Consider the following 72,089-nt stretch of genomic DNA (forward strand, 5'->3'; position numbering starts at 1 on the left):
TGTTCGGGGGGTTTGCTCCCCCGTAACATTTTGAAAACTAGATGTCATGAAATGCATTGTACAAGTAAAATTCATTTACTACCAATCATATTTTTGATTCAGAATTATTGGGGGGGGGGGGGGTAGAGCCCCTCCAGCCCCCCTGCTCCGCTGTGCCTGAACCATATTGCATATATATATAAAACATACGTCAAACATATATACTGCCCTTAGTTAATTTTGTTGAGGGTCAGCGGCTTAGAGATAATAACAAGTTAAAAGGTTTGTTTTGTTTAACGACCCCCTAGAGCACATTTTTTTATTTATACTATCAAAAATGCAATATCTAAGAAATCTGCCACGGTTTGGTGAAAACTTTTTTTTTTAAATAAAAGACAGAAACTGTCCAAACAAAACTGTGTCAATTGAGAGAGAGAGAGAGAGAGAGAGAGAGAGAGAGAGAGAGAGAGAGAGAGAGAGAGAGAGAGAGAGAGAGAGAGAGAGAGAGAGAGACAGAGAGAGAGAGAGAGACAGAGTGCGCCAAGCTGGATGACCGTTATATATAATTGTCATAAAACATTTATTTTTTTTAAAGAATCCAATAGTAATAAAATTAAATAATGTTCTGACAATAATGAGATAAAGAAAATATTATATAGTTTGGAAAATATGCTTGGCCAATTATACATCACGAAAAAAAAAAGTCTTATTAATCAGATTCTCCAAACTCTTACATAATAGTTTTATTGCAGTAGCAAGATTATATCTATATGTTCATAAAATATTATATAAGAGTTTCCACATTATTATCCTGCCAATGAACTACAGCCATGTGTTATAATAATGAACAGAATATAAACATCTGCTACAGGCAAGTTACAGCTTTGTCCATTATAATAATTATTATTTGAATGCAAATTTCTCAATCGGCTTCAGTTATATACCCCAACACACCCAATAAAATACAATACAATTGGTGTGTGATATATGTTATTGGCATGGTTAAAAGCAGGTCGATATAATGCTGGAAAGAAGATTTATGAAGACAAAAATGCACCCCTACAAACAAGTTACTTACTTTTTCTAGGATGTATTATGTATATTTTCAAACATTACTTTGTTGGGTTAGACAGTAAGACACTTATCACGCGTCTTGGGTATATTTATTCCATTATATATTTGTACATGCATGCAAAACATAAAACACAGAGAAACGTTTTCAATATTTTATTTACATAGCAGTTTGCATAAAAATAGGCAATTTGAGTATTCCACATTGTATCAAGTATAGTGTGAGGCACAGTGACGTCAACATTCAGAACAGCTCAGTAAAATAGCAGTGCCACATTCCATTTGTGATGACCACTTAAAGGCTCATATAGACTAAATGCGGTGCGTGCGTGCGGTCCGGCTAAACAAATAAAAATACATTTCAATGACAGCATCTAGCCTGGACGCGTGTGATGCGCGTGTCTGTAAAACGTACGCGGCCACTCACAATGAAATAATCGTATATGATGTAGAATATTGTGCCCAAAACGCAAGCCACAGACGTATCAGTCACGCACGCGCCGCGTCCCATCTATACGAGTCTGTACACGATGTACAGTATGAATATTAAGAAGATTCGTATCGCGATATGGGTACTCCGTAAATAGGCGGACACAGGGGATGGGAGTAGCGGGTGGTCACACCTAGTTTCTCACACTGTAAACCATGTTTTGATTTATTTGGCCAAAATAGTCAACAAAAGCGACATGCAGCTTACTAATTTGAACCCGCATTCCCAAATTCCTGTATCCTCCACGACTGTATCACTATCAAGATATATACCATAAACAGTATTTACAGTGATCCAAGGAAGGAAGGCTTGTAAGATAATAAACAGAATACTTCATACACGTTTGCAGTTTATTGTGTAAACCCTTTTCTTTCTTTTTTAAACATGCTTCCATATTATGAAATGATCTTAAGTTAAATTATGCATATTGTATTGTCATCATACCAGTAATTACGTTGGCTTTGAGATGGACCCTCCCCCCCCCCCCCCCCCCCCCCCCCCCACCACCACACTATCAACAATTTAACAATTTTGATAAGATGTTTTGTATTCAAACGCAAGCTTTAGTTAGCCCAGAAAAGAAAAAGCCCGAGAAAAGCCCAAACAAAACAACTAAAAAACCCAACCAACCAACAACAACAAAAAAAGAAAATAATAAAATAAAATAAAAATATTGAAATTAAAAGAAATAAAAGAAAGTAACAAAGAAACAAATAAATAAATAGAATAAAAAAGACATCAGACCAACCAAGTGCACAGTATCTTTCAATGGGCTCTTTGACTAATTAATTATATTCGCCATTGTTCAACTACAATTCACTTTGGCGATTCAACAAACTACCACGTTAACCCTGCGGTAAAATAAAAGTTAGCAGCGTAATTATCACAATCGGCGAATAACGTCAAAATTAATGTAATAAGCGAGTGGATTATTCGACAGACCCGTACCCAACATTGTTTTCATGATTTAAACAATACGTGTAGACATTGAGATGTTAAGTTATTATGGGCTATAAAGATACATTCAAACATTCTCAAACATAATGATCATTGATGTCTTTCAGAACACGTTCGAACCCCCACCCCTCATTCGTCTTAAATGGAGTGAAACCCCTCTAAACCGGACACCCATGATACAAAGAAACATTTCGGGTTACGGGGTTTCCGGTTTACAGAAAGGTTATGTTCTGTACTGATTATATAAAAAAAGGATCGTAAAATCCGTCCTGTTGTGGGTGAATTCCGGTTTACAGAGGTTCCGGATTTGAGGGGGGTTTCATTGTAATAATTTGGAAATATTAAGATACCCCCGCCCCTACACAGTTTCTTATTCATTATACATGTAAACTAACAAGTCTAGAACCCGACATTTGCGATCACTATATTGTATTTTATTGTTTATATACAACAAGCATTTTGTATTCCAATTTCTCTGTTTAGTATCCCAAATGAATAACGCTTGCATTGATAATCTAGATTTAGACAAAAACTAAATGTTAACTTCGCAATCAGTGATACTGTGACTTTTATAAAGTACTGTACATCATGAAAACTCATGAAATTAATGCGAACAAAACACCCCCCACCCCCCAAAAAACAAAACAAACAAATAAAAATAAAATAAAATACAAAATAAAAAGTAAAAATCCCCAAACAACAATAAAACAACAACAATGCCAACACACAAGGTGAGCATATGTTATAATACAGGTACTATTTTTTAAAAGAAAATAATCCTATAATGAACATAAATGACGCATATATAACGTCGTGTTTTGCCTTAGGGGTGACATATGTGATTAAACCAATTAAAAATATGCGGGAAATATTATTATTTATTATTTTATATGAAACAGTTTGCAGTAAGATTTCCATTGATCTAAAAGATGTGTATAGTTCTATAATAATAAATTCAGGAAAATCGATATATTACATTTCAACTTGATTTTCGTATATTCAACTAGTGTTCAAGAAAGCTGTCCAAGCGAGAGACGGAGACAGACAGACAGACAGACAGACACACACACACACACACACACACACACACACAGACACAGACACACAGAGAGAGAGAGAAAGAGAGAGAGAGAGAGAGAGAGAGAGAGAGAGAGAGAGAGAGAGAGAGAGAGAGAGAGAGAGAGAGAGAGAGAGAGAGAGAGAGAGAGAGAGAGAGAGATAGGGGGATAAGCTCGCTGCCGAGTCGTTACACAGTCTTACTGCAGTCTGGGTAAACATCGGTTCTAGTATGCGAACCCAGTAGCTATCATCCTTATGTGTCCGCTGGCTTAACCACCCTACCACCAAGGCCAGCCCGTACAATCATCTCGAGAGAAGCCAAGGACGTGTCACCCACAATGCACGTAACGCGTAGTAATTTGAAAAATTCAATTAACCACGCGAACAACGCCCGGCAGTGTCCGGGTTTATCCCCGCTACGACTGCACATGCAATCCGAACCAATCGCCCAGCGGAAATCAATAATCTCTTTTCTTAACTCACTTTACAGAAGAGCTTCATTAGGAAGTTTAACTATTGCATGAGCTGGACAAACTAACACCGGTTTCATTACCGCCAATACATGTTGGGAGAAAATTTCCTTACAAACTCGTCTTAACCTATTACTCCCCCCACCCCAAATACATTGAACTCAAAAACAATGCTACTTCGCTAATAAATAAAATGACATGAACTTTCTGTTTGGATTTTTGTTGTCAGTGTTACGTTAAAGTTAGCATCCAGTCAGTGGGCCCACTGGGCAATTTCAGCTTCCGGCCAGTGCATCATGACTGCTATATCAAAGGCTGTGATATACGCTATCCTGTTTCTGGGACTGTGCATATAAAATATATCTTGCTACTAATGGGAACATGTAGCGGGTTTCCTTCCTAAGACTATGTCAGAATTATCAAATGTTTTGCATCCAATAGCCAATAATTAATAATCAATCTGTTCTAATGGTGTCGTTAAACAAAACAAGCTAAGTTTAAAGTTAGCAACAGTGAAGATAATGAAATTTTCTGTACGTTTGAATACATGAGTGTCTGTCTTCGTCAACTTGGCTGATCAGATTAAAATTCCGTTTTAAAAAGTTGCAACATCATAGCTAGAAGTACTGTATTTCGCTTTGCATATACAACTCGGGAATAGCCAAAGTCATGGGCGTACATAGGATTTTGAAAAGGGGGGTTCCAAAATAAATTGCAGAGATATTGGGCATATATTTATATGTTGAGTAAATATAATAATGTCAGATATATTAAATTATAAAAAAAGCGATTTCGGGGGGGGGGGGGGGGGTCGGTCGAACCCATCGACCCCCCCCCCCCCATGTACGCCCATGAAAGTGTAACACGCATTCTAATTTCTTGCCGCGTAAACAGTTGCGTTTAGTATGCTTTGATTCCCGTCTTATCACGCTGTAAGAAATGTTATGAAATCAGCTAATTCACAAGACATACGAGTTGCACGACAGCACACTTGTCAGCAACATCAGCATGAAATAACGTTACGAACAGTCAGCCTCATCCGAACGTACATATTGTTTAGGATCTTAACTTTACGCGAATTCCGAAATGTTTTTTCATTATAATTACAAAGACTTATTTCCAAAAAGAGGCAACACGGCAAACCAAATTACAATACGTTGAACGTGCGTCATTCAAATAGTCAGTTAAGTTTATGAGTAATCACGTATCTCGTTGGATACAAATCACTCATCGGTGAGCTTTAATGAAAAAAGGTATGGTTAGTCTGAACTAGATAACCACATAATGCCAAATAAAAAAAGTAAATTGGTTAGCGTCCTCGCCTGACTTAAGAAATGCTCCCAACCCACTTTAAAAAAACCCACACCCTTAAAACGTTCCATACGATGTCTAGCAAATGCAAATGCGAAAAAAAAGAAAAAAAGAAGAAGAAGAAGTTTCTCCCGAGTACAGATGAATATATTTCTGGAAATGTTTGCATTCAAGAGGGAAAATTGTTCGCGGTTTAGAACTTGGCGTTTGTTAGTGAAAACTATATAAATAGCAAACGATAGATTTGTTTTTTTATTTTTATATAGATTTTAAAGTAAACAAAACAGACGTATAGACAGTAACTTTTTATTAAAAAATCAAACATTACTACACAGATGTATTTAATTTAGCTACAGGATTGTGCAATATATTGCAATATATATATATATATATATATATATATATATATATATATATATATATATATATATATCGCAATATTAGGTTAAATATCCCAATATCAAAAGTATGGCAATACCCAAATATACCAAGAAGTTAACATTTTGGTATTAAATTAATATTAGCATGGCTCATTGTTATGTTATGATGTTACGACTTAAATAGTGTAGCAGTCATAACAGACACACTCATCATTTTAGAAGGAAATGTTTTATTTAACGACACACTCGACACATTTTATTTACGGCTATATGGCGTCAGACATATGGTTAAGGACCACGCAGATATTGAGAGAGGAAACCCGCTGTAGCCACTTCATGAGCTACTCTTTTCGATTAGCAGCCAGGAATCTTTTATATGCACCATCCTACAGACAGGATAATACATACCACGGTCTTTGTTACACCAATTGTGGAGTACTGGCTGGAACGAGAAATAGCCAAATTGGTCCACCGACGGGGATCGATCCTAGACCGCGCATCAAGCGAACGCTTTACCACTGGGCTACGTCCCGCCCCATCATGTTAGAATGCATGACTTGGTTATATAATGTTAAAATTGTACATTCATTACTCCAAACCCAAATAAACAAACAGAAAAACAAACAAACAACAACAACAAATCGCAAAAAAACCCCAACCTCCCTCCCTACCCTCGAAAGTACTTAAAAAGGACGCTAACCAATTATTTGTTTTACTTGGCCTATCTGTAGTTTTGTCAACAGTGTTCCTATCTACACACACAGTGCAAAGGAGAACATATAAGAAGTTAAATTAACAATAGTCCAAACATTTTAGATGACGAAATCTGCCGACGGTTGTGGGTGGTATTTGTTTTCATGCGTTTGTGAAAAAACACAAAACAAACAAAAACAAGGTACAAGTGATAAATATGTATTTAAGGTAACATTAACAAAAAACAGAAGAAAAAAAAAAGAAAAAAAAAAAGAGAGAGAGAGAGAGGAAAACCGAGTAGTAAAAAAAAAAGAAGATATAAAAAAAGTCTAAATTTCTGAACGCAATATTACTAACACAATGTACACGTACAATTATTTTACTGTTGGATTATGGTATCAGGAAAGTTGCAGCTTGCTCGACTACAATGCTAATAAGGGTACACATTGATATCCAGTAAATGCGGGTATTGACATTCATACAAAATTATAAATAAAACATTAATCGTGGAAAACAACAGAACATGCCAATTGCAACTGCAGTAGAACGCAAAGTTGTGTATTCCTCAAATTAAATAAAATAAAATGTGCGCAATATAAAATCAAAACAGAAGTATTGACATTTTTCTTTGTGGAATGTTGACAAGTCAAAAAGAGGTTTAACAATTAGTGAAGCACAGCCTCAGAGAAAAAGGGTTAAACAAATAACGTTTAAAAAGGATTTCATAACGTCCAAAGAAAACACCAAAACAATAGTATAGATGACATATAAAACAATAATTGTTACGAAGAATACACGACAAGATCCCGCACAAGTTCCACAACTAGAATACTGAACCTCTAAGTAATTACATACACAGCTAATTGTTTGTTGCTGTTATCAACATTAATTCTGGTAAATTACTATAATTTAATTCTGTATTCAAGACTCAAGGTTTTTAAATATTTATATTATATCAAAAGTATTAAAATTAATTGATAGAAATGTACAAAGAAATGTTGCACAATGAATTAATATATTGCTAGACTCTAGACTACAAATTGCCAGTTGGTCAAATTTCTGCTGTCGCGACTTCTAAGACTGTCGCCCCTGCGTGTGCTGTAACCTCACCGTGGTGCAGGGGTGTAACATTCTCTTTGAGAATGGCCAATACAGCACAAATTGAAGTTTGGAGTAAAATTCGGTGTCCGTAAAATTCTGTGATATTTGTATTTGTATTTTTGCACAGTTCTTTACACTGTTTTTGTTTAAACCTTGAATTTTTATATTGATGTTGGTCATCACTTTATTTATTTGCATTACCATAGTTGGACACCCAATAGCCGATGTATTTTTCGTGCTGGGGTGTCGTTAAATATTCATTCATTCATTCTAAGACTGTCGAGTTGCTACTCTGAGCTCTCTTACAAATCGATTCTCGTCGTGTAACCCATTAGTTGTTAATCTAAGCGCACCAGTAGCAAGTCGGGAGTTTGGAATATTACAACGCAACAGACGAGTTGGCCAACGTTCTGCTGGCCGATGGTAGTCTGACACTAGCATTAACTAAGGTGCCACATTTCGTTTTGGATTTCTATTTTGGAGACGGGCAAGAGCCATGCTAAGACCATGTTCCTACGAGGCATAACGAACTTCAAACTCGTAACCAGCTAACATGTTTAACCATATGTGTGACAATTACGCACATGCAGCGACAATAGTTACTGCGCATGTAGATACTTTTCATCAAAATTAACCCATCTCAACAAACAATATATAATACAAAGTGCTGCGTGTATATTCCATACAAAGTGGGCGATTTATTTTAGTTATTTTGTTAATGTGATCTGGACCATCCGAGCATCGGGTCCACAAACACTGACATCAAACATTTTGTTTTGCATTCACCTATTACTATCAGGCGCAAATTGCGTTCTCAGTAGCATAATCATGGCTTTAGGTCACACTAATGTGGGAACAACATGTTGTTATGGTCCGTTTTAAGTACACCAAGATAGCTTTAGTGCAGTAGTGTTAATACTAGCTGGTTAAGAGTTGTATATATTGAGAAATGCATTTAAAGTTATTTTAATCTAATTACAGCTAAACGTTTCATTGATTTGGAAGTGAAATGTTTTGAGGATAACATGTCTGTTTAATTTGGGCTGGTTTGTTTTGAGGATAACGTGTGTACTTAATTTGGGCTTGTTTGTTTTGAGGATAACATGTCTGTACTTAATTTGGGCTGGTTTGTTTTGAGGATAACATGTTTGTACTTAATTTGGGCTGGTTTGTTTTGAGGATAACATGTCTGTTTAATTTGGGCTGGTTTGTTTTGAGGATAACATGTGTGTACTTAATTTGGGCTGGTTTGTTTTGAGGATAACGTCTGTACTTAATTTGGGCTTGTTTGTTTTCGGCACACCTTTTATCGCCTCAACGTTGGTGCAATCTAAATCCATGATAATGCTTAATCTGCAAACAAAGGTTACCTACATTTGTACTTCTTTCAGTGGACCGTATATTAACGATTACTTTCATTTTTAATTAATTTAACCGTACTTATGTTATTACGGTTCAAGCATTCTATATCAGGCGCGTGTGCGTGAATTTTAACGGGGAGAGGGGAGGAGATGGGACTAGACTGTCGCGGACGAACTTTATTGGGGGGGGGGGGGGAAGGTCTGAGGCATGCCCTCTTGGAAAATATATCGAGACTGTCTGTCTAGGACAGAGGTTAGTAGTAAATTGTTAGTGAGAGAGATGTCTGGTGCTTGGACGAACATCTCCACACCGAGCCAAGAAAACTCACTTTGGGTTGGAGACACACACATACTTAATACTGGGAACTACCAGAACACGTCACCCTTATGGCACCTCACCGTCATCCCCTGTGTTGTAGTTTGCGTTTAGCAGCTTAATATATTTCGTTTTAGGAAATAGGTCTTCATTAAAAAATTTTTTATATATATATAATACACAAATGCATTTTCAAATCGTTTTTTTTATTGCTACAAGTAGGTCGACCTCTGTAGTAGAACCTAGTATTTAAATAACCCACTGGCTCGAAGTTGCTTATTTTAATTACTAAATTGTAACTGCATGTGATATGCTACCATTTATATAACAACATGTTGTGATGCTCGAATGTAAGGGTGGAAAAAACTAAATTTGTGTGGTCAACCTACATTGATCTTTTGCATGTCAGTTATTAAGTGGCTGTACTTTCTAAACATAACTGTCACGAGGTCATCGCTATATTGTCCTATTGTTGACAAGAGTATATTCGGCGATAGAAATTGTATGCAAATGTGAATAGTGATGTGCAACCCTAAGGCGATGACGTAACCACTACTCCACAGACTGGGTGTTTGTGTTCCATGTATTAAAGGCGGAGACCCTAGTTTCAACCCGTGAAAATGGACACTACGTTTAGTTAATCTACAAACCTGTAACACATTTGGATAAAGTTACAACAGAGTGAAACAAGTGTGTGTGACGTTGACACGATGAAATGCCTTAAATAGACTACAACTAGACACCATAACCATTACTTCTCAGACGCACGTGCGTTTTTTTAAAATATGAAAAATTCATTCTGTGATATAAAAAAACACCAGGATGACCACACACATTTCAGACGTACGGAAATGGATAATCAAAACAATACAATATGTGTAATGTATGATTTTAGTTATCACAAACGGCTCTTGATAGTGAAAAAATATGCCTTAGTGATAAAACACACCTTGGGTCTGTCACTTTATATATGAAGACAAATTCTACTAGAAATTAGATATTTTAAAACGGCAAGACGATGTCTGGAACTGTTGTTAGTATCCAGCACTAGAGCTGGGCGGTGTATTATACCGTTCGGTACCGTATCATGTCAATACCGATTTACCGTACCGAGGAAATACCAAAATACCGAAATTTTGGTACTGAAAAATGTTACCTGCCACTTAGTAAAGCAGTAACAATATATCTGACGAACGCAAATTGCCTGAAAATAAGAGAGGATGGATATCGTTCTTCCTAAGAATCGACTGAAAAACATGTACACACGTGTCAATACTGAATACCGTACCGAATACCATACCGATACAGGACTTGAGATTTCAACACTGCCCAGCTCTATCTAGCAATTTATACTAGCTGGAGTTAAACAAAGCAAAATTGAACGTTAGCAGCATGACAAAAAATAATTTGCTAGTACTTTTATATGAATACTGATGGGACCAACGGCATAAACTAATAATCTTTGAAACATTAAAAACAATAATTGTTTCACGTTTACAAAAAAATAATATATGTACAGGCTTTTCTCATTTTCACAAACTTAACACACAAAAAAAAAAGAAGAACATATCCAAACGGGATAACAGAAAACTTTAAAAACAAGGAAGTTTAAAAAGAAAAAGAAAAAGAGAAAACATCACTAAAACATTATGCATTACAATATACCATTCATCATTTAAAATAATGTTCTCTTTCTTACATTCATGAACATTTTGCAAATAACTTATAGTAAACATTAATTCTATTAGTAACCATGATTATTATGTGCTACAAAATTTCGTCATTTTTATGCCTATGCAACGGAATATCATTTTTGTGTTTTGTTTCGAAACACTCAGTGCTCGGGTGAGAAGATGACGACGAGGTTTTTCTCGAATCGGATTGCTCCATTTCCGGTTGCTCGACAATCACTTCCGGCGACCCGGGACTTGCAATGGGTTCAAAGGTCACCGTTTTCGTATCGGCTCCTGGACTGGAATCGCTAGAACACTTGGGTTTCATGTGTGTATAGGCACCTTTAGATCTGGCTCGGTGTTGAGGATGGTGGTAATGGTAGTTGTGTAGATGCTGGGAGGACCGCTGGGAGTGATACACGGGATCCTGTCCCTCGCTCAGCGGCTCCAGCTCGTGAATCTCACTGGACATGTGATTCGGGTTGCTGGTGCTGGAGCTCGACAGGGTGGACTCCGACAGAGCGTACACCGTCTTGTCCACGTGCTCGTGCGGCGACGAGGAGCAGCAGTCCGACGCAGGCCAATGGAACTGACTAAATCCTCCCTGAGGTCCAAGGATGCGTAGCAGCGACTGGAAGAAGAACGTGGAGTATATCCAACTGGCCGATACGAGAATCATTAAAAATATGCCGAACTTTCTGTACACCAAAACAGTTGATGGCATCATGAAGACGCCTGCGAGAAATGTCGTGAAGGCCGCCATAGCGATGGCGCTGCCCATTCGACCGACCGAACAGGCGACCCTCATCTCCCTGTCCAGGTCCGGCGAGAGTCGGTAGGCCACGCCGTAATGCAGCGTAAAGTCGATAGACATACCGATGGCGACAGTCACGACCACCGACTCCATGATGTTGAGCTCCCAGCCCTGTAGGACGAGACCCGCGATGGTGACGACGATGATGAACATGACGGTGAATATCGCGTACAGACTGATAAGGAAGTTGAGCGTGGTGAAAAACGCCACCACCGCGGCCACGGCCAGCGACACCCCCAACGCGAGCGGCGTGCCAACGGCCAGGCTGTTCTGCAGATCGAAGAAACCCAAGTCGCTGATAAACCATCCGTTTCGCATCTCCTTGGGCGCCTGCAGCATCTCGTCCGTCATCCACCGGTTGATGTGCTGGTAGAACATCTTCATCTTCTTGTAGTTCTGGCTGAAGGGCTCGTTACTCAGGAACTCCACCACGAACGCACTGACACGTCCGTCCGAGAAGCGAGGACCTGGCGAATAGGAGCTGTAAGCAGCGGACGGCGTCCTGTGCAGAATGGGCACATACGTTCGCAGACAGTGGTTGAAGTCGGCCTTCGAGTACGGGAATCTGGTCTGATTGCAGCACGGGTAGTTACCTTTACACGACTGCTTCATGAAGCCTTGGACGAAGTTCTCCAGAAAGCAGTTGGTTAATTGCATGCCTGGCGAGTTTAAATAGAAATCAGTACGTCGCAGACGTGAACAAAATTTTAATATCCATATCTGCGAGGCTTTCTCAGCCAAGTCAAAACTCTCGTCAAACACTAACGTACCTTTCTTCCTTGGATTGAGGGGATCTCCCGTGTCAGTGGCATGGATACCCCATATTACGGTGATGGGCAGCAGAGGAATTTCATCCTCTGACATTTTCTCGAAAGCAAACATTTCACTCAGTTCAAAGTCGTACTTTTCCAGCCAATGATCTGATGAAAATACTTGGAACTGGTTAGTTGATGGCAACTTTAATTTTGGATAATAGAAAATGACAACGAATCCACACACACCAAGACATCCGAACAAAAGAAGCCACAGATAACGTAAACGTATCACTAAACATGGAAGCAACTTGTCAAAAAATATCCTTGACCAATCGGAGAGTAAATAATAAAGTCTGCATGGAAACTTACACACGGCAGAACAACAGCCGTCGTCACTGATATAAACTCCGGGATTGTAGCACGAACAAAAATTACACCATTTTTCATAAAGCATTATAGTGGCAGGTATCCAAGTAATTGTTAAGACGAAGTTACACAACACTGCAGTTCCAGCGTAGATGCTGAAGCATTGGATTGCCGTCACATCGCTGATGCAGTTGGCATAGAATGACGCTGCTGTAGTTAAGCTTGTCACCAACATGGAAAGGGTTGCATGGCGAAGCGTGTCCGTAATGATTTTCTCAAGGGCACCATTGTTTGGTTCAGACTTTGAGAGATGCCACACCTTGCAGTATATAAACACATCATCTGCACCTATTCCGATCATCACGATAACTGTCACCATGTTCATATATGGAAAAAATTTGATTTCAAAGACGAACATGTATAAAAAATATGCAACAGTCAAGGCCCAGAAAACTGCTAAAAACGTCATCACTGTTATGAAAACAGATGCGGAGAATAACCACATGGCCACGAAAATGGCGCATCCGGCACATGCCAGCCAAATGCTGTCAGATTTTAAATATTTCTCGAACAAGGTGAACTTAACTTCAAATTTGGCTCCAACGATTTGCACACCATTGAAATTCTTTGGTAAACTTTCCATGTACTCGTATATATCCACCGAAGCAGAGCTGACGGTCAGGGGAAGGAATGTGATAGCATAAGAAAGATGAGGTGTCTGCTTGCCTGCGACGATCTCCTCCATGAAATGTCGATCCACCAAGTAATGAAGAATATGGAAAACTGCATTATAACGCACACATCTATCTGGAACTCCCGGACACACCTTCAGTCTCGAATTATGATCTGCGTCAAAGAACCATGCATCCGGGGAGTAGTCACAGTTTGGTCCGATGGTGTAGTTCTGATAGAACGGAGCACACGACTTGAGCAGGTTCAGCACCTCCACCACATCCTGGTGGGTTATGTGTTTACAGCTCGACCTGTTGGTTAATAAGGCGACGTAGCTGCCTAGACACCAACTACGACAGCAGCCCTGCTGTCCCGTTGGTTTGATGCACTTGTTTTGGTAGGGTTCGTGCAGATGGAGGTGGTGTTCTTCGTGAAGACACATGGATTTGATATGTTCCAGAGAGTACAGGTTGGAGCTGTCGACGCTTGTGAACACAACGCGGGCGTATCTCTTATCTGAAAGTATAAGGGTAATAACTTAAAGCTGCGGTCTTGCCACACTATACTATAGAATACTAACAAAATATTAACACAAGTACAGTTTTAATAAACTCACTATCTCACCTCACAGTAATTATAAGATTGTTTACTACTGTAATTTACAATACAAACACACATACATTTTAAATAAACTCATACTCTCGTCACACCATATTTTAACATTATTTACTATTAAATGCAAAATATAAACACAACTACGGTTTTAATAAACTCTTGTACTATTGCTATCAGTAGCTGTGCTGATGCTATAAGTGGTTGTACTATCGCTATCAGTACTTGTGCTAATGCTATAAGCGGTTGTGCTATCGCTATCAGAGGTTGGGCTATCGCTATCAGTGATTGTGCTGATGTTATAAATGGTTGTGGTATCGCTATCAGTGGTTGTGCTATCGCTACCGGTGGTTTCATAAAACATACACATCTGTTGTCATGTGTAGAATTTCCTTGTAATAAAGGCAGTGAGTAAAGCCAAACCATATTATCGAAAAATTACTTTCAAAAGTAACAAAATAATGTGTATGATATACTCTAAAGGGTTAAATAACAAAAACATGTTCGATGCTGTAGCTTTAATAACAGAATGAATTGAAATTTAAAGAGATCCAAGCATGTTATTCATTTATTTTATTGCATATATATATATATATATATATATATATATATATATGGAGAGAGAGAGAGAGAGAGAGAGAGAGAGAGAGAGAGAGAGAGAGAGAGAGAGAGAGAGAGAGAGAGAGAGAGAGAGAGAGAGTGAGTGGAGCAGAGTAGCAAGTGCATTGTGAATTTTATGGTACAAGCATGGAATTTGTTACAATGATTCTGTATTCCATAACGATCATTACAAGATCGGGACCCATTTTGAAGGTCACGTGTGATGAACTTGTTGGCCATTTTGAATTTTGCCATATGTGAAACCTATTTTCTCTATTGCAGGTGGTGTATATAGCCAGCCTTCTGTCAAATGATTTAATACAGTTGTAAATTAGTAAACCTATTTTAATATAATGCTTAAATAATGTAGACATGAACTGTCGATATTAACAACTTCCAAGATGGCTGACAAAACTCCAAATGGCCAGACTTTGTCATACATAGAACCTTTTGTTCCTTATTATTGTAACTATTTCCGGCTAGCAGATGGACTAGTTTAGTTTTAGATTGTAAACCTATGTTAATGTGATTTTAATAATACAGAACTATTAATATCATTATTAATTAAAAAAAGACAGTTAAAAATAATTATAAGTGGCTGGTAACATTCAGGAGTATTTTCACAGAAATGGTGCAAGGAATAGTAGACTAAATATTTTTGGGGCATTTTTACCATTTTCTGGGCACTTATTTTTCAATTAAAGACAAAACAAATTAATTGAAATAATGATAAATGTAATTAATGTGCTTGCGTTAATAAATGAATTGCAAAATAAATAACAGGGCGCTGAGTAAGGCAAGATGGCACACAACTATTGAGGCATGGTGCCACACCATATATGGAAACACTAATATGTAATAGAAAATGAATAGTTATGTACACAGGTTATCAGTTTTATCCTGTGAAGGAAAGAATGGTGGATTCCACGAGACTTTTAGTTTCCTTCTGGTATAGTGCCAGGCAGATTTCATGTCTTGGCAGCATCCAACAACTAATATAACTAATTTTAATTGATTAATATATTGCTTCAGTCAGCAATAGCAGTGTGAAACAAGAATGTTTATTTGAATTTACTGTCATACCGATCAGCATGTACATGCACGTAACATTAAGCAGTACAGCCTGTCAGATACTTCATGTTCTTTCAATCTAAATCCAAGGGACATTTTGACAAGGTCATATCCGTTCTCCTGAATCCTTGTCACATGCATTGTTTTTGTGTTTACTTGTTCACACATGTACACTGTGTGTAGGTGTAATATTTCCTTAGTTTTTCCACAATTTTCTTCCACAAGTTTGTGTGGTTTTTGAGTGTTTACTGACATTGTTTGTTTGTAAATCCATCACTAATTATTGTCCTAGTTGCATGGTTCCCAAATAAAAAATAAATACCACTGCATTTTGTTTATTAATTTTCAAAAATTAGTGAGCACCATGGAGGTGAGGCGATCACCATGGAGGTGGGGTGATCACCATGGAGGTGGGGTGAGCACCATGGAGGTGAGGTGATCACCATGGAGGTGGGTTGAGCACCATGGAGGTGGGTTGAGCACCATGGAGGTGAGGTGAGCAACATGGAGGTGGGGTGAGAACCATGGAGGTGGGGTGAGAACCATGGAGGTGAGATGAGCACCATGGAGGTGGGGTGAGCACCATGGAGGTGGGGTGAGCACCATGGAGGTGAGATGAGCACCATGGAGGTGGGGTAAGCACTATGGAGGTGAGGTGAGCACCATGGAGGTGGGGTGAGCACCATGGAGGTGGGGTGAGCACTATGGAGGTGAGGTGAGCAACATGGAGGTGGGGTGAGAACCATGGAGGTGGGGTGAGAACCATGGAGGTGAGATGAGCACCATGGAGGTGGGGTGAGCACCATGGAGGTGGGGTGAGCACCATGGAGGTGAGATGAGCACCATGGAGGTGGGGTGAGCACCATGGAGGTGGGGTGAGCAACATGGAGGTGGGGTGAGCACCATGGAGGTGGGGTGAGCACCATGGAGGTGGGGTGAGCACTATGGAGGTGAGGTGAGCAACATGGAGGTGGGGTGAGCAACATGGAGGTGGGGTGAGCACCATGGAGGTGGGGTGAGCACCATGGAGGTGAGATGAGCACCATGGAGGTGGGGTGAGCACTATGGAGGTGAGGTGAGCAACATGGAGGTGGGGTGAGCAACATGGAGGTGGGGTGAGAACCATGGAGGTGAGATGAGCACCATGGAGGCGGGGTGAGCAACATGCAGGTGAGGAGAGCAACATGGAGGTGAGGTGAGCACCATGGAGGTGGGGTGAGCAACATGGAGGTGAGGTGAGCAACATGGAGGTGGAGTGAGCACCATCTAGGATGGCTGAGCATCATGGAGGTGGAGAGATTAATATGGAGTGATAAGCATCATTGAAGTGTCGTGAGTAACATGAAGTAGGGGTATGCAAGCTACAGGATTTCACACAAACAAGTTTCCAGTAATGTGTCAGTAGTGTATCGACAAGATATAAGTTTGTTTTGCTTAACGACACCACTAGAGCACATTAATTTTCCACCAGTATGCACCATCCCACTGACAGGATAGCACATACCACAGCCTTTGATAGACCAGCACTGGCTGAAACGAGATAGAGCCCAATGGGCCTACCGATGGGGATTGATCCTAGACTGACCGTGCATCAAGCATGGTGTACTGACAAAATCATGGAACTGAATATAATTGTTACCCATTATCATGTAACATAATCCACTATTACCATAATTACTGAAGAACAGTTTCTGGATAACAGGGCATGACACTGAAATGTTTTCCCCCCCACAAAATCTATGAAACAAACAGTGGCTGGTGAGGTACAATAAATAATGTTTTATACCCAGTGAGTCAATATATGGATACTTGTTTTCAATAAAATATTATGTTGTGGCTAATGGACATACACAAAAACCCAGCTTCGTGACACCCCCACAACCTCTCCCCCCCCCCCCCACACGTTCAGTTGTGGAATAAACCAGTATTCCCTAACAGCACAGAAAGAAAGAAATGTTTTATTTAACAACACACTCAACACATTTTATTTATGGTTATATGGCGTCAGACACATGGTTAAGAATCACACAGATATTGAGGAAGGAAACCCGATGTCGCCACTTCATGGGCTACTCTTTTCAGTTAGCAGCAAGGGATCTTTCATATGCACCATCCCACAGACCATGGCCTTTGATATACCAGTCGTGGTGCATTGGCTGGAACAAAAATAGCCCACTGACGACGAGGATCGATCCCACACCGACTTCGTATTGATCGAGAGCTGTACCACTGGGCTACGTCCCACCCACTAACAGCACAGAAACAACAAAGACTTACATGGAATGCTGCAGAAGAACTGTTCGTTAGAATCACTGGAGAACGTTATGTTTTCAAACTTGTACTCCGTCGCCTTTGATTTGTCTTTGTTTCTGTTCTTTTTCTTCTTCTTTTTCTTCTTCTTCTTCTTGCGATTGCCGTTCTTGGTGCGCTCCTTGATACGGTCGATGAGCGTGCTCTTCTTGTTGTGGCGGAACGGCAGCAGGTTTGCGTTTTCCCCGACGTTGTCCATCAGGTTCCTGTACGCCACCATCCGCTCACCGATCTCTGTGCCACGCGGCTCAAAACCCTGCAGGAAAGGAAAGTTTGTTCAATGACCCCTCAGAATGTCTAAAACTACATGGCTATTTCGTGTCCAATATACATTCAAATCCCCCTTAATGGACCAATGTTTTTTCCCCATACCAACCCCCCAAAAAAGTTAAAAGTTAAAGTTTGTTTTGTTTAACGACACCACTAGAGCACATTGATTGATTAATCATTGACTATTGGATATCAGACATTTGGTAATTTTTGCCTATAGTTTTAGAGAGAAAACCCATTAAACTTTTCCATTAGTAGTAACAGATCTTTTATATGCACTTTCTCACAGACAGGATAGCACATACCACAGATTTGATAAATATCAGATGTGAAGCACCAGCAGGAAAGAGAAATAGCCAATGAGTCCATCAACGGGGATCAATTCTAGAATGACCAAACATCAAGCGAGTACTTTACCACTGCATGGGCTACGTCCTGCCACACATGATCGAATCAGAAGAAAAAACCCTTGCTACTAATGAAAAAATGTAGCGGGTTTCGTCTCTAAAAAAGTCTATATTTCAAAATTACCAAATGTTTTACAACTAACAGTCAATGATTAATATATCAATGTGCTCTAGTCATGTCATTAAACAAAACAAACATTAACTTTAGAAAGCATACAATGATTGAATAATCAGGGCATCAAGAATACTGTAATTCATTTGTCAGAAAGGTCGGACGGTTTTGGAAATAATTTGACCAATCACACAAATAAGACGGATGACAGGTTCATTACTTTCACTTTGCACGTAATTTAGTTTTACTGGCCAATGTGACTGAAGTGAGAGTTATAAACTGGAAACTTTACATTTTAACTTTTAATGTTTGGTTGAAAAAAACCTGAGTCCATTTAGGTGGATTGATCCTAAATCCCATCAAACATGTACCTCAGGCATGTTACAAGCATTGCCATGCCCGATGGCTAGTGAAAAAAAGCCAAATGTTGCAGTTACGTATATTTTGTAAATATAAATAGCCTGTCCCCCCCCCCCCCCCCCCCCCCCCCCCCCCCCCCCCCCCCAATGATAGTGTTTTAAAGCTATACTTCCCTCTTTAGGTGACATATCTGATTATTACTATTATGTAGTACAATTGTATTATCTTAAAGTAAAGTAGGGCTAGTGAATTTTTAATCATGGCCATTAATTTTTTAAATCACTGATCCCATGGCTAGTGGATTTTATAAAAATTCTAGAAGCGCTGAGGGTTTTTTACATGCCACGGTGTTCATGCTATTTGGCAAAACTGTACAGGGAGCTGGGACTGTACTAATTAGTACTGAGCTTAAACTTTATGTTATTAAATAGATGTTTGAAATCATATTAGTGTTAAGTTGTTATAGGTTTGAGGACTGTTGTACTGGCCCAGCACAGCTGGTTGAGGGTGAACACAACTGTCCGAGGGCCATTAAAACCAATGTGTGAAAGCATCCACTGACAATGAAGTGATGCAGACTTGAAATCACAGGTGACCAACACAAAAGTAAAATTCTCATATGAGTCTGTACATCTAGGAAAATATTTAAAGTCAGATTTTGGCATACATTTTATTTGACAGATCTCTATGTCATGCATGATGTGGCCCATTTGCAATGTAATATGGTGTCTCAATGATTAATAAAATATTATATTAAAATATTCTGTTATATATCGTCTTTTGATACACGTTAGCTACATAATAAACTAGTTTTTCATTCTCTGCGGCATTTTTTTTTCAAGATATATTTTTTCCTTACTGTTAAAAATAAAATTTACTTTGTGAACTGAAACATTAAAAGTAAATATAACTGCATCGTTATTACTAAGTATCTGAATCTCAGAGAGGGAGAGGGAGAGGGAGAGGGAGAGGGAGGGAGAGAGAGAGAGAGAGAGAGAGAGAGAGAGAGAGAGAGAGAGAGAGAGAGAGAGAGAGAGAGAGAGAGAGAGAGAGAGAGTGAGAGAGATATATACATGTAGTTCCAATCGTTTAATAAAAATTACTGCGTCATTTATACTGGCAAAATATGCTACCCTTTTTTGGCACTGGTGCCAAGTGACCTAATCAAAAAAACAACAACAAAAAAACCTTTAATGATTTACTTGGGCTTGAAAGGGGGTATTTGGTCTTGGTGACATATTTTCTAACAGAAATTATGCCATTATTAAAGAAAATTATTTAATTCTGTATTGCTTTAAATATATTCTGTCACTTTGATGTAAAATAATTAAAATATAAAGATTGAACTGGTATGCAATTGTGGACAGACTATGCTGTATATGATAAATTGTCATCCCTTTGCAACCTCATTGTTCTTGATCATACTCGTGTCATTCGCATGTTAACTGCAACGTCACTTTTAGTCAATGAATACCGGCACTGGCATAAATAAATCTTACAGCATATTGGCAAAGAAAACAAATAACACTCATTATTCAGATTTACTTACAATCTAGAGTTTGCAAACATGTTAATGGTAAAACTGCGGTGGAAAATGCCGTACACACTATTTTTCCAAGGCAATTTATTTATGGTGGTAATTTTCTTCATTGCAGGGGTTGCTAAGGTGATAATGTAGGAGCACCTTGTGGCTCCCTTAGAGATAGGTCATTATAGTGGCTCCCTCAGAGATAGGTCATTATAGTGGCTCCCTCAGAGATAGGTCATTATAGTGGCTCCCTCAGAGATAGGTCATTATAGTGGCTCCCTCAGATAGGTCGATCATTATAGCAAACTAAATGTGTACATTAAAGTCACAGACCCCACTTTCAACCTGTCAGTATGGATCCTAAATCAAGTTGGGTTAATCTGTAAATCTGTACATAACACATTTTCATTTCAACTTATTTTCGTGCTTATATCCAATTAAGGTTCAAGCACGCTGTCCTGGGTACACATCTCAGCTATCTGAGCTGTCTGTCCAGAACAGTGGGTTAATTGTTAGTTGGTTAGTGATAAATATGAGAAAGAATTTAAGAGGGTGTAGAGGCATTACACCTACCCATTGAGCCCTTAGGAACTCCTTCTGGGTTGGAGCCGATACTGGGCTGCGAACCCTGTACCTACCAGCCTGTAGTCCGATGGTTTAACCACAATGCCACCGAGGCTGGTACATAACACATATGGATAAGTTACAATACAGTGAGTACATGTACATGCATTTTTAAGATTATGAATTAGAAACACCAGAATGACCAGAAACACTTCAAATGTACAGAAATGGATAACCCAAACAACAAAATTTTTGATTTTGATAAACACAAACAGCTCTAACAGTTAAAAATATGCCATGGTCTTTAAAAACTACATGTATACTTTAACCAGTAATTACCTCAAGAGGATCATCAAAATCCAGCTGGTGACCTAGGGTTACGGAGACAATCAAGCATGTTGCCACGACAACCAGTACTACCAGCAGTACTACATAGGGATAGTGGGCCAGGATCCGCGCATAGCTGGAAATAGAAAAACATACAAACTTATATACATGTATACTTGTACAGAACTGAAGTCATACGAATACATACACATACAAATACTAGGAAAGAAATAGAATATTTGCTCTTATTAAAAGGGCAAATGAAGGCATTTAAAACTATGCCTATTTGGTTTTTACTCATATTATAAAATATGCCCTATCACAGAACACACTCCACAATATGCACGTACTTGCCCTATGACAGAACAGCACACATCACAATATAATGTTAATTCTACTTGAAACAGGTTGGTTTAGAGTACCTGTTCTACAATGTTGTGGAAAATACACATACAGGTATATGGGTGTTGCCAGAAACATCATGTTACATAAAACATTAGCCAAAAAGACTATAGCTAGGTTCCCCTTTCTTCAGTAAATACTTTAGAGGGGGTTCTAGTATTCACATACATTTTATGGATCATAATTGAGTTGTTAATATACTGCAACTAGTAGTTTTACTTACATACATATTAACACTGTTGCCTATGGGATTTATTTTGTATAGTGCAACCCATAACCTTTACTTGAACTTGGGACATACATACATGTATGTATTCATTTAGGAAACCATAACAAAAACAATTTATGAAGCATATATTCAAAAATACCCACAGCTGCAGCAAGCGACAAGATTCAATTTGCTCACCATGGCTCCAACAGAGGTGAGTCACTCATGAGAGTGATTAGCTCACTTAACCTGCGAGCGTATAATGGTTATTACTCCAGCACGTTGGTGGTCTCACAACACATATAGTACAGAGGTAACAAAGCGTAAAAGCCACACTCCAGTGTTCGTCTCCAGTTTTACTCAAGTCAAATGTGAATTGATTATTTACCGACATCCTGTTTCTATTTTCTCTCTTCTAGATTAGGAGCAGACACTGTTTTTAATTTTCTTTACATCATTTATATAGGCTATATCAGTTACGGGCTAATTCACCTACGGCAATTTTAAGTCTGCCTACAGCAATTCTAAACTGGTAACTTCTGCCACTAATAAACATAACTTAAAAAAGAAAAAAAGACCTATCAACCAACGGCAATAATTGTTATCAAAGTGGAAAAAACCCTGACATTGGTAATGCCTCTAACCTAACGCAATTTGTAGCGCAGTTATGGAAATTGTTGTCATGGGCATTGTTAAGTTCAAGCCCTGCAAAATATTGGACCCTGAGTACTTGAGGGTCAAACTCGACCCGGACCAGAGTACCCGACACTTACACTAAATGATGATAAGAATAAGGAAAAAAGTGAAATAGTATTATATGCATCTTAATTCCAGTGATGAACATGGATGCCAAATCATGCCAATGTATTGCATTTAAAAACCGCTTGATATGTTCAGTGTTGTGATGGACGGAAGGCCAGTTTAAAAAGAGAAACTAAAACATGATCATATAATTATGGTGTAATTTATATCATTGATTATCTACTGCTGAAATTATTGTCCTACATTGTCCACCTTACACGGGTACTCGCGTCCTGTGACCGGACTCGAGTCTTGCTAGACTCAGCCCGTGCCCGAGTACTCGCGTCCTGTGACCGGACTCGAGTCTTGCTAGACTCAGCCCGTGCCCGAGTACTCGAGTCCTGTGACCGGACTCGAGTCTTGCTAGACTCAGCCCGTGCCCGAGTACTCGAGTCCTGTGACCGGACTCGAGTCTTGCTAGACTCAGCCCGTGCCCGAGTACTCGAGTCCTGTGACCGGACTCGAGTCTTGCTAGACTCAGCCCGTGCCCGAGTACTCGAGTACTTGTAGAGACCCTACAGCACTATATTCAGTTGTGTCAAAGTCTACCCATTATTCCCTCTCACATTTCGACCAGTCATAAGTTCCTCAGTACACACTTGCACAAGGTTATAATAAGGTTTTGTTTTTTGAAGGAAGGAAGGAAATCAGACCTTGCTTTTTAAGGTGCGCGGGTGCGATCGCGCTCGTAATTTCAATCTGGCGAGTGTTAAAAATAACGCACCTTGCACTTAACAAACAGCGCACATAAAATAATTTTGTATATTGATTGGCACTATTTACCTTATGTAGCTGATATTTACCGTATGTAGCTGATAGAAAGATTCATTTAATAATGCCAGAAAAAATATTACGAGAACGGTAGTGTCCATGCATTGCCATATTTTAATATATGACTGGTACTTACCTTTGCTATACAAATCGGAAAACACAGGTTTAACAGACACCTTCGAAGACGTGCCAATCCAATCAAAACTTCTTTGCTTATTTAATTTATTATTAATTAGAAACTGTCCATTTTTGTAAGGTAATAGATCACAACGTCTGATATGGATAACTCCTTTATACTGTCCATATAGTTAAGACAAAAAGAGAAAAGGGATTGAATTAAATAGTGGCTTCTGTAGCCTATACAAATGAACTCGTTATGGAAATCAGCAAAGTTGGTAAAACTGTCTCGATTAGTTAGCCTACAAAGCTTACGTGAGGTCCCAAAAATGGCAATTGTCTAATTCTATACTTTCTTTAAAAAAAAAGAGAAAAAAAGAAAGAAATGAAATTTAGATGGAATAATAAAAGGAAAACAAATGATAGTAGGTATGTAGGTCTATTATTTTTCTTTTTTTAATCTTTAAAAAAAAAATTCAAATAAAACTTCATTTAAATATTTATATTTCAGCCAGAGATTAATGAATGTGCAATCTAATTAAAATTAGCTCCACTATTACATGTGGATCTAACAGCAGCCCGTTGGGATATCATGTCCAAGTTGACCTTTCATTCGAACAATCAAAACCTTAGTTACAAAATCATGCCAGTAATTTGAAAAAAAGCTGAAAACATTTGGGATTATGCTGAGGGTATATGAAATGAATCGGGTGAATTACGAAGTATGCCGGAAACTAATTTCAGTATAATTTTTTTTATATAAAATGAGTTTCAAGACGGAAAAACCCCTGTGATAGTATAGCCATCAAATCTGTTTATACCAGTATACAATCCAGAGTTTATTACTTCACTTTTCCCCATTTTTTCAATATTGAAATAGACCAACATTTTTGTCTATTGCATAAATAGTCTCACCCGATATTTTTAGAATTTGTATGCTTCCGAATGATGCTATAAAAGGCGAAGTGTAATTGATTGATATTTAAATTGTTATTTATAGATGAAATGTCACATGGACATGGGAGTCCACACAATGCTGTTAGAGCTACTGGCATATACCAGTAGAGCTAATTTTAATCAGATTGATGAATGTGCATATGTTATTTATATATGTCCATACTATAGTAACAGTAAGCAATTTAATTTTTGTTTAATTTGTTAGAAAGTCACAGAGCATGTGACTGGAACATGATTTGATGTGCAGTACTCTGTAGCATATTGTCCAATCAGAGCTATATCGGTATCAGATTATTTTCACTCTTGGAATTCTGCGCACACACGGTGGTTTTACGCATATCTGATGATGGGGATTTTTTAGATCAATGATGTAACGCTGTCAGAGCCGTTCGTAACTTGTAGTGGTAGGTCAAATGACGTGTTACAAAATGTTGAGGAAGGGAGACTAGTTGCGTAATTGTTGAATTAAAAATGCCACGTGAATGCCAGTGTCCCAACCAACACTATCAATTAAAGTAATTGTAGGCCTACGTTTCACGAGTTATTTTTTTTTAAATGTTTTAATAATATGAGTCGGTAGTGCACACCTGAGATGCTTGGGTCGTAGTTCATGAACATCCTCCTCGGGACCAGTGGGTTTTTTCCCATCCCAACTATCCTAATCATGTTCGTTATACATAATAATGAAATTCAAGACAAGTTGATTCTTATATATGTTTAGCTGCACGTTCATCAAACCATCTAATACTGAAAAGGTATACATATAATTGTGTGCATCAAATTATCTGAATAGTACATGTAATTCAAAAATCTAATTGTCTGCATCAGTGTCTAGGCTTACATGTCATAACTATATTTCTATAGTACTACTCCTGAAACTTTTTAATAAATTATAACTCCATTCTTGAAAGAGAAAAGAAGTCAGTCAACACTAGTGAACCAAACAACATAAAATTATAAGAAAACATTGCTTTATTGGTTAATTTTTGCAACATATAACTCTGCATTTACATGTACCAATTACTTCATAAATTAATAATGCTTGGTTTTCACTCGCCTTAGCATTTTGATGAGTGCGACTTTTCACTCGCCTAAGCGTTTTGAGGTGTGCAATTTTTCACTCGCCTTTGTTTTTCAAAAGTCAAGGACTGGGAAATGTTTTATTTAACAATGCACTCAACATATTCATTTACAGTTAAATATGGTTAAGGACCACACAGATATTGAGAGAGGAAACCCACTGTTGTCACTTCATGGACTACTCTTTTCAATTAGCAGCAAGGGATCCCACAGACAGGATAGCACATACCACAGCATGTTTTTTGCTGTAGATATTTTCTTAATTACAGGAGTTAATTGTGTGATATAATTAAACAAAAGAAACTTTAAACTTTTAACATCTGAATTTAATCAAGAAGGAAAATGTGTAACTGACTAAGACAATGGCCAAATTCTAAATTGTATTTGTGTGCATGTGTGTGTGTGTGACACAATCTCTAGTATGAGTATGTTTGTGTGTGTGTGTGTGGGGGGGGGGGGGGGGGGGGCACAATCTCTAGTATGAGTATATTTGTGTGTGTGCATGTGTGTGTGACACAATCTCTAGTATGAGTATGTTTGTGTGTGTGTGTGACACAATCTCTAGTATGAGTATGTAAGTGTGTGTGTGTGGGGGGGGGGGGGGGGGGGGGGCACAATCTCTAGTATGAGTATATTTGTGTGTGTGCATGTGTGTGTGACACAATCTCTAGTATGAGTATGTTTGTGAGTGTGTGGACACAATATCTAGTATGAGTATGTTTGTGTGTGTGTGTGTGTGTGTGTGTGTGTGTGTGTGTTTGACACAATCTCTAGTATGAGTATGTTTGTTTGTGTGTGTGTGTGTGTGTTTGACACAATCTCTAGTATGAATGTTTGTGTGTGTGTGGGGGGGGGGACACAATCTCTAGTATGAGTATGTGTGTGTGGGGAGGGCAATCTCTAGTATGAGTATGTGTGTGTGTGTGTGGGGGACACAATCTCTAGTATGAGTATGTTTGTGTGTGTGTGGGGGGGGGGGACACAATCTCTAGTATGAATGTTTGTGTGTGTGTGTGGGGGGGGACACAATCTCTAGTATGAGCATGTGTGTGTGTGGGGGGGGGGACACAATCTCTGGTATGAGTATGTTTGTGTGTGTGGGGGGGGGGACACAATCTCTAGTATGAGTATATGTGTGTGTGGTGGACACAATCTCTAGTATGAGTATGTGTGTGTGGTGGACACAATCTCTAGTATGAGTATGTTTGTGTGTGTGTGTGTGGGGGGGGGGGCACAATCTCTAGTATGAGTATGTTTGTGTGTGTGTGTGTGGGACACAATCTCTGGTATGAGTATGTTTGTGTGGGGGGGGGGGGCACAATCTCTAGTATGAGTATGTTTGTGTGTGTGTGTGTGGGACACAATCTCTGGTATGAGTATGTTTGTGTGGGGGGGGGGACATAATCTCTAGTATGAGTATGTTTGTGTGTGTGGGGGGGGGGAGACAATATCTGGTATGAGTATGTTTGTGAGGGGGCGGGGCACAATCTCTAGTATGAGTATGTTTGTGTGTGTGGGGGACACAATCTCTAGTATGAGCATGTTTGTGTGTGTGTGTGGGGGACACAATCTCTGGTATGAGTATGTTTGTGTGGGGGGGGGACATAATCTCTAGTATGAGTATGTTTGTGTGTGGGGGGGGGGGACAATCTCTGGTATGAGTATGTTTGTGAGGGGGCGGGGCACAATCTCTAGTATGAGTATGTTTGTGTGTGTGTGTGGGGAACACAATCTCTAGTATGAGTATGTTTGTGTGTGTGTGTGGGGGACACAATCTCTGGTATGAGTATGTTTGTGTGGGGGGGACATAATCCCTCGTATGAGTATGTTTGTGTGTGTGTGTGGGGGGGAGACAATCTCTGGTATGAGTGTGTTTGTGAGGGGGCGGGGCACAATATCTAGTATGAGTATGTTTGTGTGTGTGTTTGGGGAGACACAATCTCTGGTATGAGTGTGTTTGTGTGTGTGTGTGGGGGGGGGGAGACACAATCTCTGGTATGAGTATGTTTGTGTGTGTGTGTGTGTGTGACACAATCTCTAGTATGAGTATGTTTGTGTGTGTGTGTGTGTGTGTGTGTGTGAGACACAATCTCTAGTATGAGTATGTTTGTGTGTGTGTGTGGGGTACACAATATCTGGTATGAGTATGTTTGTGTGTGTGTGGGGGGGGGGGGGGGTACACAATCTCTGGTATGAGTATGTGTGTGTGTGGTGTGTGGGGGGGGGGTACACAATCTCTGGTATGAGTGTGTTTGTGTGTGTGTGTGTGGGGGGGTACACAATCTCTGGTACGAGTATGTGTGTGTGTGGGGGGGGGGTACACAATCTCTGGTATGAGTATGTTTGTGTGTGTGTGTGGGGGGGGGTACACAATCTCTGGTATGAGTATGTGTGTGTGTGGGGGGGGTACACAATCTCTGGTATGAGTGTGTTTGTGTGTGTGTGTGTAGGGGGGAGACACAATCTTTGGTATGAGTATGTTTGTGTGTGTGTGACACAATCTCTGGTATGAGTGTGTTTGTGTGTGTGTGTGTGTGGGGGTACACAATCTCTGGTACGAGTATGTGTGTGTGTGGGGGGGGGGTACACAATCTCTGGTATGAGTGTGTTTGTGTGTGTGTGTGGGGGGGGGAGACACAATCTCTGGTATGAGTATGTCTGTCTCTCTGTGTGTGTGTGTGTGTGTGTGTGACACAATCTCTAGTATGAGTATGTGTGTGGGGGGGGGGACACACTATCTAGTATGAGTATGTTTGTGTGGGGGGGGGACACAATTTCTAGTATGAGTATGTTTGTGAGTGTGTGTGTGTGTGTGTGTGTGTGTGTGTGTGACACAATCTCTAGTATGAGTATGTGTGTGGGGGGGGGGACACACTATCTAGTATGAGTATGTTTGTGTGGGGGGGGGGGACACAATCTCTAGTATGAGTATGTTTGTGAGTGTGTTTGTGAGTGTGTGTGTGTGTGTGTGCGCGCACATGGGGAGGGAGGGAAACAAAGCCAGGTTTGTATCTTTATTAATATAAGAGTAAGACAGACATTTTTCATCCTCAAGTGGGTGGCCTGTGTCCACCCCATGTAGCCTTTTGATTTTAAATTAATGCTAAAATATACTAGTATTCACCAACTTCATCTTTAATTTGGATTTTTGTGAACATCGAACCCTGCACATATGGGACTGACCCCTTAAGTGCTAATCTTGCTCTGATGTATATATTCAGGGAACATTTTGTTCAGTATCACGTTGCAATTTGCTACACATGTTTGAGAGATTGCTACACAATTTAAAAAAAAGTAATTGCTAATCAACTTTCAATATTGGCTAGAAACATCGCTAATTAAGATTTTGAAAACAAAATATTCCCTGATCCTGCTTCATAATATACAGTACACTTCTATCAAAATGACTGCCACTGACCGTCATGTTCTATTTGGGTCTCACACCAGTGTTAGGAATAATTGGATTCCAATACAAAAGGTCATTCCAATAGAGAGTGGGAGTTGGACAACTCAGTAGCTCATAAACTGGATTTATGTGTGGCCATTATACAGATCTGTGGTATTTTTAAACCACATTTCTCCCACATGGAAAGATTACACTATATTCTTCTCTACATGACAAATGGTTGAAGGTTTTAGCCGCATCATCACTCTGGGGTAAAGCACTTACTGTTTTACAGTAAGGACAAAGGTGGTTGTTTGTTCGTTTGTTTGGTTTTTTAAATGTCTGTCAATATTATCAAAATAAACATAATTAATCATTAATTAATGTCTGGTAACCTTTTACATGTAGGCCATTATAAGTTATCATAAAATATGTGCCTGGTAGGCTAGTATAGATTCATTTTATTATTCCTATAAAATCCCTTTTCAGACAGACACATTGATACTTTGTTTTTCTTTCATATGTCACTATTATATGGTACTGACAATTGTATAAATTAATACATAATTATGTATCGTACATGTAGTTTTAAATGTACTGGTGCTTTTGTTTAATATTTTTTTTAGAGAACACAGTATACGCTGCACCATTCTTGGGATACAGCAGGGCTTCTAGATTATGGTAGTCCCACTCCTATGTCTAGTGATTTTCAATGTTTTGGCTAGTAAATAACTACTATTGCCATGCCCAACGGCTAGTGAAATTTTGATGTCAAATGTTGCAGTTAAGTCTATTTTATAAATATGAATATCCTGCCACCACCCCAAACCCCCCAATGTTGGTGATTTTAAGCTCTATCTCCCTCTTCAGGTGACATATCTGATTATTACTATTATTTAGTAAAATTGTATTAACTTAAAGTAAAGTACGGCCAGTGATTTTTTAATCGTGGCTAGTAAAAAATGTAAATCACTTATCCCATGGCTAGTGGATTTTATAAACATTCTCGAAGCCCTGGATACAGGTGCTAACTCCTGATAACCTGAACAACCACTAATGCAAAATACAAACACACCTTTAATTTTAATAAACCAGTAGCCTATAGTCAAATATTTTCATCAAAGATACAAGTATGTTGCCAAGTTTTTAATATGATGTAAGTGACACAAAACAGAGGAATATAGCTGTTCACTTATGACTGAAGACCTCGGCATAGGAAAAAAGGAGGGGCAGTGCTCCCATTACTAATTGCTCCCATTGTAAACCTAGATTATGCATGGGTAGACAGCTCAGATGTTATCATATTGATAACATATAATCTGAATGACAAAACCATATTCTGTGATCAAAATCCTATCTCTGTACAAGGTAGCCAAAAGGATATTTTAAACAGTCATGATTGCTTCCAAGATCCACTATCAGGTGCACATCCTTAGGACTGCCACTCCCCTAGAAGATATGTAACATCATGTTTCATCCATCTTGCAACGTCTGTACTAGTGTAGGACTGCCACTGCCAATACTATCTTAGCACAAACTTGCAAAGTATATGGCTCAATGGAATATATACAGCTGTGAAAGCATGCATTGTAAAACAAAATGTGATGATATCAGGTGTTCACGAAAGGTGAGCATATCCTGTCCCACCAGTGGCACCCATCATGAGCACCATCTACAGCCATCCCTTCTTAGCTTTCTGTCAGGAAATAATTTCAACCTATAGCAATAATTTCAACCTATAGCAATAATTTCAACCTATAGCAATAATTTCTGTTCACAAGCCAAAAACCTGCCATTGGTAAATCCCATGACCTCCAAACATTTGTATCACTGCTGTGCAGGGCTCACACTGCAGCAAACTTTAATAGGTTTAGCCAATTTTCAGTTATATATGTATAGTATTTCTGTGAAAAGTATCAAAATTATGACAAATTTGAGTAGCCCAACACTAAATTTTGTAGCCACTGTGTAAAAAAATTAGCAATTGGCTAATTGGGCAACGCCTGATGCGTGGTCGCTCTAGGATCGATCCCCATTGGTGGGCCCATGGGGCTATTTCTAGTTCCAGCCAATGCACCACGACTGGTATATCAAAGACTGTGGGATGGTGCATATAAAAGATCCTTTGCTACTAATGGAAAAATTTAGTGGGTTTCCTCTCTAATACTATATGTTAAAATTACCAAATGTTTGACATCCAATAGCAAATCAATGTGCTCTAGTGATGCCGTTAAACAAAACAAACAAAACTGGGCAAAGGACAGGGTGAGTCCATGGGTATAACAATTGGCATGATGCAGAGCTCTATTAAACTCCAGCCCTGCCATCTGAATCGTAAATGCTACCAATAGAATGTGACTAACACTGTAACAGCCACAGTACTGGAAGACATACACGTAAAGATGTAGAATGTTACCCTGGACTGCAATATAAGCATCATGCCCACATGTACGATGAACCGAAACATTCTTTCAGGCTTCACTGATTTTGTCTTACACCTGGCAAATGATTAAAGAAGCTCTTTACTACATCAGATTGACAGGGTTCATGTGTCTCGCATGTTTCACGCTCCATAGTTTTATGCCCGGAAATAATTCAAAGAATCTGTTTTTTGAGATGATTTTTTAAGACTATTAAAAGCTACAATCTTGCCGAGCTCCATCTTATAACAATTAATGTTATTTCATAATGCACAATACAAACACAATTCCAATTCTAAAAAACTTGTGTGTTTTCACCATCAAGTTATCAACATATATATTGTTAACAAAGGGCAGATCTAGATGTTTAAGAGATGGGGAGGGCAGTCTAAAAAATAACTTCTTGAACTTGTTATCTGTTTGATAGATTGAAAGCTATTTCACCCAACTACAGTAAGCTATTTCACTCTACTACAGTAAGCTATTTCACCCTACTACAGTAAGCTATTTCACCCTACTACAGTAAGCTATTTCACCCTACTACAGTAAGCTATTTCACCCTACTACAGTAAGCTATTTCACCCTACTCAGTAAGCTATTTCACCCTACTACAGTAAGCTATTTCACCCTACTACAGTAAGCTATTTCACCCTAATATTTTACCAATTCCAGTGTTTCATAATCTGAAAACTACATTTAAAGTTTGTTTTCTTTAACTACACCACTAGAGCACATCAACGATTTAAAGCATGTCAAACACTTGGTAATTTTGACATATACTATGTTATAGACAGGAAACCTGCTACATTATTCCATTAGTAGCATGGGGTCTTATAAGCATAATCTCAGACAGGACAGCACATACCATGGCCGTTGACTATTATATACAGGTGATCTAAGGTAGGCCAACATTATAAAACAAATCCATGATTTCCACATTTTAAAAGTATACTAGTATTAAAAGATGTAATTAATTTCCACACATTTAAAATTAGACAGAAACTAGTGCAGGGCGCACATTAAGTTAATACTTTTCTTAACATTTCTATGTCCGTTCAGACTAGGCAGAAACACGCCCCTTTAATATGAGAGTACAGTGTAACGGTAAATCGGTTAGACCGGCGTGCTTCAAAGCCTGTATTTCCCTCCGTATTCCACAGTCACACTGGCTATTTCTCATTAAGCCAAGTAACTAAAACAAGCCCGGAATTCGACCTTGATAAACACACATATATTCAGATATATAGGAACTCACCTCATTTCGAAATATGGCGTTTCAATCCAGATTTACAACTTTATCGAGTAACACGGAAATCGCAAAGAATGTTTTGTAGTTCTCTAGTGTCAAACATCAAACAAGAAAAGCCGCCAATGACCATCTCGACTTCGTGTGATAGAGACTTCTGACTTGGAATTTAAAGGTGTACTAACACACACACGGGCACACAATGTCCGTCTTCGTACTGACCATTTTAATGTCCGTGCTGTTGTTCTCGTGAAATCTCTGCGTATGTTACACCGATTTCCACAGCAGCCAAGCCCGTTTGATGAATCGGAATAGCCTATTATTAACCGCAGGGGTTTGTTGTGAGGTTAAAGGTCAATGTTTACGGTTAGCTAGCATGCGTCGTCACGTGACAGCAGCTGTACGTCCATTCATAAATTGGTGGTCGTTTCACTGCAAGTGGTAATTTCTGTTCGAAGATGTGGCTGATTGATTTAGCTTAAAATAACTATACTAGTGGGTGGAAAAGAGAGATAGGGAAGGAGAAAGACAGGCAAAGTGGGAGACTTTGAGAGAGAGAGAGAGAGAGAGAGAGAGAGAGAGAGAGAGAGAGAGAGAGAGAGAGAGAGAGAGAGAGAGAGAGAGAGAGAGAGAGAGAGAGAGAGAGAGAGAGAGAGAGAGAGATACTGCAGTGCTAGCAGGCAGATGGAATGAATTTATGTATAACGACACCCAGTACCAAAATATACATCGGCACGGGCGTAGGTAGGTGCCAACAAGTGGGGGTGGGGGTGGGGTGGGGGCTACAAAGTGGGGCCCCCCACGCTTCCTACGCCAGTGATCGGCTATTGGGTTAGCTCGAGACACGTCTAGCCCTCCACTTGTTGATATGTTTTAGGGGAGGGCTAGAGGCGACTCGTAGGAACCGGGGGGGGGGGGGGGGGGGAGGCACGTGCCCCCACTTGTGAGCCTTTTTTTTTTTTTTTTAAATCACATTAATGTTTGCCATTGTAACCAAAATGTGATATAGTTTATACCCGATCCGTCAGTGCTCCCCCCCCCCCCCACCAAAGTCGTTCCTACTGGCCTGACAAAGGTAAGTATGTATATGAATATGATTTAGACAGAGGGTTAGAGAGAGAGAGAGAGAGAGAGAGAGAGAGAGAGAGAGAGAGAGAGAGAGAGAGAGAGAGAGAGAGAGAGAGAGAGAGAGAGAGAGAGAGAGATTAAAATCAGGGATAATATAGTGTTTTCTCCAATTAACAAATAGGGCAGTTTGCCCCAGTCCCCTCCCTACCTAAGCAATAAACTAAAGTTAACACTAAACAAAATATTTTCTTTTTCACGGTCATGTGGGAGTATGAACCATTCTGTAATTCGGCTTTTTCCCCCGTCAGTAGCCGAATGAGGCAATTCTAAATTTTAAACAGTCAATAATGTTTACTGATTCAACATTAAAAATAACGTAAACATCTGAAACGATCTATTTTGTTTTCTGAGAATTTCAGAAAATAGTACAAAAATTATCCTCATGAAATTATAAATTTATTTTTTTATTATTTATTTTTTAAAGTTTAAAGTTCGTTTTGTTTAACGACACTACCAAAGCACATTGATTTATTAATGATCGTCTACTAGATGTCAAACATTTGATACATTTTACATTATTATTGTCTTAGAGAGGAAACCAGCTAAAAAATTTTCCACAAATAGGATAGCACATATCACGGCCTTTGATGCACTGGCTGGGACGAGAAATAGTTCAATGGGCCGACCTACGCATCAAGCGAGCGCTTTACGTCAAAACATTTACAACTAAAGAGTATTTACGGACTGGCGTTATTTAACATACAGGATTGCTTTATTTGTCTACATTGTTTTGTGACGGTCATCTGTACGAGATGACATGATATAATCTCTAAATGTCATCTTCTCATCCTCCCTCGTTTACTAATAGGCCTCATGAAAAGTACAAATTAACACATGCAATAATTTTAATAAACTCTTCTCAGAAAATATGTCGCTTTCACAGCTTGGCAATTTTAGTGTTTTCATTATGTGACGCAGATCCGATAGAGAAACCAGTTAAATCGGAGAAAATGAATGTCGCGTCACACATAATCTATTCCAAATGCTTAGTATATTCCACTTTTATAAAACTCAACATAAATTGATAACAATGATCAACATAAATAAATAAGTTAATAAATAAGTAAATAAATAAACTAAAATAAGATTTTAAAAAAGTATTAACAATAAACGTAAATAAATATTAATAAGGAAATGTTTTATTTAACGATGCACTCAACACATTTTGTTTTATGGTTATATGACGTCGGCCATATAGTTAAGGACCACACATATACTGATAGAGGACACTCGTTGTCGCCACTTCACGGGCTACTCGTTTCAATTAGCAGCAAGGGATCTTTTATATGCACCATCCCACAGACAGGATAGTAAATGCCACGGCCTTTGTTACACTATTTGTGGAGCATTGACTGGAACGAGAATTTGCCCAACGAAATATTAATAAATGCATGGACTATAGTAAATAACGAATTGATCGTTTACATTATTATTGGAGCTTTAAGAGTAGGAAGGTGCATGGCCACCGGTTTCTCTCTCACTAACCACTGACCAATAACCACTGACCTCACTGCCCTGATCAGACAACCTAGGTAGCCGATGTGTGAGACCGAGGCAGTGTGCCTGAACCTTAGTTGAAACTGAAAATGGTCTAGGGCCACGGGCGGATCCAGGAAATATTTTGGGGTGGGACTAAGGTGAAAGGGTACATTTGTCCAACTCGAGTAAAGGGCAACCCAATAAAATTATGTTTACCCCCCCCCCCCCCAAAAAAAAAGGAAAATAAAAAAGGAAAAAAAGAGAAAAAAAGGCACTTGAATATATTTAGGGGAGGGGGCTGGTCCTCTGCTCCCAGCTTTAGATCCGCCTCTGATGGTGATACGATGTTGACGGACATGATCAAGGGCGTAGGAAGGTGGCAAACAGTGGGGGGTGGGGGGGGGGGGGCACACACATAATATATAATTATATAAACCATTGCTGCTGCTATTGGATCAAGAAAAGTGTGGGGGTGGGGCATATGTCCCCTTGCTCCCCCCCTCACCACCACGCTTGCTACGCCAGTAATGATTGTACCAGAATTACAATGATGATAATATTAATACACATCTATAATTATCTTTCTACACAAATGAGATTTAAGGCGCCTTCGCAGAGTGTTATGCAACACGCGAAGAAACGTACTTTAATGACGTAGAGGTATTGTTAAGAAAGTAGCTAGAGGTGGCAACACTGCAACACATCCATCTCCATGGAAACAACAGCATTGGCATTCCCGTTAACATTTCGCCAGTGGTCAAGAGAAATTGACCAAGACGTAGATGTGAATTGTTCAGCACTTTTGACGTACTCTGTACGTTGTTACTGGTAACGCAATTCTAACACGTATGAATTTGAGCCAATAAAACTATAATAATAATAATATTAGTAAAAAAACCCAACAACAACCCACACACAAAGAAACAAAAGAAAACATTATAAAAAATAAAGAAGAAGAAAAGTGCGTGTCAGTGATAAAGGAATTTGAAGAGCGGTATGAGAGCGGTTACATTAATTTAAAGGAATGAGTAACAAGTATTAATGAGTGACATACAATGTCTATCAAAAAAGAAGAAAAGAGAGAAAAAGATTGTGCACCCCCTTCAGACCCTAGGTCCGCCCATTTAATGAATAGGGGGGGGGGGGGGGGCATTCCTTCCATAGGCAAACCACCTGACAGTGAGTGATTCATGACAACAGTCACCACCTTGTTATAACATCAAATTTAATGTACTCCAGTCTCTGTTTTGCGCAGATACTATATACTTTGAATGAGTTCAGGGTGTTGTTGTTCAGTTAAAAGTTTGTTAAAATTGGTTTTGTTTAACGACATCACTAGGCACGCCGGTTATTGGATGTCAAACATTTGGTAACATTAACATAATTATAGTCTTAGAGAGGAAACTCGCTACATTTTTCTATTAGTAGCAAGGGATCTTTTATATGCACCATCACATAAACATGATAGCAAACACCACGGCCTTTGATATACCAGTCGCGGTGCACTGTGTGGAACGAGAAATAGTCCAATGAGCCCATTGAAGGGGATCGATCCCAGACCAACCGCGCATCGAGCGAGCGCTTTGCCACTGGGCTATGTCCCGCCCCTTGTCGTTGAGAGTAGAGTTAGAAAAGCCGCCGTGTATCTTGGACCACACCCAGTCTACACTGGACCACACCCAATCTACACTGGACCACACCCAATCTACACTGGACCACACCCAAACCTACATCTACATTTAACAACTGCTGGTAATGTGCTGGGGTGTCGTTAACATCCTTTAACATCAGTGAGGTCCAAAACGTGATCCTAGTTTAAAAAAATAAATAAAATAGGTCAACGAAATTGCAGATATGTTCATCGACTGTACAGGTCCACTGTTTTGTCTTCGGAGAACGTACACTGATTAGATAGCCAGGGCATCAAGAATACTGTAGTTCATTTGTCAGAAAGGTCGGACGGTTTTGGAAATAATTTGACCAATCACACGAATAAGACGGATGACAGGTTCATTACTTTCACTTTGCACGTAATTTAGTTTCATCGGCCAATGTGACTGAGGTGAGAGTTATAAACTGGAAACTGTACGTTTGAACCAGTGATGCCGTATAACAGGAAAACCAATAGAACATGGCTGTGCAGACGTAGGAGTTCTGAACAAGAGAGTATACGTTTTAACTAATGGTACATAGGTCAACCAAACGAACGTGGTTGTACAGAAGTGACAATTTTAACCAAGAAAATGTACGTTTTAACCAGTGATAGGTACAACAGGTCAACCTAAAAAAACATGGTTGTTCAGAAGTGTGAGTTTTAAACAAGAAATTATACGTTTTAACCAAAGATACTGTATACTGTTTTTAGAGGTATATGCATTGTTAAGTCATGTAATGAATTTAAGGCTGGATTCATATCCCAATACTGATCTACAATCAAATTGAGTACACAACACAATGAACACCTGGGCCCGTGCTTATAAACGTTTTAGAGTCCAGACTCAATATTTAATGACGTCACACGCATACAATTTGTATGGCATTGTCGTAACATTACTGTCTCAGACTCTGTTAAGAGTCTCGAGTCCAGACTCTAAAATGTTTTATAAGCAACAGGCCAGGGCCCCGTTTTGCGAAGCGATCTTAGCGCTAAGATCAACTTAAGTACATAGCTACCATATGAACTTAAGGTGACCATAGTGCTAAGATCGCTTCGTAACACAGGGCCCAGACTATTACACCATTACCCGTCCACCCTTTGTCCTGGCCAGACAGCCCAGGTAGCTGAGGTGGGTGCCAGGATAGCTTTTTTATTGAACTCCGCATGGATTTCAGTATGACAATAAAGTTAAATGGATATTTAATGAAATAATAAATGAATGAATGAATGAATTAAAGAATGGTTTAAAGTTACTTGTCTTTTTCCAATTTCAACACTGTAGGGTATTCTTGGATAAACCATACCCATCTATATTTAAAAGTACGTTTTTATTAGGCAGACTCAGATATGTTCAACTATTACAGGTTTTGATTTTACTATCAACTTAAACATTACTTAAACTGCTTGCTGAATGTTTTAATTTGAGCAAACCCAGCGTGTTTGTGATACTGGTGTATGTAGTGGCTCAAAATTAGTCTTATGATCAACAAAACAGGTTCGTACCTCAAAATCTAGAGTTAGAGGCTTTACATTACAATTGTCTGTCTTCAATTATTGCTTTTGACAAATACAATGTGTTTCTGGTCTTCATGGTAATTGTAGTAGCACAAAATGCATTTTATGTAAACCCGAAACAGCATGTAGCTGGGAAATCAGGATCAGCGCCTTTAAGTGTGGAAGTAATATAAGTAAACCTGTTCCTAAATGTTAATGTGTTCTGTGTGCTTTATTCGTGTGGCGTCTACACAGGTATGCAGAACACGTGTGTCTTCTTAACCGACTCGTATAAAACGTCCAGCCCAATTACACGGTACGTAACTCGCTATACACTCCGATACCATAAACACAGAACCTACTTTAACCAGTCGCTCGACGTTTAACTAAACGTTGACGTCACCAGGAGTGGATCCGTTTAGAGAAGAAGGTGGGGACCATTTCGCCCAGGTCCCTAGATCACTTCTGTGGCATGTTATGAGTTCTGAGACTGTTTCTGCTATTTGTATTTTAGCTGCCAAAACCTGCCATAGCATTCTTAAATATCAACAATCCCTTTTATATCCTATGAGATGATTTATGTATAATATTTTAAATGTATATATTTTATTGTTTTATTTGTGCTGCCATTGTTTTAACTGTACTATACTGGACTGTTTACTTTATTTGTCTTTTGGATACTTTTAGCGAATAGTCTCTCATTACTCAGTATAGAGTGGCTCATTACAATTTTATAATTTATATTGCTTTTATATACATGTATATGCTAAATATTATTCGGTTGTTATGAGGTGAGACTTCTAAAAACTACCCGTCTGTCTGTCTGTTTGTCTAACGATCATCGTCTCGAAAGCTGGCAGTAGTTAGGGTTTCTGTGCATGTGTAAAGATCTTCTGGTGAATGATGGATTCAGCAATGTGAGAAGCAGGGCAAGATGGGCAAACAGAGTATCTCATAATGTGTGTGGAACATACATTCCAACACGTTGGTATCCATTTACAAAGGTCGGAGATTCGTAGCATTGACAGCATCATCTTGGTCTATGGTCGTTTTATAACTAACTCTAGTATAAGAATAATCACTCATGGAATTCAGCTAGGAAACGAAAATAGGACACAGAATATTTTTACATTATGGCTATTTGGAGTCTATCATGTGGTAACTTCAACATTTGGTCAAACTCGAAAGAAAACCACATCGAATAGCCTCCTACATGGTACCCACATTACAGAAGCGTAGACGGAGGGGTACGATTTTTTTTTTAACGAACCCCCATCCCAAATGAGGCTAAAACAAGCTTTTACAACATTATTAGGCTATTTAGGTGTCCAGGGAAAGTGCAGACAAAAGGGTCCTCTAGGTTCATATACGACCCCCCCCCCCCCCCCCCGGTTCAGACCTTGTTACGCCTTTGCACAACTTACTATTACCATATGTATTCATATATATGATAGTAGATACCTTGACTTTTAATATACCAGTCGCAACGCTGTGGGGTTGTGGGATTCATCGATAAGCAAGTTAAGTTTGCTACATACTGGTATATATCACAGTTGGACGCTTCCCTATCTTGCTGGATACATTCGTCGGTTCGTGAATTTATCGTAGACATTTTAGGAAACGTAGTCTTTGTGACTACAATCAATCGATCTAGGTCTGAACATATAAAATATCACTGCTTGTGGGAAAGGTGTTGATATAAAACACACCAGCCTTGGTGGTGTCGTGGTTAAGCCATCGGACATAAAGCTGGTAGGTACCGGCTCCCACCCAGTGCGAGTGTTTAACGACTCATTGGGTAGGCGTAAGACCACTACACCCTCTTCTCTCTTACTAACCACTAACACCTAATAACTAACCCACTGTCACGGACAGACAGCCCAGATAGCCGAGGTGTGGTGTGCCCAGGACAGCGTGCTTGAACATTAATTAGATGTAAGCACGAAAATAACTTGAAATGAAATGATATAAAACGTTATGATTTTGAAGTAGTACTAATATGCTATAGGGCGTATACTACCAAATCAAATCCCATAGACGACAATAGTAACATATGTGGCTAAAACTACCTGCAACGTATCAACCAACATAAAAGCCACAGATATAAATACTACCACCCCTCACCCTTAAAGTGAATCAGAAAAAATTGGGGGTCAAGCTGCTCATTTCTGAGAGAACGGGTAGCGTCTATGACTACCCTAGTTCCGCTCAAAATTTGAGGACTTGTTTTTACAGGTACCCCATACATGTTCCAAGCACAAAGCTACTTGGCACAGTGGTACCCGATGAAATAAAATTGCATAAATATTTAGCCCAGATGAAACTAATTTTTTTTACAACCAACACACTCACATTTATAACCAATCACAGGACTTGTGGTGTTCACTTCTCTATCAAAAGTTGGGTGCACCTCGAACTTTGACCCAGCCGGAAGTTATTTGGTTTAGTACTACCTATATAGCCACAGTCATTAAACGCGAATAACGAGGACGGGGAGAGTGGGTGGAGTGGGGGCTCATTTCACCCATATCTATTTGAAGGTGAGATAGAATATGTGTTACCGCAATCTAAATGATGAATTAATAACCACCCCACTCCGCTGCGGCTGCTGGTATCTACTGCAGCAGCTGCTGTTACACTATTAATATATGTTAAAACCTGACGCGGATTAAACAATAACAGGTGTAACTATACATTAAATTCTTTTGTATTTTCCTTTATGACTACGTAACCATATTATCTGCCATGACCCGACTAGCATCTGTTTGTTGGCACACTCATCACAGATAAGAGGAAAACAGGAAAACATCCCCCCCCCCCTCCAACACACACAGTGTTAGGCTTGTGGTTTAAGTATGTAATATAACTGTCTTGACACCTCTCTCGTTACATATCTCAGCCTAATCAAATACATGTAACACGCATTATTATACACGTGGTTCAAATTAAGTACTTCTGTAAATGAACGCAAACGCGTGTGCAGGAATTTTAGCGGGGGGGGGAGTCTAGACTTTGACGAGCGAAGTTTATGATAGAGGTGGGGGGGGGGGGAAGGGAGGGAGAGATATGTTCCCCAGGAAAATGTATTGAGAAAAAGAACATCAGCTTGAGCAGCAGGGAGGGGTTTCTACCCTCGAAACCCTCCCCTATACACGCGCCTGGAATGATGTTAAACAAGATACCAGTTTATTTTCACGAGGGATATAAATCATGTATATACCATACTTGCCATAAAGATTTGATAAAATGTACATAATAAAATCTATATCTGACCTGTAGAAATATTCAGTTTTGTTACATAATGAAATCTACATCAGAAGAGCTATTCAGTTACATGCTAAAATCTACACCCGACCTGTAGAAATATTCAGTTTTGTATCATAAAGAAATCTACATCTGACCTGTAGATATATTCAGTTTTGTGACATAAAGAAATCTATATCTGACCTGTAGAGATATTCAGTTTAGTGACATAATACAATCTACACCTGATCTGTAGAGATATTCAGTTTAGTGACATAATACAATCTACATCTGACCTGTAGAGATATTCAGTGTTGTGACATAATACAATCTACACCTGACCTGTAGAGATATTCAGTGTTTTGACATAATAAAATCTACACCTGACCTGTAGAGATATTCAGTTTAGTGACATAATACAATCTACATCTGACATGTAGAGATATTTAGTGTTGTGACATAATACAATCTACACCTGATCTGTAGAGATATTCAATTTAGTGACATAATACAATCTACATCTGACCTGTAGAGATAGTCAGTTTAGTGACATAATACAATCTACATCTGACATGAAGAGATATTTAGTGTTGTGACATAATACAATCTACACCTGACCTGTAGAGATATTCAGTGTTTTGACATAATACAATCTACACCTGATTTGTAGAGATATTCAGTTTAGTGACATATTACAATCTACATCTGACATGTAGAGATATTTAGTGTTGTGACATAATACAATCTACACCTGACCTGTAGAGATATTTAGTGTTGTGACATAATACAATCTACACCTGATTTGTAGAGATATTCAGTTTAGTGACATAATACAATCTACACTTGACCTGTAGATATATTCAGTTTAGTGACATAATAAATCTACACCTGATTTGTAGAGATATTCAGTTTAGTGACATAATACAATCTACACCTGACCTGTAGAGATATTTAGTGTTGTGACATAATACAATCTACATCTGACATGAAGAGATATTCAGTTTAGTGATATATTACAATCTACATCTGACATGTAGAGATATTTAGTTTAGTGATATATTACAATCTACATCTGACATGTAGAGATATTTAGTGTTGTGACATAATACAATCTACATCTGACATGAAGAGATATTTAGTTTTGTGACATAATACAATCTACATCTGACATGTAGAGATATTCAGTTTTGTGACATAATACAATCTACATCTGACACGAAGAGATATTTAGTTTTGTGACATATTACAATCCACATCTGACATGTAGGTATATTCAGTTTTGTCTATAGTATGTATTGCACTTTCTTAATCAAACGCTTCCAAAACAGGATTTTTTTGGTTCTGAAATATTTCGCTAAACGGGGGCGAGACGTAGCCCAGTGGTAAAGCGTTCACTCGATGCGCGGTCGCTGTAGGATCGATCCCCGTCGGTGGGACCATTGGGCTATTTCTCGTTTCAGCCAATATACCACGACTGGTATATCAAAGCCGTGGTATGTACTACCCTGTTTGTAGGATGGTGCATATAAAAGAACCCTTGCTGCTAATCGAAAAAAAGCGTAGCCCATGAAGTGGCGACAGCGGGTTTCCTCTCTCAATATCTGTGTAGTCCTTAACCATATGTCTGACGCCATATAACCGTAAATAAAAGGTGTTGTGTGCGTCGTTAAATAAAACATTTCTTTCTTTCTTTCTACTTCGCTAAACCGTTCAGGATTTTTTAGTTGTGAAATATTTCACTAAACCGTTCAAGCCTATTAACCAAATGTACGAAACTGTCCATTAGTTATAGTACTACAATCTACGTTTATAATCTACACACAACGGTACACAATGGTACATTGAAGTTCAGTTTAGGCCTCAAAAAGGTGATTTCGTAACCCATCATTAACATGTAAATGATGCCATAAATTCGATTCGAAAACGAAAAATGGGTTACGCAAACTATACTTAAACGAGCGACTCACGAACGAAACTATCGCTTTTCAGAGGCCTGCTCTTGGTCTTAGGTCTCTGATCTAACTTCTAAATTTTTATTCCAAATTCCGCCCACCTCAAACTTACTCCCTTCCCCCCACCCCCACCCTTCCTGGCCCAAACGTAGTCACTGGCGATCGGTTAAGCCCGTGACAGGCGTATGCGAAACCTTCGTGGTATATGTGCACGTAAAACGATTTCCGCTCTAGGTGGGAGCCAGTACCGGGAGGCGAACCCAGTACCTACCAGCATTACATCCGATGGATTAATCAACAGACACATGACCTGTTTTTGTGTATACCTGTTAAAGGTAGGGTCAACTCAAACAAGAGCCTTATGTGTTGGAAAGATGCATACCCGGACCACCAACACATACTGACACTTTAAGAAATGAAAAACGCGTAATCAAACACATTGTCCTGGGCACAAACCTCAGCTATCTGGGCTGTCTGTCCACTACAGTCGGTTAGTGGTTAATGAGATAGAAGTCAGTGTATTGGTCTTACAGAGATCTACACACAGAGCCGTGGGAGCGGGTACCAGAATGCGAAACCAGTACCTCCCAGCCTCAAGTCTGATAGGCCGTCTGTTTAGGATAGTGGGTTGGTGGTTAATGAGAGAAAAGTCAGTGTAGTGTGCTTTTCACAAAGCGTTAAAACTCACTCTGGTTGGAAGCGGGTACCAGGATGCGAACCCAGTACCTCCCAGCCTCACGTCGGATCGGCTGTCTGTTTAGGATAGTGGGTTGGTGGTTCGTAAGAGAGAAGTCAGTGTAGGGGCCTTCCCACAGAGCGTTAAAACTCACTTTGGTTGGAAGCGGGTACGGGGTTGCGAACTCAAAACCTACCAGCCTTACGAACGAATTACTTAACGAGTCCATACATGGTACACCAGTAATCGCCAGATTGGTCTCCTGCGTCATCAATACCGTAACTCCGGAATCCCGCTCTCTGAGTTTTGGTTAATTTTAGATTGCTACCAGTGGACCGTTTAATGGAGCGTGAAACGACGTACCAGTGAACCGCGAGTCTTCAGAAAGACAGGCCCATAACTCTGAACTGATGAACTGCTGATAATGGTGTCCACTCCATTCACACGCCACAGTGCAAGGAAGGACAAATTAATACGCGTCTTACAAGGAAGGTGGCGGATGCTGCCCTACGATTGGACGAAACTGTTACTTCCTTTTTCATAATATGACGTTGTTTTTGACAGATTTAATAGTTTTACCGAATTATAGTACTTTTTTTCTGTCTTATAATACAATGACTTTTCTGAATGACTTTTTTTTGTCTCCCGATGTGTTTTACTGAATTACGCAAATTCGTTTTTCTCTCTGGCGGAAGACTATTAAGTGTGGTTAATGTGTTATTTAACTCCGCAATGACCGTCACAAACAGACGTGTTTGTCAATATGGCTATAACTGTTTCGCGTACTTTAACAAAATAGCGCTGGTTAGTCATTCATTAACCTTTAGGTTTTCAGTTGTTTTTCCACACAAGCTGCATGAAACAATGCTGTAATATGCGTAAAAAAACCCACATTATAAGTGAACTATCTGAACTCGTAAAACAAGTTGCAGAGATATTTCGGTTACTATAAAAAGTCCATTTTATTTTAATTTATTTTCGTGCTTTTATTCAAGTAAGGTTTAAGCATGCTGTCCTGGCCACACACCGTAGTTATTTGAGCAGTGTGTAAACTAGTCTGGGAGTGGCAGTCTCCTTTATAGCGGTGCAAGAGGGATTAAATCTCCAGTAAAGGTTTTCTTGGGAGTGGCTGTCCTATGGACGAAGCACTAAATAGATATTCATGGATTCATCCATTATTTTACCAAATACCCAATTGACTCTGCACTGTGCAGAGATACGGCCCTGATCTTGTGTTATGATGTTGTTTTCAAAGAATCTAAAGACTGCGTCTTGCTGTGACAATTTGATGCGCGCCAACATTTTAACAATGTTATAGTTTTGTATGTCCAGTCTAGAAATGCATCCTACCGAATAGGATGTCTTAATAATTCAACAACCAAGTTCGCAAAACATCGTAAAGTTAATTTTGCACGTAAATGCACGACAAAATCACAATTCGTTTTACTACTAAGAGTAGTTTGAAAGATATTTATTTCATTTACTTTCGTCCGTACAGTGCACCAACTTCAGCAATGATGCAATGTTCTGCGTAAAATAGATGTCAAACACATTTAAACTACGTGTAAATGTAAGACAGATATAAGTTCTAGTCGCAAACGTCCAGTATTTTGTGAAACTGGCTCCTGAACCCTTTAACAGATCTCAAACGTGAGCATTTTTCTGATAGCCACATACAATTTGAGAATCTGTTTTATTGGTAAGTGTCAGATGATAACTGATAATACACTACGAACCAATACTATTTTGACATGACCTAAAACAGATGACTATTTCGACATGGCCTGTGTGACGGTACATGCTCTTAATTTCTTTTCGGCTGTGGCGATATTAATTGTTTTAGAGGACCGTGTGCAGTTCCAAATGCACTTAGCCCAGATGGGCAACTTGTTACGTGATACCTTTGCGCGACGGTCGTCGAGCTTTTCTAATACACACCTAGCGCAGGTGTGGAGGCCATGTGGCCAGTAGTTACGTAATAACTCCGCTAGTGCTGTTTATGACCAGGGGATTGCTCGCGGAATGGCGACAGCCAGTCTGACGATCAGAGAAAAATATGCCGGCGTGGTGGCTGTGGAAAATCCACATGATACGTGAGGTACCGCCTTGTACCCCCAGGCGATATTCGCTGTCTCTGAGAGTTTTGAATAAATAGCTAGGGTTTTAGAGATATCGGGGAGAAACATATTGGAAGGCTCCAGGGAACGTTAGTCCGTTTGGACTTGGTAAATATCATTTCTGCTCTGTTGTATAACCTTGATGTGATTGATGTGACTTTAAATATTTTAATACTGTATTATACCAATATTATTTAGACGGTGCTGCCGGTCATCTGACGCAGTAATCTGTAGGCTCACTGTCCTAAATAATTATAAAAAGCTTAACCAGTCATCCTAGAGGACCTAGGTAAACTGTAGGTTATTGTCTTTATTGTGATAGGTACCAGTATTAATTCTGTGTTACAAGGTTACTGAATGAGTAGTTAAGGGTTAATTAAAAATTAACCAGTTAGGAATAGAGTTGTAATTCCTTTATTAATTAAGTTCTCCTGGAAGCGTTTCTCAATTATCACACGTGTGGGTGTTGTGTCACGGTGAAGTGATTAGCATATTGTGTAAACTAGACACCTAGAGATTAACTAATTAAGTGATCAGTTCTGGGTTGTTATTATTTGTTGTTGTTAATTAACTACTGCGGCAGTACATTTGTCAGCGTAGGTTAATACAGATTCCAAAGTGTATTGTGTTTTTGTTGTGTTTTCTAGTGAACTAAACGTGCTATAATAATATATACTTTATATAAGATCTTATCTCTGATCATACCTAGACGAGCCACAGCGGGTATAGCTGCCTGTTACAGAGAGATCTAATAGATATACAGTTAGGAGAGATATTTGGACAATCGTGTTTCATTCAGTTACGGGTATTATAGGATCCCCGTGACAGGAGTAGAAAATTGGGGCGCTCGTCCCGGATCTGAAACGGGACATGCATATTTAAAAAAAGTATTGTTTGTAAATGGGGGCTTTATAAATTATTTTTACAAATAACTAGAAGTAGCAACGTTGTTCACTAGAAAATTAATTAATAATAAGTGCGTCATATCTAAACATGGATAAGAATTTGCTGGATAGGCCTACGCTCAGTGTAGTGGAGATTAAGCGAGCACGTAAGGCCGAGTTAGTTGAAATCGCGGGTGAGCGAGAAATTGATTTAACATCAGCTAAAACCTTAGGAGATATAAGGACAATTATTATCCAGGAAGTTTTTGGTGATAGTCCTGTTATGGAAGACAGTGAGATTGTTCCAGAGATAGAGATAAATGAGTTAAGTGTGGAACAACAATTAGCTTTTAAAAAGCTTGAGTACGAAAGAGAAGAACGTGCATTAGATAGAGAGAGAGATAGAGAGAGAGAGAGAGAGAGAAAGGAGAGAGAGAGAGAGAGAGAGAGAGAGAGAGAGAAGAGGATAGAGAGAAAGAGATAGGGATAGAGAGAGAGAGAGAGAGAGAGAGAGAGAGAGAGAGAGAGAGAGAGAGAGAGAGAGAGATAGATAAAGAAGAGAGAGAGAGAGAGAGAGAGAGAGAGAGAGAGAGAGAGAGAGAGAGAGAGAGAGAGAGAGAGAGAGAGAGAGAGAGAGAGAAGAGAGAGATAGAGATAGAGAGAGAGAGAGAGGGATAGAGAATTCCAGTTAGAAAAATTAAAAGTGGAACATGAGTTAAAGTTGAATACTGAAGAAGTCAGACGAGAAGTAGGAAATGGGTTTAACATGTCGGAGGCTTATAGATCAGTGCCTGTATTTGATGACCAGGAGGTAGATATGTTCTTCCAACTTTTTGAACGGGCCACTAAGCAGCTAAATTGGCCGCAGTCTAAGTGGACATTGTTAGCCGTGTCTAAGTTTAAGGGGAAGGCTAGTGTAGCTTATTATAATTCAATGAGTGATGAGCGAGCAAGTCAGTACGACCTAGTTAAGGCGGCAGTGTTGAGGGCGTATGAATTACGACCTGAGGATTATCGTTTACGGTATAGCGAGTTGAGAAAAACGCAGGGTCAGTCTTATAGTGAGTTTGTGGCTAAGAAGGCAGGGATGTTTGATAAATGGGTGGTGTCTCATCAGGTAGAGTCATATACCGAGTTACGGGAGTTGTTGATCTTACAGGACATTAAAAATGGATTACCAGTTAGCTTACGTATTCATTTAGAGGATCGTGATGTCAAAAAGATAGAGGAGGCAGGCATAGTGGCAGATGATTACGTGTTAATACACAAAGCTCAGGCAGTACAGGGTAGCTCTTTACAACAGGGTGATAAGAAGAAATTTCAGCCAGGTTTTTCCCGGGAAAGTAACTATCGGGGAGAGTCATCTAGTTGGTCAGCTAGTCAGGCAAGGAATGCACCTGGTGGGCAAAGTAAGGATAAGCCTGCATTATCAGCCAATGCACGAACTTTTCGTCCACATTGCAGTTACTGTAAAAAGGATAACCATCTTGTCGGGGACTGTTTTAAAAGGAAACGCGATAATGCGCAAGTGGTCGGTTTAGTGAGGTCAGCTCCGTTAGCGAGAGAGTTAATGGTTAGTCCCTTGGCAGAGAAAGTAAACCCGTATGTGTCCACTGGTATGGTTTGTGATGTGAAACAAGAATTGAGTCCTAAGGCAATATCAATCTATCGAGATACCGGGTGTAGTCAGTCGCTTATAACGTCAAAGTGTTTAGCTGGTATTGAAAATTCAGATACAGGACGTAGTTTGGCTTTAACCTCAGTTACTGGAGAAAATATGGTTGTCCGGTTACATAACGTTTTCTTGTGTTCGAAGTTTGTGACGGGACCAGTCATTATGGGTGTTGTGAAGGACTTGCCTGTTGAAAACATAGGAGTTTTGTTGGGTAATGATTTGACTAGTCAGTGTTGTCAGCCGAAATGTGACCAATTGTTAATTAAAGACAGCCCTTTACCAATAGAAGAGTGTGAGGTTGATGAGATTAGATATCCTGCGTGTGTAAAGACTAGGGCTATGGCCAGAAGGGTAACACGAGACCCAGAGGATATTTGTGATTTGTCTGATACGTGTGTGAGCCATGAAATTGGAGTGGATGAGGTTATCAGTAAAATGGTAGATAAGTCAACTGAGGAATTAAATGTGGTGGAACCTGTTGATCTCCCGCAGAGGGGAATTGAACCAGTTGTGTTTGATAGAGGGGACTTACCTTGTAATAGACAAGAGTTAATTCTAGAGCAGGGGGCTGATCCAAAATTGTTGGCAGCTCGCACTACATTGTTAACAGAGAGAGAGATGGAGGATCAGATGTCAGGTTATGATATGGACAAGGGAGTATTAATGAATAGGAGAGTGCCGGATAGAAGCTAGGAAGCAACTGAGCCATGCTCAGAGCAAAATAAAATCAGTGTTTGATAGGAAGACTAGGAGTCGGGAATTTAAACCAGGGGATAAGGTGCTGCTGTACCTTCCCATTAAACGGGGTTCATTGCAGAACAGGTATTTCGGGCCCTATGTTGTGCACAAACGGGTTAATGAGACAGGGTATGTGATAAACACTCCTGATAGGGTTAGGAAAAGTAGGTATTGTCACATCAATTTGCTAAAAGGTTATTTTGACAGACTGCCGATAGTTCCAGTACTACCTGTCCAAATTGAGAGTCACTCAATTTCCTGTGATGACGTCAAGACTGCAGAGATCAAGTTAACCAACAGCCAGATTATAGCAGACTTGAGCCCCCAGCGAGCAAAGTTGACTACGTTGAAACAAGACAATGTTTCCATTTGTCAGGACCTTCCAACGGTTACTAATACCTTAAGCCAGGATGTGCGCCTGGAACCCAACGCTACACCGATTCGACAGCATGCCTATCGGAGAAAACCTGGAAAACGTGCGACACTGAAAAAGAAAGAAACGAAGTTCCAGTGGTCAGGTGAATGCGAGAAGTCATTCAACCGTCTCAAGCAGATGCGCTACTCGTCTCCCGTGATGGCAGCACCAGACTACCGAATGCCTTTCAAGCTAGCTGTGGATGCCAGTGACGTGGGAGCTGGAGCTGTGCTGTTCCAGGAAGACGAAAATGGACTGGACCATCCTGTAAGTTTCTTCTCCAAAAAGTTTGACAAACACCAGGTGAACTATTCCACTATAGAGAAGGAAGCTTTGGCAATGGTACAAGCTCTGAAGCATTTTCAGATCTACGTGAAATCGGCAGTGCATCAAGTGGTGGTCTTTACTGATCATAATCCGCTTACCTTCATTCACAGAATGAAAGCCACCTACCAGAGAGTTTTGAGGTGGAGTCTTCTTCTGCAGAATTCCCAATTACCATTGAACATATCAAGGGCACATCCAATGTAATCGCTGATGCCCTGTCCCGAAGTTGAACGTTATGATAATGTGTTGACATTCTTTTTGATTTCTGTTTTGTTTTGTTATATATATATATTTATATTGTATACCAGGGACTCAGAGACTCAGTGTGATTACTGGTAGTCACCTTATTATTACATGTGTTATAAATGCCCGTATGCGTCGGTTAACGCACCTTTTTGTTTTAATGTAGTATATTTCCCTATTCCTAGAGTAGAGGAAATATCCTTTTTGAGGTGGGGGTGTGTGACGGTACATGCTCTTAATTTCTTTTCGCCTGTGGCGATATTAATTGTTTTAGAGGACCGTGTGCAGTTCCAAATGCACTTAGCCCAGATGGGCAACTTGTTACGTGATACCTTTGCGCGACGGTCGTCGAGCTTTTCTAATACACACCTAGCGCAGGTGTGGAGGCCATGTGGCCAGTAGTTACGTAATAACTCCGCTAGTGCTGTTTATGACCAGGGGATTGCTCGCGGAATGGCGACAGCCAGTCTGACGATCAGAGAAAAATATGCCGGCGTGGTGGCTGTGGAAAATCCACATGATACGTGAGGTACCGCCTTGTACCCCAGGCGAAATTCGCTGTCTCTGAGAGTTTTGAATAAATAGCTAGGGTTTTAGAGATATCGGTGAGAAACATATTGGATGGCTCCAGGGAACGTTAGTCCGTTTGGGACTTGGTAAATATCATTTCTGCTCTGTTGTATAACCTTGATGTGATTGATGTGACTTTAAATATTTTAATACTGTATTATACCAATATTATTTAGACGGTGCTGCCGGTCATCTGACGCAGTAATCTGTAGGCTCACTGTCCTAAATAATTATAAAAAGCTTAACCAGTCATCCTAGAGGACCTAGGTAAACTGTAGGTTATTGTCTTTATTGTGATAGGTACCAGTATTAATTCTGTGTTACAAGGTTACTGAATGAGTAGTTAAGGGTTAATTAAAAATTAACCAGTTAGGAATAGAGTTGTAATTCCTTTATTAATTAAGTTCCCCTGGCAGCGTTTCTCAATTATCACACGTTATTGAACGAGTAGTAAGGGTTAATTAAAAATTAACCAGTTAGGAATAGAATTGTAATTCCTTTATTAATTAAGTTCTCCTGGAAGCGTTTCTCAATTATCACACGTGTGGGTGTTGTGTCACGGTGAAGTGATTAGCATATTGTGTAAACTAGACACCTAGAGATTAACTAATTAAGTGATCAGTTCTGGGTTGTTATTATTTGTTGTTGTTAATTAACTACTGCGGCAGTACATTTGTCAGCGTAGGTTAATACAGATTCCAAAGTGTATTGTGTTTTTGTTGTATTTTCTAGTGAACTAAACGTGCTATAATAATATATACTTTATATAAGATCTTATCTCTGATCATACCTAGACGAGCCACAGCGGGTATAACTGCCTGTTACAGAGAGATCTAATAGATATACAGTTAGGAGAGATATTTGGACAATCGTGTTTCATTCAGTTACGGGTATTATAGGATCCCCGTGACAGCCTGACATATATTTATATTTCGACATGGCCTAACACAGATGACTATTTTGACAGGGCCTAACACAGATGACTATTTTGACAGGGCCTAACACATATTACTATTTCGACATGGCCTGACACATATGGATATTTCGACATTGCCTAAGACACAAGACTATTTCGACATTGCCTAACACACATGGATATTTCGACATGGCCTAACAGACATGGATATTTCGATATGTCCTAACACACATGGCTATTTCGACATGGCCTACCACACAAGACTATTTCGACATGGCCTACCACACAAGACTATTTCGACATAGCCTACCACACAGGACTATTTCGACATGGCCTAACACACAAGACTATTTCGACATTGCCTAACACACATGGCTATTTCGACATTGCCTAACACACATGGCTTTTTCGACATGACCTAACACACATGGCTATTTCGACATGGCCTAACACACATGGTGTCCTATTTCTCGCGAATTGTCTTGCGAAATATATTAATTTCGAATGTTTATCAAATCGTGGTGAATTTGATAACCTGTTTTATTGCTTTCACCGTGGAATCGAAATGTTTTATTGTATTATCCTTTGGCCTATATATGTGACCTAGTTTTGGTAGGATCATTATGATCTATGCAAACGAATGAGTACCAGTCAATCATTTAAATGTGTGTAATAAGAAGCAATAAAATAACAGGGGAAATGCGGATGCCATGATGGACGGCGGTTAAATTATGTGTTACAGTCTATAACAACCATACAAAACACTGGCGATGAACGGGTTCAGAACTCTAAAACTGTGTAAGAACATTCAATAATTCAAAAACACTGACCTGGTAATACCGTTGTAGGAAATATTAGCCCATTTAGAAACAGTATCGGAGTGCGACATGAATGATTTAAATATCCAGATCTCTGGTTGTTAGAATTATTATTATTAGCCTATTTAGAAACAGTATCGGAGTTCCACTGAAATTGTCGTTAATGTCAAGATGATTTCAATAAGCGTATAGAACGTGGAAACTGACCCACCCCCAACCCCCACCCCCAGTGTTGGAGAAAATCCTCAAATTTGGGCAAAAACGATAGACATATTCGAGCAAAATGAGCTGGTCTGAAACCTTGTTACCATGCATTTCAATTATTCTATCCACAATATTATTTTAATCCATGCAAAATGCGTAGTGATTAGTTTGTAACCATATATAGCTGTTTTGCAGTAAATCTAACATGAAACCGGGCAGTTTAGTCCCCCCCCCCCCCCTCCCCCCCCTACAAAAATAGATCCGGAAACCCGTATGCCTATGATTCCGGGTAAGAGCGTCCTTTCAACGATATAATTTACATATTAAAGAGATTTTCTTGTTGAGAGTATCAGTATCAGTGAATGCAATGAGTTTCTGATAGTCCTGTTATTTATAACAACATTTCGAACTTCATTTTATTTCCTAATATAAATATTTATTATTTCGTACACGTGTATGAAATAATTTGAATGTACAAGTCCAGTTTGTGCTACTAACAATGCTACAACGTTCAGAAATACATTGATTATAGATCTACAGACACTGATATTCTAAACAGGGATTTAATAGTCATTTCAAAACAAAATCTGAAATGATCTTTAAAAGGGTCGAGGTGTAGCCCAGTGGTAAAGCGCTCGCCTGATGCGCGGTCGGTCTGGGATCGATCCCCATAGGTGAACCCACAGAGCTATTTCTCGTTCCAGACATTGCACCACGACTTATATATCAAAGACGATGGTATGTGTTATCTTGTCTGTGGAATGGTGCATATAAAAGATCCCTTGCTGTTAATGGAAATATGTAGCGGGTTTCCTCTCTGAGACTATATGTGAACATTATCAAATGTTTAACATCCAATAGCCGATGATTAATGCACCAATGTGCCCTAGTGGTGTCATTAACAAAAACAAACTTTAACGTTTGCTCTTTAGAAAACTGAAATCTCAATTACCATTTAGCACGCCAGATCAGATCAAATCTAATCTATTTTGTGAAAATAATTTTATGAAGAAACCCCCTAAAAACCACATGCCTGAGCTAATATTTTGATGGAGTCGTTAAAACCCCTCAAGTCGTCGGAGATGTGCTACAAGGGCATCAAATTCACGACAGTCTGTGTTTGGAAGTTTGATTTATGTCTTAGTGTGAACTAGGTCGCTGAAAGTAAACAGAAAAATACCAGTACAGGAATTGCGCTTAAGGAGATTTATTTCGACCCGGTCATCCTGTAAGTAAACATTTATTACATGCTACATAATTATCCTCCTAATTATGTACTCGACAAGATGTGAAGAATGTAATATTTGAAGTCAAAAGCTATGTTTTAGTCAGAAATTCTAGTGAAGAATTTAAGATTTGAAGTGAAAAGCTATGTTTTAGTCAGATATTCTAGTGAAGAATTTAAGATTTGAAGGAAGGAAATTATTTATTTAACGACGTTAACATTTGAAGTGAAAAGCTGTTTTAGCCCGAAATAATCTAGTGAAGAATTTAAGATTTGAAGTGAAAAGCTATGTTTTAGCTAGAAATAAGCTATCATACAGCAGTGCACCGTAGGACCAAGTACCTTTAAATGGTAAACATGTGCTTGTCAATAGGCTTTAAAGGTACATACTCTCCCGCGTTTTGCGCCATTGTGATATGTTTCCGACTAATAAATCTCTTTTTAACGAATTAAATTACATATTAAATACATTTTCTTGTTAGAATATACGGGTTTGTATATGCAGTGTGTTTCTGGGCGTCCTAATGTTTGTTGTAGCTAATGCTAGGATAAGACTGTTAACTGTCACGACGAAGTTGGCCAACTCAACGGTAGCGTTGTAGTTTTTCCAACTTCCGACTTAAGACGGGTGCGCTCAGATTAACAACTAGATGGGCGTAGAAGTTGTATACGACGAGAATCGTGTTGTAAGAGCGTTCAGACTAGCAAGTGGACAGTCGTAGAAGTCGTGACAGAAGAAAGTTGACCAACTGTGCCGTAGCAGTTGGTAGTCTGAGACTAGTATAGCGCCAATTGTATTTTAACTCCCAGTACTTTCGTACGTATAAAACAAAACATATTGGAAACTAAAATTAAGTTTTGGCAATTACCAACATGACGACGATAAAAAGAAACAAAAACAAAAAGGGGCAAAAAATACACCTCTTCCAAAAAACAACAACAAAAAAAAAAAACCCAACAAAACAAAAACAACAACAACAAAAACAAACAAAAAAACAAAACAAAATACACTCTGATTATACAGTCTGATCTGCTAAATGAGAAAATGTATCTTTAATACGTCATGTTAGTGATTAGAAAGACTCCATTAGTCAGTGGCGTATTAATGGCAGCCACGTCGACACTGTCTCTTTAAGGAAACTCATTTCTTACTCTGGGAATAATTAAGCATTTGCGAAACACTTTTCGTGAGCTAAGTACCACACATACGCTCATGCACTGAACCATCTCCGTAACACCACACACAAGACACGAACTATATTGCAGAATTCTCTTGAAAGTATCAAATAACATGCACACGAAACGAAAAGAAAAACATTGTATTGTGGGTTGCCAGCGGTACTAATCATTAATAAGCGCGTTTCGTGTAAACAAGCCATTGTCTTGGGACAAAGCTTCGCTTTAATAACGTTCGCAAGAAGTAGTATACGGTGACTAACAGGACGTGGCTACCTATTATCTAAAATAACGAAGTATATTAATTAACGTGCTACCTACGAAGGTAGAAAGTCAAGCGGATGTTGTCGTCTTAGAAGAGCTCATTAGTAGAGAGACTGTCCAAACACGCTAACAAAAGGGCGTGTATGTTGTCAAGGCGAATCCCATATGTGCCTTAGAAGCTGTTGCTCTCAATCTTTAAACCAAACTTTAAACCAAACTTTTAAACAGACCTACTACAAACCAGTTACCCGTGGAAAAGACACCAAGTTTAGTTCGTCTATCAATCTTAACACATTTGAATAAAGTGTTTTTGTTTAACGACGCCACTAGAGCATATTGCTTTATTAATCAACGGCTATTGGATGTCAACCATTTGGTAATGTTGACATATTGTCTTAGTAGCAAGGGATCTTTTATATGCACAATTACACAGACATGACAAGGCATACCATGGCCTTTAATATACCAGTCGTGGTGTACTAGCAAGAACGAACATTATGATAAAGTTACAATAGATTAAAACAAGGATGACCAGAAACATTTGAGATGTACCGAACTGGATAATTTAAACAATAATGTCGGATTTTAATTATCAAAAACTGCTCTAATAATGAAGAATACGCCGAAGTGTGTTAAACCGAGAGTATGTCACTTTAAAGGTGAATTAAAGAGAGCAAGAGAGAGAGAGAGAGAGAGAGAGAGAGAGAGAGAGAGAGAGAGAGAGAGAGAGAGAGAGAGAGAGAGAGAGACGGCTAGAGAGTATGTGTGTGTGTGTGTGTGTATGTGCAACGTCAATGCTCTAGTTTTGGATGCAAATGGATTCCTGTTTATCTACACAACTTCTAATCTGCATCAAACTTGTTATCCTCAGTAATATCCTATACTATAACTAGTTCAGATCAAATCCAGGGTTAGCAGTAATAACATAGTAGCACAATAGTGACTTTTACACTAAAATTGTAGTTCAAAGCAAATCTCATAGACTACCATAGTAAGATGTCTCTAGCACAATAGTGCCTTGTACACTAATCATTTTAGTTCAAGGCAAATCATACTAGTATATGGTTATAACTGCTATTATCCTCTAACTTACCCATAACATCCATGTTATAAACCCATTTGATATTTACCATTATTAACTCGGTTAATGATGTTTTGCTGTCAATGGTCATTTGTTTACAGCCAACAAGGCTCGTATACCTGAGCATAACATTTTAATGAGATTTCGTTGAAGAGCGTGACGTCAAACTACATTTGTGCTAATCGCGATGACGGTGAGGCGACTTCAGAACTTTCATTAATTTTATTAACTAAATATCGAATTAAAATGTTCTTTTAGAAGTGTTATATGATAAATAGAATTCGCTACTTGTCAATGTAATCCGTATTAGCCTCAACAGCCTCGACAAATATCGATTAACATAGACTCGGTTGATATTTTCCATATTACAAAACACGAGTAGCGAATTCTCTATCAATGTCATGACAACTCTCCTCTCGTCCTGGAAGTAAATGACCAAACATGAGGGGTGGTATTACCCCTCTAGCTTCAGATGTAACAGAAAACGTCTTCGACTTCAACCGTTTCGCAACCCGTACGTGTTTCAAGTACAGTAGTAAAGCAGGTTTCTATTTCACCAGTCAGGTGAATTCTAAAATAGAACAGAAAGGGCAGCACACACCACGACATTATTTACCACATGTGGAGTATTCAGCGGGAGTGGCTTATACGCTGCCTTACTGGATGCAGTTTTAAACATGTAGGTTGATTTTAGTACTGGAATACTGTAAATTAGTTTGACGACACCACTAGAGCACACTGATTTATTAATCATCGGCTATTGGATGTCCAATATTTGTAATTCTGACATACAGTCTTAGAGAGGAAACCCGCTACATCTTTCCATTAGTAGCAAGGGATTTTTTATATGCACCATCCCACAGACAGGATAGCACATACTATGACCTTTGATATACCAGTCGTGGTACACTGGCTGGACGAGAAATAGCCCAATGCCCAATGTGTCCACCGGCAGGTATCGATCCACGACCGACCGCACATCAAGCTGACGCTTTACCAATGGGCTACGTCCCGCCCCTCAGGAAATATTTGCGAACATATACTTTTAGCGAATTTAGCGAAATCATACAACGTACAAGGCGCTAATATTTCTTGACGCTAAATTTAAAGAGGCGTACAACAGATTGTTTCGAAAATCTTTAGTGCAATTGTTTTGTCGCCGATTAGCTGAACAAACAGCAAAGGTTACATGCTATTCATTAAATCAAAAGGACAGCAAACAATAACAATTAGTTAGCATGCACATTACCGCAATTTTCTACTAAATGTAAGTTGCTTGTATGCTACATAACGTCACAAATGATCAAAGACATTATTTCAGCTGATCCTACAACTTCAGCCTTTTTTTTGTGGTTTCTAATATGACGACCTCGGTAACCGTTTATATCGCTAATATGTCATTTATCTTGATTTCTAAATTTTAAGATCGCAAATATTTTATGATTTACAGTACACTATAATAATAATAATAATAATAATAATAATAATAAAATAATAATAATAATAAATTCTTTATTTCATGAGGGTAACACAGTTAGCAAAAACTAGTCTTCCCTGTGGCCCTCAGGCACAAACAATACAGAATTACAATACATACATTTATGAACAAATAGAAAATACATACATGACATAAAACATAATGTACAAATGACATTATTTTAACAAATATTTCTTGAATCTATATTTAAAAACAGCAGTATTTGGCAATGATTGGGTAGCTTTAGGTAAGTGATTCCAAAGTACTGGTCCAGAGTAGCTGAAAACATGTTTAAATAAAGACATTTTAGGTCTTGGAATAAATAAATTTCCATCCTCTACATTTCGAAGGTTGTAGGGATTGTTTTCTCCAACCTATATTAATGTTTGACAGATAGTTTGGGGCTTCGTTGCATAGACTGTTATAAAGTTGTAAACATTTGTGAGTGTGGATGTGTCTTTCCATTGTCATCCATTTTAACTGTTTAAATAGTGGGGCAGATGGAGTTTTAGGTTCTGCATCTAATCTCATCCTTGCAGCTCTCATGGGCATTGATGTATTAGTCCCGGGGCACCACTTCAACCACTAATACACTGCCATATTTGGTGCCATGTTAAACGTGAGACGATTAACAAAAAAATACAAAATTAGTTTTTATCGATCGATAGCTTTAAAGACGACAAAACAAATGGCCCCACTCTAGCGACGTCCGTCTACAGTCGGACTAGTTCGGAAGACATCCGACCATGTTTGGAGCCACTCGTGTGTCTCCGCCGACGATCCAATTAGCGAAACATATTTGTATTGATCAGCTATAACCAATTGTGTGCACGTTTTAATAAAGAGTGCCGTCCTTGAAGACATGTCTGTTGTCTGTACTTATGGTCAAATAAGACCACATTTGGGAAAAGTGGAAAATACACTTAAGAACAATGGAGACCAATATAATCATGCGCGTTTCAGGTACAATTACAACTAATCCTAAGCTGCATTCTCAGAGTTGAAAGTGTCATATTTCGCTATTTTACATGTGCTGGTCATAAATAACTAGAAATTGATCGATTCCACATATAATCTTTGTATATTTAGATATCCAAGTTGTAATGTGCGTCACTTGCGAATCTTTGGCGGACAGTTTAAAGGAACAGACCCTAGTTTTTAAACACTAAGGCATATTTTTTCACTATTAGAGGGTGTATGCTACCAAATCAAATCCCATAGACGACAATAGTAACATATGTGGCTAAAACTCCTACCTGCAACGTATCAACCGACATAAACGCCACGGATATAAATATTACCACCCCTCACACTTAAAGTGAATCAGAAAAAACTGGGGGTCAAGCTGCTCGTTTCTGAGATAACGGGTAGCGTCTATGACTACCCTTGTTCCGCACAAAATTCGAGTACTTTTTTTTTACAGGTACCCCATACATGTTTCAAGCACAAGGATACTTGACACATTGATACTAGATGAAATAAAATTGCATATTTTTTTTACCCAGATGAAACTATTATTTTGTACAACCAACACACTCACATTTATAACCAATCACAGGACTTGTGGTGCTCACTTCTCAATCAAAAGTTTGGTGCACCTCGAACTTTGACCCAGCTGGAAATTATTTGGTTTAGTACTACCTAGAGCCGTTTATGATCACTGAAATCAAACATTACTTACATTTTATGTCATCCTGGTGTTTCTAACACCAAAAAAGTATTTTTCATATTTTATAAAAACGCACGTGCAGCTGAGAAGTAGCGGTTTATTGACTCGAGTTCTAGTCTATTTATAAGTATATTTCCCATTTTAACGTCACTAACTCTTCTTTCACTCTATTGTAACTTTACCCAAATGAGTTACAGGTTTGTAAATTAACTAAACTTAGTGTCCATTTTTAACAGATTAAAACCAAGGTCTGCGCCTTTAAAGTACACTGGACATACCTACTAATTATGTATCCATTACAATTACCGCCAGTTACTTGTTACATGCAGTTCAAATTCAAACTGCGTCGTCACATGGTAACCTGTCGGCCACCCTTAATGGATCGTGTAATAACATACATTTATTAACTTGTTAAATTGTTTGGATATAATGTTTCATGTAATGCAATTCTGTACATTTCACAATAGAAATGAATAAATATTTGCGATCATGATGCAACTATGAGATTTCCCCTAATTTTCCTGATACTCTGGTATCTAATTACAATTGAACAACGATGACAACAAAAACAATACAAACAAATAAGCAAACAAATAAGCAAACAAACAACCCCATAAAACCCCACTGAAACCACCAAATACATAAATAAATGTTTGCGAAATGGTCAAAAATATCATGAGCCATAAATGTTTTGTATCACAAAACAGAAATTTATTATGGTTTGAGACCTTAGATACCTCGGTCAATCCGCGAGCAATTGCTATACCTCTCTAGGTGTCATTCGCAAGTAGCCATAGCGCGGTAAACAAGTTCCAACAAGAAAGGTATTTTCAGTTCAGACAACCAATCGGTGGTAAGTATCCAAAATAGTAATGGGTCGCTCTGTCCCGATGTTATGCACTTGGTACGTCAACTGGCGGGTATTCGCTTAACTTGTAACATTTTTGTGTTGGGTCAATACATTGAAGGTGTTAAGAACGGCAGTACAGACTGCTTGTACCAGAGGCTGCCGACTTCTATCCCAGGTCAGGTCAGGTAAAAGGTTTAACGTGCGTATATACCACGAAGGTTTCACACACGCCTGTCCTGGGCTTAATCTCTGGCCTTTGCCAGTGACTAAGTCCAGGACACGGGGGGGGGGGGGGGGGGGGGTTTGAGTTTGAAGTGGGCAGAATTTTGAATAAGTATTTAGTCAGTCAGTCAGTAAAGGGTTTAACGTGCATATATGCCACGAAAGCTTCATACACGCCTGTCATGGGCTTAATCTCTGACTTCGCCAGTGACTGAGTCCAGGACGGGGGGGTAAGTATTTAGTTGCGTCCAGCGACTGCGCGGACCGACTAGTAGACACCGAAAATGGGCCGTGTTCTGACTGGCTGAATTTCGATTCCTTCGGGTCTAACTAGAAAAACCTATGTCTACGGAGAATAACTGCACCTAACATCATGTCCGGGCTAAGAATTTAAACCCAAAAATAAGTTTTACTGCTCGGCCGAAAAGGTTTTAAGGTGATTTGAGCAATTGAACGGGCGCCAAAGTAAAATGCGTTGGACTATTTATAAAAAAATAAACATAAGAATTTGGAAGCTCGATCGAAAAATGTTTAAAGTCCAACTAAGCCCAAAAAGGAGGTTACCTGTCCTAGTTAGGGTTGGCGTCTACGGGGAGGAGATAATGTAACCGTCGTTGAAATGGGGCACCAACTTCCTGAAGTCGTGCGCCCATAGGCGTTGGGCCAGTGGGAGGTACTGGGCGCCGGCGATGATCTTGATGATCCTATGGACGGTGTGATTGTCCATCTCTTTGTAGAGGATCCCTTGTCTATACAATCCCTCCCGGCGCGAGGTGATGACCAGTACCTTCCCGATTCCCCGTAGATCCCCAGGATGGATGGCGATCTCGTTGCCATCCGGGAAGGTCTTGAATTCTTCCTCTTGGATCCCGCCTGGCAGTTTGTAGGGATCCGAGACGTCACCGATCACGCACTTGGAGTACTGACTCTTGATCTTCGACTTAGAGAGCTGCCACTGGTCCCTCGCAGAAGCAGAAGGCCGCGTCTTGGCTGGTTGGTTCCCCGGGGGGGGGGGGGGGGGGGTCACGGCCTTCCGCTTGGCAACTCCAACATCCAATGTCGCCATCGCGGAGTCCCCCGTGGATGGGGGTCTCGACGCTGATGAGCGACGGGCGAGAACAGGTGTTGCGGGCCGTGGTGCACTGGGATGCTCCTCTTTCTGCTTCTGCACGGTCGGTGCGGTCGGTTGACGAGTCGTCTCCTTCCGCTCCGTCTGGATTGGTCGTGGTGGGGGCAGCGACGCAGACGGGACCGCCGCTGGCGGTTGAGCCACCAGCTTTGTCCCTGCCTGAGCTGCCCCTGGCGCACGTTTCTTCTTCCTTGTCCTCTTCCTCTTGTTTGAAACCTCGTCTCCGTACACCAAGGTCACGGTTGCTCGTGACCCGGTGTACGCGACGCGGTATTCCAACAGCAAGCCGTAGCTAGCCATCAATCCCCCCAGGTGGGGGGGGGGGGGGGGTAGGTCGAGAGCACACGAAACAACGTCTAGTCTCATCGCTAGTTCGCTTGGGAGTCGACTCCTATCCCAGTGGAAGTATTGAACTCTGGGCTGATGCATCGCGGTTGTCCTATTGTTCGTTTGCGGCCAATACCCCAAAAATGCATACAAATCAGCTCTGCGAGAGTTTCGTAAGTTCAAATCCCAAATGAATCTTCCTCATGATTGGCCAGCAGCACTTGATCACATTGTCCAGTATATAGCAAGTTTACCTTTACAGGGAAGGAAAGAAAGAAAGAAATGTTTTATTTAACGACGCATTCAACACATTTTATTTACGGTTATATGGCGTCAGACATATGGTTAAGAACCACACAGATTTTGAGAGGAAACCCGCTGTCGCCACTTCATGGGCTACTCTTTCCGATTAGCAGCAAGGGATCTTTTATTTGCGCTTCCCACAGGCAGGATAGCACAACCATGGCCTTTGTTGAACCAGTTATGGATCACTGGTCGGTGCAAGTGGTTTACACCTACCCATTGAGCCTTGCGAAGCACTCACTCAGGGTTTGGAGTCGGTATCTGGATTAAAAACCCCATGCCTCGACTGGGATCCGAACCCAGTACCTACCAGCCTGTTTACCGATGGCCTAACCACGACGCCACCGAGGCCGGTACAAGGAAGGTGCCCATCAACTCTCGCGGTGCATATGTCTGCAATAAGCAGAGAACACAAAGTCCACGATATGACAGATACGACAAATCACTTTCTTGTTCAAAAATTAATGCAAGGGTTACGCAAATCAGTCAAGATAGTGATAGACCTCTTAAAGGGACATTCATGAGTTTGCTGCATTGTAAGATGTTTCCGACTAATAAAATATTTCTACGATTAAACTTACATATTAAATATATTTTCTGGTTTAGAATATTAGTATATTCAATGTGTTTCTGGTCGTCTTAATATTTGTAAGAAGCCCAAATTGGATTTGTCTTCAAATAATTTCGTACGTTCGAACAAATTAAAGTTTTGGAAATAACGTGAAATTTAACCTAGTACAAATATTAGAACGATCAAAAACACGTTTAATATACAGCCACTAATATTTTACGCAGAAAAATATATTTGATATGTAATTACAATCGTTAAAAAGTCTTTGTTAGTCGATAACATCTTAACAAGTGCAGCAAACTCAGGAATGTCCCTTTAAGATATCGGATGTCTCCGTGCATTCAGGATATTCAGGTATGCCCAGTACACGCTATGTGCAGGTATTTGGGTGTCAGAAGTAACAAGGGTGTTTACCTTTTGCAGCATTTCGATGGTAATTGCCTTACACGTTCACAATTTTCTAAAGTTTTGGCCAAAGCTCTATGCTTCTTGCAGTATGATATTTCACAGTTCAAGGCACACTCGTTTAGGATAGGTGCTGCCATTGCGGCTGCTGTTCAACGAGTTTCAAAGGAACACATTCAGTTATGAGGTTGTTGGTGTTCGGATGCTTATCTGCGGTATATCCAAATTCCATGGGTATTGTGAATCCTGTTTATTGTAACCATGTTTTGCAGATGTGTGGATATTTGGCTCATCAATCATAAATTGTACATACTTACGTCATAAGGGGTGGGGTGGGTGTCCTCCTGTGAACGAGTCTTTTGGCGGTGTCCTCGTATAAATGAGTCCTATGGCGGTGTACTCGTATAAAAGAGTCCTGTAGCGGGGTACTCATATAAACGAGCCCTGTGGCGGATTTGTTGCAGTTTGGCACGATGATCTCATTCATAGGGGACCTTCATTTGGGATTGGTAAGCTTCTGATGCAGGATTAGGTGCATTCCACCTTTTCGCAGGGGACCCTCAAATAGGCAATGCGTATAAATACATTTCGCGTAGGGGACCCTTGTGAGTTTATATTGTATACGCATGAGGGGTGCACCAGGCGACTCAAGGAAGAGCACGGCTGTGTTGCCAGGGCAAAGTCCCTTTTGGGTAGGCGCACAGTCAGTGTCAAGCTGCCATGTACCTGTCATATGGATTCTAAATGATAACTTTTATAACAAATGCTGCGCCAGTATTATTCAAGTTTAAAGTTTCTGTTTTCTGTTTTTGTTATTCAAGTTGTAGTGAAGTTGATTTAATTTCCGATTTTGTTGTCACAATATATATTTAAGTTCTTAAGGTATTGATGTATGTTCCAAGATACAACAGATAAACGGAAAATAAAATTATTTATGAACGAGGTACCTGTGATATCATAGCAATTGTTAAGCGGCATCCTCACACGACACGACTGGTATATCAAAGGCCGTGGAATATGCTATCCTGTGTGGGATGGTGCATATAAAAGATCCCTTGCTACTAATGAAAACATGTAGCGGGTTGCCTCTCCGACTGTGTCAAAAATGACTATATGTTTGACATCCAATAGCCGATGATTAATAAATCATTGTGCTCTAGTAGTGTCGTTAAACAAAACAAACAGTTTAATGTGACTTGATGGTACGAGGGACAGTAAAAAAGTAACTAGATCTCATAGCTTGGTACGCCATTGTATGTTTGAGTTTTTCTCTCTATTTACGACGTAATGCTTAACGGTAACCTACCCCGTTTAAACCATGAAGCTGACTAGAGTGGAACGTAGGACATATGGAAGAAATACATGTGTACGATTGGTATATATGGTGATGGATCTCACAGTTATTAACAACTGTTTACTAAACATGTTTTACCTCACAATTAATTTATTGGGGGTTGGGGAGAGTCCGGACTTAGCCCAGGATCTTGGATTGATCCCCTTCGATGTGCCTATTGTAACAGCCAGTGCTCCACACCTGGTAAATAAAATGGTCGTGGTGAGTACTATCCTGTCAGTGGGATGTTGCATATAAATGATCCCTTGCTGTTTAGCAAATGGCGTGACGTAAACACAGGCATGTTCAGGACGGAGAGCGATCGCTGTCGCTCGTTAGATTGGTTTTTGCGCCGAACATTAGATGAACGTGATGTTATAGAAGACGATGGTACCAGTCAAATTATTCGCCAGTACTCCGCCTCCTGAAAACGTCCCTGGTTTCCTCTCATTATGTGTGTGGTTATTATGCGTGATTATCAGTAGATTAAAATTTTAGGTACATCGTTAAATAAAACACTGGATTCTTTCAGCTGTTCTTATTCGTCTTTCGTTAACTGTATTTTACAAGTTAACAAGACATTGAACTAAACTATAACACTGTAATGTGGTATTGTTAAACCAACATTCTGGGTTTTTTTTACTCTTTCACTAGTTTCCAGCCAGTGCACCACGACTGGTACATCAAAGGCCGTGGTATGTGCTATCCTGTCTGTGGGATGATGCATATAAAAGATCCCTTGCTGCTAATTGAAAAGAGTAGCCCATGAAGTGGCAACAGCGAGTTTCCTCCCTCAATATCTATGCGGTCCTTAACCATATATCCGACGCCATATAACCGCAAATAAAATGTGATGAGTGCGTTGTTAAATAAATAAACCATTTCCTTCCTACCTTCCTTTCACTAGTTTATATTTGTTAAACAAAAGTCTTAGTAGTCGCTAGTAACTGATCTCTTGGGGGTTTTATATTTGTTAAACAAAAGTCTTAGTAGTCGCTAGCAACTGATCTCTTGGGGGTTTTATATTTGTTAAACAAAAGTCTTAGTAGTCGCTAGTAACTGATCTCTTGGGGTTTTTTTTATATTTGTTAAACAAAAGTCTTAGTAGTCGCTAGTAACTGATCTCTTGGGTTTTTTTTTATGATTTGAAAAATTTATTTATTTTTCATCCTAAAAATTAAACTGAAAAATGTAAAAAAAAGTATTTTCTTAATTTTTTATTTTATTTGTTACATGGGAATGAAGATAAAAAGTTATACTAACAGAAGCATGTTACACGAGAAGTCATCTGTTTAGAAACATAACAAATCACTTTAACATTTTTTGTTCTTTTTCTCCCCAAAATCTGCACCATAAATCAAGCTTAGAAGTGACTTTGATCAAGCGTCAGGTTTTGTGTTGGGTTTTATTACAACAAGTAATATATGGATTGCTGGAGCCCAACATAAAGATTGACAAGACATCATTTATTTAATTACGTTAAAAGCTTTGATAAATACAAGATTCACAGATATGCACGAACCTAAGTGAGTGATGCCACTACCTACGTATATCGTTCACAGAATACGGAGAATATCAAGTTTCAAAGAATTTCGGAATATATTGATGAGTTAAATGAATTATTTACTGATAGAAAACGAAACAGATGACATTAAAAAATTAAAGAGAAAGAATTAAATATATTAAATCACGAAAGACAAAGATTAGAAGAAGAGATAAAAAAGGAAATCATTACCAAAATATTTTTAGAAATCGATTTGTAATTAATTGTAATGTTTGTTCAACCAAAACTGACATAAAACGTAGGTAAAATTAAAAATAAGTTAAATTAAGGTAAGTAACGATGTATACATTTCAAATAGTCATTTTTAATATTGTGACTATATTTATGTATGGTGCGGTGACATCAATTTACAACTTTCTATGTTACAATGCTACAGTACTTGTGGCGAATGCAAGCTGGGGACATGAACCGCCTGGTCCTATTAGTATTTTTCTGAACAACGTCAACATTAGGATACTGAAATATTAACATTTTTGTTCCTTTAAACAACGAGTTGATATTATTGTATTATTTACAAAATATAAGTTAGGTTTATTTAAACAAACAATCCATATTACGACACTAAAATATTTATGTCACGGGGATCCTATAATACCCGTAACTGAATAAAACACAATTATCCAAATATCTCTCCTAACTGTATATCTATTAGATCTCTCTGTATCGGGCAGTCCAATACCCGAGTGGCTCGGCTCTAGGTATATCAGAGATAAGATCTTATATAAAGTATATGTTATTATAGCACGTTTAGTTCACTAGAAAACACAACAAAACACAATACACATTGGAATCTGTATTAATACTACGCTGACAAATGTACTGCCGCAGTAGTTAATTAACAACATCAAATAATAACAACCCAGAACTGATCACTTAATTAGTTAATCTCTAGGTGTCTAGTTTACACAATATTCTAATCACTTCACCGTGACACAACACGCACACGTGTGATAATTGAGAAACGCTGCCAGGGGAACTTAATTAATAAAGGAATTACAACTCTATTCCTAACTGGTTAATTTTTAATTAACCCTTAACTACTCATTCAGTAACCTTGTAATACAGAATTAATACTGGTACCTATCACAATAAAGACAATAACATACAGTTTACCTAGGTCCTCTAGGATGACCGGCTAAGCTTTATATTTTTAGAACAGTGAAGCCTACAATTTACTTCGTCAGATTACCGGAAACACTGTCTAAATAATATTGGTATAATACAGTATTAAAATATTTAAAGTCACATCAATCACATCAAGGTTATACAACAGAGCAGAAATATATATTTACCAAGTCCAAACGGATGCTGCGTTCCCCGGAAGCCTTCCAATATGTTTCTCCCCGATATCTCTCAAATCCTATCTATTTATTACAAATCCCGAATATCGCCTGGGGGCACATCGCGGTACTCCCCCTATCATGTGAATTTGCCCCAACTCCCAGAGACGGTATTTTTCCTTAGATGGCCAGACTTACTGTCGCCTAGTTCGCCAAAAGCACGGTCGTAAAACCGCACTATCGGAGGTATTACGTAACTACTGGCCACATGGCCTCCACACCTGGTCTAAGTGTGTTTTAGGGGGGTACGGTCGCGCGAAGGTATTACGTAACAAGGTGCCCACCTGGTCTTAAGTGCATATTGGGAACAGCTCGACCACCATCGCGCAGGGGTATTACGTAACCACGCCGCACACGGCCCTCTGAAACAATTAACATCGCCACAGGCGAAAACAAATAAGAGCATGTTCCGTCACAATTTATAATAGACAAAGAAAGAAATATTCGATCTACATAAACATTGCACGAAACAAAGCATTAACTTTACTACACTGCAAAACTATTCCCGTTTCTCTAAACAAAGTATCAACATTACTACACAGTAAAACATTCCCATTTCTCTAAACAAAGTGTCAACATTACTACATAGTAAAAACTTTTCAATTTCTCTAAACAAAGTGTCAACGTTACTACACAGTAAACACATTCCCATTTCTCTAAAGAAAGTGTCAACATTACTACACAGTAAAAACTGTTCAATTTCTCTAAACAAAGTATCAACATTACTACACAGTAAAAACATTTCAATTTTTCTAAACAAAGTGTCAACATTACTACACAGTAAAAACTTTTCAATTTTTCTAAACAAATTTATTTTTAAAAAGGTGTGGACAATACCACACTAAAATCATTGCCATTGCTCTAAAATGTCGATAGTACCACGTTGTAAAACATTTCCATTTCTCTAAACAAAGGGTTGACATTACCACACTTTAAAACCATTTCCATTTCACTCAACAAAGTGTCGACATTACAACACTGTAAAATCATTTCCATTTCTCTAAAATGTCGATAGTACCACATTGTAAAACATTTTCATTTCTCTCAACAAAGGGTCGGCATTACCACACTTTAAAACCATTTTCATTTCACTGAACAAAGTGTCGACAATACCACGCTTTAACAACATTTCCATTTCTCTAAACGAAGTATCGACAATACCACACTGTAAAACCATTTCCATTTTTCTAAACGAAGTGTCGACAATACCACACTGTAAAACCATTTCCATTTCTCTAAACAAAATGTTGACAATACCATACTATAAAAACATTTTAATTTCTCTAAACAAAGGGTCGGCATTACCACACTTTAAACCATTTGCATTTCTCTAAACAAAGTGTCGACAGTACCACACTGTAAAACAAAGTGTCGACAATACCACACTGTAACAACACTTCCATTTCTCTAAACGAAGTGTCCACAATACCACGCTGTAAAACCATTTCCATTTCTCTAAACAAAGTGTAGACATTGCTATATTGTTAAAACAAATTGTCAAACGCTCATTCACACTGAATGCGGCGCGGGTATGCGGTCGGGTTCTTCCGTCTGATGCGTCTGTCGATTGCGTTCAGCATTCACACTAGCTGCGTTTCGACAACTATTAATACGCTCACTGGATTTTGCATTTTTTTTATTCAGTTTATTAAAAGTAGATATTTGTATCGAAAGCTAAAGAGCGTGCAAACAATTATTTTTATTTATTGGTGGTATTGTTTGTTAGCATAAACTGAACATCTTACTAATGCTTTGCAATGAACGGTTTTGTTTTATATGGTCATTGTACATATGGAATATCATAGATACAATTCACTACTTTTGTTTAAGTAACTGAATAGCATAGTCTTAATAAATAATAGACACATGCAGCCAGTCATTTCACTGTAAATGCTGTCAATGGAAACAGTGTATTTGTATTTCTGTAGCCGCACCGTACGCACTGTATCCCATTCAATGAGAAGAAGTTCTAACATTATCAATAGCAGTAATTTCATTTGAGCCTATATAATGCGCCCGCGCCGCGTCAAAATAGCACACATGTAAACCAGCCTTAAGGGAGGCGGCTTTATAACACTAGACATATAGCTACATAATGGAATAAGGCGTCACCGCGTAGTTTGAAGGCCCCACGTATATGATCAATTAAATAAGCTTCTTTTTTATTTTATAAAAGAATGTCTCGTTGGCCGAATGATTATTGTGGTTGTGTAGCTCTCTCTCTCTCTCTCTCTCTCTCTCTCTCTCTCTCTCTCTCTCTCTCTCTCATATATCACCATCTTTCTTTCTCTCCCTCTCTCGCTCTGTGTGTGTGTGTGTGTGTGTGTGTGTGTGTGTGTGTGTGTGTGTCTAACCAACCAATTAGTTTAAATAATACTGAGGTGGCGTTATACAAATATTGAGCTTTCCTTCTCTTTCCTTTCTGAGAAAGCAAACTTCACCACTACCAACACCATCAACAAGAACAATATGAGCAGCTGCAGCGATATAATTCATTTTAATTTAGTTGCGTGCTTATATCCAATTAAGGTTCAAGCGAGGTGTCCTGGGCACACACACAGACAACCCACCTTGGCTCTATGTCCAAATCAGGGGTTAAAGATTAACTGTTAGTGACTACTGATGAAGAGGTCGGGGTTTCACCTTTCCACTGAAACTTGAAATGTGTGCGAGCCGGGATGCGAACCCAGTAGCTACCAGCCTTAAAGCCGATGACTTAACGAGACTACACCACAGATGCCGGTAGCCGCAATGGCAAGCCGCCGCACGTCACGTATTCCCGCGCAATTAGCTAGTAGACTGGTATTTCAAACCGAAGAAACCTTAGGTTAATAGTTATGTTCTTAACATCATTTGCAGTATCTGTTTTCATTTGTAACACGTTGCGGCGGCGGCGAGTAAATTTATCGATTTTCTCCAATCCATTTCAACCACATGTTGTTTCATCCCCAGGGATATGAAGACAGCGATTTTATGCCATATAAGGCAATATTATTCCTTTTGGTGAGGAACTGGCAAGCCAAGGATCTAACTGGCGAGAGTGTAATGTCTCACAAGGTAATTGTGCGTGATTTTCCTTTTTAATGAGAGGAACTGATATGCAGCGTCGGAGATGACATGCATCAAGAAAACACATTACCGTGCAATTTTCCTTTGAAATTGCATAAATTAAATTCCAATAAAAGAATGTATAAGCTATATCAACTGAATAATCCATCTAATTACAGAAAACAACAAATAGATACTTATAATCAGAGTCGTTCCAGCCAGTGCACCATGACTGGTATATCAAAGGTTATGGTATGTGCTATCCTGTCTGTGGGATGGTGCATATAAAAAGATCCTTTGCTACTAATAGAAGAATTTAGCGGGTTTCCTCTTTAAGACTATGTTAAAATTACCAAATGTTTGACATCCAATAGCCGATGATTAAAAAATCAATGCGATCTAGTGGTGTCGTTAAAAAAGCAAAAATAAAACATTTGTAATCAGGGATCGAACACAAGAAATTGTTTTGAAACAATTTTGAAATGTTTTTGCCCTAGGCATAATAGTCACCTGCGGCAATGTTGAGCCCGCCTGCGGCAATTTTAATTTAGAG

General features: G+C 39.2%; 1 protein-coding gene across 1 annotated transcript; it reads right to left on the minus strand.

The window, feature by feature from the left end:
* Positions 1 to 10,040: 10,040 nt before the first annotated feature.
* LOC121372668 (protein dispatched homolog 1-like) lies at positions 10,041 to 33,279 on the minus strand. The gene is made up of 4 exons (XM_041499114.1): positions 33,026 to 33,279; positions 21,642 to 21,765; positions 18,029 to 18,317; positions 10,041 to 13,984 (listed from the first exon to the last, which is right to left on the minus strand). The coding sequence occupies exons 1-4, from the start codon at positions 33,028 to 33,030 to the stop codon at positions 10,956 to 10,958; spliced, it is 3,447 nt and encodes a 1,148-aa protein (XP_041355048.1). The 5' UTR covers positions 33,031 to 33,279; the 3' UTR covers positions 10,041 to 10,955.
* Between the last annotated feature and the right edge of the window lie 38,810 nt (positions 33,280 to 72,089).

The sequence above is a fragment of the Gigantopelta aegis genome, chromosome 4 (assembly GCF_016097555.1).
Source record: "Gigantopelta aegis isolate Gae_Host chromosome 4, Gae_host_genome, whole genome shotgun sequence".
Taxonomy (NCBI): Eukaryota; Metazoa; Mollusca; class Gastropoda; order Neomphalida; family Peltospiridae; genus Gigantopelta; species Gigantopelta aegis.

Bases quoted from the DNA above. Each gene is read 5' to 3' on its own strand.
- LOC121372668 (XM_041499114.1), bottom strand. The intron at 18,318-21,641 runs GTAATTACTGGT...CCTTTCCTGCAG, and splicing joins ATTTTGATGATCCTCTTGAG to GGTTTTGAGCCGCGTGGCAC. The intron at 13,985-18,028 runs GTAAGTCTTTGT...TTATACTTTCAG, and splicing joins GTTCTTCTGCAGCATTCCAT to ATAAGAGATACGCCCGCGTT.